At 44.4% G+C, this 55,457-nt stretch overlaps 6 protein-coding genes across 7 annotated transcripts; 1 reads left to right on the forward strand and 5 right to left on the reverse strand.

Annotated features, from left to right (window-relative positions):
* Window positions 1–7,234: 7,234 nt before the first annotated feature.
* LOC8052291 (defensin-like) lies at window positions 7,235–9,923 on the reverse strand. Of its 2 annotated transcripts, none has more exons than XM_029986305.3 (4): window positions 9,831–9,923; window positions 9,362–9,446; window positions 9,181–9,240; window positions 7,235–7,554 (listed from the first exon to the last, which is right to left on the reverse strand). In XM_029986305.3, exons 2-4 carry the CDS (start codon window positions 9,402–9,404, stop codon window positions 7,433–7,435), a joined length of 225 nt encoding a protein of 74 aa, XP_029842165.2. In that variant the 5' UTR covers window positions 9,405–9,446; window positions 9,831–9,923; the 3' UTR covers window positions 7,235–7,432. The 2 variants fall into 2 exon arrangements, with proteins under 2 accessions (XP_029842165.2, XP_042149861.1); XM_042293927.1 differs by having other exon boundaries at window positions 9,362–9,450; window positions 9,831–9,911.
* Window positions 9,924–20,957: 11,034 nt separating this feature from the next.
* Window positions 20,958–26,387, reverse strand: LOC121837981. Its single transcript, XM_042293929.1, has 4 exons — window positions 26,266–26,387; window positions 25,189–25,360; window positions 24,683–24,831; window positions 20,958–22,918 (listed from the first exon to the last, which is right to left on the reverse strand). The coding sequence occupies exons 1-4, from the start codon at window positions 26,273–26,275 to the stop codon at window positions 22,722–22,724; spliced, it is 528 nt and encodes a 175-aa protein (XP_042149863.1). The 5' UTR covers window positions 26,276–26,387; the 3' UTR covers window positions 20,958–22,721.
* Window positions 26,289–29,449, reverse strand: LOC115329272. Its single transcript, XM_042294273.1, has 6 exons — window positions 29,308–29,449; window positions 28,491–28,860; window positions 28,209–28,382; window positions 27,496–27,682; window positions 26,424–26,508; window positions 26,289–26,331 (listed from the first exon to the last, which is right to left on the reverse strand). Exons 1-6 carry the CDS (start codon window positions 29,430–29,432, stop codon window positions 26,289–26,291), a joined length of 984 nt encoding a protein of 327 aa, XP_042150207.1. The 5' UTR covers window positions 29,433–29,449.
* Window positions 29,450–29,561: 112 nt separating this feature from the next.
* LOC115329270 lies at window positions 29,562–31,502 on the reverse strand (the record flags this gene model as incomplete). The annotated part of the gene is made up of 3 exons (XM_040218000.3): window positions 31,155–31,502; window positions 30,869–31,094; window positions 29,562–29,665 (listed from the first exon to the last, which is right to left on the reverse strand). Coding segments are annotated over exons 1-3 (678 nt in total), but the record flags the coding sequence as incomplete, so codon positions are not given.
* A 2,177-nt stretch (window positions 31,503–33,679) lies between these two features.
* LOC120843579 (4 kDa defensin) lies at window positions 33,680–36,570 on the reverse strand. The gene is made up of 3 exons (XM_040214981.2): window positions 36,489–36,570; window positions 35,974–36,033; window positions 33,680–33,896 (listed from the first exon to the last, which is right to left on the reverse strand). Exons 1-3 carry the CDS (start codon window positions 36,529–36,531, stop codon window positions 33,775–33,777), a joined length of 225 nt encoding a protein of 74 aa, XP_040070915.1. The 5' UTR covers window positions 36,532–36,570; the 3' UTR covers window positions 33,680–33,774.
* Window positions 36,571–42,581: 6,011 nt separating this feature from the next.
* LOC120843580 (4 kDa defensin-like) lies at window positions 42,582–44,598 on the forward strand. Its single transcript, XM_040214982.3, has 3 exons — window positions 42,582–42,664; window positions 42,740–42,799; window positions 44,477–44,598. The coding sequence occupies exons 1-3, from the start codon at window positions 42,622–42,624 to the stop codon at window positions 44,596–44,598; spliced, it is 225 nt and encodes a 74-aa protein (XP_040070916.2). The 5' UTR covers window positions 42,582–42,621.
* The last annotated feature ends 10,859 nt before the right edge of the window (window positions 44,599–55,457 follow it).

Raw genomic sequence — 55,457 nt, forward strand, 5'->3', positions numbered from 1 at the left:
TCAGGCAGTAATTTCGAGAAGATTACTCATTACTTTTGAAATTACTTTTGTCCGAAATTAGAAAGTTTGTTTGCAAGCTTTAAAAAAGAAGAGAAAAGTGACTCCGCGTGGTGAAATGTTGTGAAAGAGCATCAGAGGAAATAAACGACGGCCACCTGAGCGCAAAGTCTCGCACGAAGAGCGGGACAGGCGCACAAAGGAGGACTGTACAGGCGAATGAGAAAAGCTTACGCGTAGACATCACTGGAAGGTCACGGCTTACTAATTCCAAGAACTACAGATTCACGGAGTCACGTCATCGCGACGATGCTATACTTCGTTGATCCCTAAGCTGACAGTGCGGTGAGAGCTGCAAGGTAACCAGAACCAATCAAACACATTCCTTCCATCACCTGACCCGCTCCTTTCTCTGCACGTAGGTAGGAACGAGAGCGTGGCGAACGATAGACGTGTGACTGCTCTAAAAAACACGTAGCATTAACCCTTCATCCCAGCTTACAGCGCGTCACCTTAGGAATGAACGGCTCATAGGCTACAAGGCAATGGGCACATCACCAGTGAGTTAAACATAACTTAAAACGTGAGAGGACAGGACAAACAGATCTCTAGCCTTGTACTTTCATCAAGGAAGGGTGAACCCTAAGCTTCGATTATTGTGAACAACAAACGACCGGAATAAATAGTTAATTCCAAATGCCTTGTCAAAACCCCAGAACGTTTTGTGCGTCCTGGAGCAAAGCAGGTTCCGCTCGCGATATGCCTCGCTGCCTTCCCTTCGAAAGTTTATTCGGGAATAAGCCTACAAGCAAATATCGCCTTCCCCCCCCCCCCCCCCCCCCCCCCGCCTTTGTTGGGAAAGTACACAATTTAGGAAGCTCGCGCCCTTCCTCAACTGGCCACGCTACTCCTTATCCCAGCCGTTTTTGTGACAATGCGCAGAAACTTGGGATCTTCGGCTGTTTGGGAAAGATGCTCCTTGAAAGAAATTACCGAGAATAGGTCAAGCATACTCGGCGACAATTTTTCTTGGCAATGCCGTGGAGGGTACAGGCACGCGTTCGCTTTCCCATTTTGAACGCTGAATAAAGCTGTTCGCGGGCTCTCCTTCTCTCCACTGCAGTGCCAAATAGAATTGGATAGCGTCCGAGGCGGAAGGACACGTTTCACGTGACGACTCCTTTCAAGAACGAACTGCTATTGCAACTTAAAAATCAGGAACACGGAAACATATCAACCTTTTAGTAAGAACCTTCTTTGTTGAATGAACGTAGAAACCAGTGAGTCGACTGTATTTCTGAGTTACATTTAAAGGAGCTATTGATTATGTTTAACACTTATGTCGCGTGGTTCACTTGAGTAGGGTTCACTTTGAGGCGCATAAACCTGTAGCGGTGTAAACGGGAAGACCGGAGTTTTGGTATATATAGACCAACTCAGCTCTTTGACGTCACGTCATTGCGGTGGCACTGCTATCGGCACTGCGCATGCGCAGCGCCTCGCTTCTCCCTGATCTGGTTTCCTGCACTCGCGCTGTGTGAGCAAACAAGGGCTTGTTTTGTAAACACTGTGGTGGTGAATGTGGTAAATAAAATGAGTGCGAATTACTGCCTCAAGGTATTAAAAGCAATGTCAAAGTAATTTCATTACTTTCCGAAAGTAATTTAAATGTAATGTCAATTCCTTTCGTCTGCGGTGATGCATATTAATTACATTTTTTTTTCAGTTTTCAGAAAAGAAAATAGTAATGCAATTTAATCACTTTTTTTAAAGTAATTTTGCCATCTCTGCTGCAAACCATGTCCGCTGATGACATCTTCCTTTAAATCATTCTGTAAACTTAAAACGACCCGCACCCCTAAGAAATGACGAGATCAACGAGCTACGCTCATTCAGCCCGCTCAGCACCCAGACCCTGGCAGCCATGTTTCATAACGTTTCAAGACAAAGCCGGAGAAACAATTTCAGAAAACATTTGAAAACATTATTGACGCGAGGTGTTTTTCAGACATAAAAAAAAATATTCGATTAAAATACTATTACGGCACGGAGAAACAAATTTACAACCTATCTTTCACACATCAATCATCTCTCCAGTCAATGAGAGATGTAAGCACATTGGAAGCACGGGGCGGGGCTTAGCGTGCTGTGACCTCCACCTTCTTGACCTAACTTTGTGCCTAGAGGCGTAAATATTGCTGAAAAAAAAAAAGATTTTCCGCTGTAAAAGATTTTTATACACGTTTCTTGTCTAGGCTTTTGGGAAATTTTTTTTTAATGGAGTATTTTTTTAGGGTAACTTTGAGGGCGCCATTGTTGGTTTCTCGGTATTTTAATAGCACTTCCAAGGTTTTTAAATTATCAATGAATACGTGTTTATGTAATAATTGTTTTCCGTTTAGACCCATGTCTTTATACGGCATGATGATTGCATCTGTTCACTTGTGAGCGAATACACAACCTATTTAATTTTATTTTTACGTTCATATTTGGGTTTCTATTTTTTTACCCTCGCTCCTAGGTTTACATTCTGTGTAGCGTGTCTGTGTTAACAAATATATAAGTTTTACTTTTTTGTCCGTTTTGTCCAATTATGGCTTGTTTTGTATCTTTTATTTCAGTTTGGTGTTGCTTACTTTAAAATGTGTGTAGAAAGATTCTGAACAGTACAATTAGTTGTTTATATAACAGTTCCAGGTGTATTGGCGTAGTGAGACTGGAGGTAGATAAAATAAATAAATGTGTGCCATGGTGTCATTCCGAGTCAATTCAATGAGCAAAAGAGAACTAGAAAAAAGTTTGATCGAGAAAGTAATATCTAGAATCTGAAAATGAATTTGGACATCTGCTTGCTCGTAAGGCGAGTGGGAGTCCGTAAACATGTAGCATAATTGAGTAAAGTGAACTACAGCCATGAAACAATATTGTACCGTGCAACTCGTTTGCTGTAGATGTACTGCAATAACTGCGAACACATTAAGATGGCTGCAGCTATGTCTCCAAGAGGAGGACGTCCACGTACATGAACTTTCAATCTGCTTCAAAGCAGTAGAGCTCTAGGTTTTATTTATATCCTGAACGGCGGATGCGACAGAACGTTTCTAGCGCTTGCTGCGCGTTCATGTCTGTTCGAAGACCCTGGTGCCTCCGAGCCGTCCGATGTTCCTGCAGGGGCTGTCTCAGGCTGCTTGGTTGAAGAGACAGACAGAGCCACGTCGTGGAACAAAATCAAGAACCAATCGGTACAAAGCCCGCACTCCAAAACTGCCCTAGATGTGCACTCTCCCCATCCTAAATGCCAATCGCTGGTGTCCTTTTGACTAGTTCCGTCAACCACTGGTGTCCCTCTGATTAGTTCCAGATGCTGAAATTTCAAGCGCAGTGCCATGGCACAAACCGTTTTCCAGGTCTAGACATAATTTCAGCCTTGCCATTCGAGCAATTCACTCGCCTAACGTCGATTTAAGTATTACACTTCGTTGCAGCTTATGTTGGAGCGCGGACGATGTTATGAGCCGAAGGGCCGATCAAACAGCGCAAAAAGCGCAACCTCATGGCCTGCTCTCTGCGCTTGATAGGACTAGCCGGTGGAGGAGCACGCACAGAGAGACAGCGAATACCGGCTGGTCCTATTACCTGCAAAAAGCATGCCATGACGTTGTGCCTCTTTCGCTGTTTGACTAACCCTTCGTCTCACAACATCGGCCGAGCTCGGGCCTAAGCTGAAACGAAGTATAGGGAGGGTCATTCGATGGCAGCAGATGGCTGCCCCTAGTTCACTGTGGAAAAATGTACACACTTTATTTTTTTCATAGTGCACGTAATTGTGAGAACTGTCAACGCAGCTGTTTTGTGCGGGCGCTGGAAAAGATCGATAGACATTCATTCCTTTTTTACTAAGGAAATATACACGCTAGCCATATATAGAACACAAAATAATACAATAAGCTTCATATCTTGTTCCCTGAATGATGGCCCACGTATTGCTGCCTGGAGTGTTATATATCCTCCGTAATCACATAAAAAAGATTGATGCTTCAGATATTAGGATTTACGAAAATCGTGATATCCGATTTGCAAAAATCGCGTATCCAGATATCACAGTCTGGCATAAAGCTTACTGCTGGTTTGTGCACATTATACCAATATCTCTAATATTGCTCATAAACTCAAACCTGAGCAACATGACCTTCGTTCTCTTCTCCGGTGGAACTGATGAAAGCGCCTGTAAAAGTATGAAGGATATAATTAATGGAAGAAACACAGGCGATCGGTGAATTAACTTTATATTAAAACCTGAAAACAAAGGGGGGGGGGGGGGGGGTACAATCATTCACATTGTTTCAAACCAGAACTTTTTTGAGGCACTATGTGATTGTACTTTAGCATTTATTTATAGTCAGTTTGTACCCTTGGGACCTTAACTTTTAGCGTTTCTGACTCAAAGTGCAACTGTTAAGCTCAAAGTAGTCAAGCTAATTCGCCATTACGCTAGGATTCACTGGTTTCTACTCGTAATGAAACACATTAACTCGCGCCCTCTAGGCGACTGTTGGCCGCAGAAGAAGTCCGCCTGGTCCGAGGATAGTTCACGAAACCTTCCCAAGTTGACCATCAAAATCATTTGACGTGAAAAAAACAATGACTCACCAGCAACGAGGAGGGCGATCAAGGCAACAGCAAGAACCCTCATTATTTCAGGATTGATAATGTTGTGTGGTACTTGACTTGTTTTCTGCATCACCGACATAAGTAATGATAATTGTTAAAATTACTTCATTCATAACAAGAGAATCACACTTAGGAGTGACTTTCCTTAAACTACTTGGTGCATAATAAAAAAAATTATGTAATATATATTTTTTATATATTTTGAACTCATTGCGTTTATAAAAACACAACTAAGCTTTCAATTAAGGCAGCAGCATTAATGAACGTTTATTTATATTTACTTTTAATAAAGCGAACAATAATCTTTAGTTTTATTGGACGAAGTAGGATTTATACGACTTTTGTTCTAAAAAAATGAACACAACAATAATGGGGATTGAAAAAGAAAATGAGAAACCAGCCAAAAAACCATGGCATTATCAGTTAGCACTCACTCACACACCACTCACCTTTGCTGTGCTGCACGCAAAGGATGCCGTCGTGTCCAACCGACGATCGAGGGTCTTATATAACGACTGCCGAAAAAAGCAACAAGGAAAATACCTTTGATTACCGTTGGGGTTTTCCCCCTTTGAATTAGTTGTGCAATACTGTTGCAAACCCCGAAGTAGCAACCTCCGTGGCAACTTCGCTCTTCAATTTTGTTTCGTGCATGTTTTACGACAAGAATATCGCATACCTTCTCTTGAAGAAGTGCTCTGAGTCTCTTTAGGCGCATGGCGGGAAGTCTTTGGGAAGTCGCATTGCTAAGTCTTGACTTAACATTTTGATCCACGTCTCAAGAATTGTGATTTGAGAACTTGGCTGCCCTAGCCTACAATCTACGAAGTGATTCTCCACGTACATACCGGCAAAGCGCACAGTGTTGGTTCATCACAGCGATTTTATAAAATTCTTCCAGCGAGTGAGAAGGCCTCAAAAAGAGGTTCGCATTGAAAATTGGAAACGTATGGGCACCGTTATAGCATGGACGAGCCTGATGTTCATTTCGCGAAGGTCGCAGTAACTAGGCCTTTTCTTTGTACGGTATATATATATTTTTTTTAACGAACAAAGTTGCAGTTCTTTTGTAAACATTTTTCGCATACTTTGACATGATAATGGCTGATTACGACGTCCAGTTTTCTGAAGGCGGAGTCGTCATTCTATCTATAGCAGCGCCTATCTCCGGCACGTTCTTGTTTTTTTTTTTTTTTAAACACTTCCAGCGCTAGTGGGAGAAAAAGAAAGAAAGATTGTCTGCACGGTGTTAAACACAAAAATTAATTAAAGTGCTTGTGACGCATAATGGAAGGGCCTTGAGCCAAAAATGGCGTGACGTCACCTCAAATGCCGCGGTTCGTCGCCAGTGGCCACTGCAGACCTGTTGGCTGTAGGACCACCTTGTCAACCTCGCCCTGTCGCCGGCGGCCACGACAGATCAAAAGAGGGCGCGTGTTCACATGTAAGATGCGCCATTAACCAAAACACACACACACAAAAACAAACAAAAATTGCGACGCGTCGCCGAAATCCAAGAGACGTGAGAGCGGCAGGATTCGAGAACGATGATACTTTAGTAACTGGGAGTATGTAGTGCTTTAAATATTATTGTAAGCGAATGACGCCTTCCTAAAGATTTTTTTTTGAAATTTTATAAGTGACGCTAAATTTGACACAACGTGGTGTGACCCGTGTCATGACACTCTATTGATGTATGCTATATCTACGCCTGCTCCAACTTACACAGGGCAGTGGTTTAGCGTAACGTAAAGTATACATAAAAGGGGCGAGTCTTGTGGCTGAGCCCGGACTCTCATAGGGAGCCGTCAAGTTGAGCCTGTATACACCTATGCTGCGTCGCATTCATTCATTTGTTTGAGCTTATGGTCCGTGATTTCATTACTTATCAATCACCATATATTTTGAAAGCTTTAAAATTAAGGGCAGATAAAGACACAAATTTTTTGGTTGGTTGTTTGAAAAAAAGTGAAAGAACCGCATAGCTGAGCTGCATATTTATATATATATATATATATATATATATATAAACTATATTGTTGTTACTTGAAGAGTTCAAAACGTTGCGGACGTTACACACTTTGAAGATGTATACTCTTTCTTTTTATTGTGATGAATACGCGGTGATTATATTCCTCCTTTTTCACTGAGACTAATGGTGTGATGTTCGCATTGCGTTCTTTATTCATACACGGCCGTTTAAACTTTTTTTGTTGTTGTTCGTACTGTTGTTTCTTTTCATTATTGTTATTTTGCATTTATTGTTGCCTATTTCGTTCAGGATTGCCAATGTATGTCTTGCACCGGACAGACGCGCGGCGTATTCATTCTGCCCAACCCCTTGTACATAAATTCGCAGCTGGCCTATCTAATCTTGTTCCCAACGGTTCATCGCGTCAGAAACGACAGTGCCGGGTTTTCTTTTCGCCACTACGACGGATGTCTATTTTGGGGGGCTGATTTATGACGCCGCATCCTGTACTACAGGCAAAAAAGGCAAACAGAATTACCAGAGACAATGTTAATATCTTTGTGTCCAATAACATACAATAATGAAGACGCATTACGAAGCAAGGTAGGAGTTTATTGAACGGCCATTGCAAGGACGGTAAACACGAGGTTACAGAAGTAGATCTGTTTCAGAGTCAAGAACAACCCCGCAAATAAGCCCACAGTCTACCGAAAAGCGCCATTGATTCGTGTCTAAAGTATCAATGTCGAATGCCTCCTCACATTTGGGGTGGCATACTAGCTTCGGGGTTTTCTAGTTGTGGTAGCATGTGCACGTCAGCTTGAGAACTCCCCCGCAGTAACCTCCGCGTCGTCCGACGCTCTGGCAGTGCCTGTGACACGCTCCTTGATCGAAGGGACATCCAAATCCACGGCCTGAAAAAAAAAAAAAACATTTATATCGAATTAGCACAAACCTTACAGTTTAAAAACCTCTTACACGTATAGTGTACGAGGTGTATAAAACAGCAATCATTCGTATAAGTTTCATCAATTTCGTCAATATAAAAAGCGATTGTTGTCGCACCGCAATTGGTATAGAGCAGGGTGTAGAATATAACTTAAAATTATTTCAGTCGTGATTTAGATTAAACCAGTTTTCAAGGATTAATTGAATCAACGATTTCCCGCTGAAATCGAACATTTCCTGCTATGGTTCTTTCGGGGCACTGGAAATAAAGACCTATTTTATTATTATTTTAAAATCCGAAAATTTTTAATTAACCGTTCATTTATTATTTTATGCTTTCTATTGGGGGGGGGGGGGGCTTGCGTGTTGTATTCAAATAAAATGATAATCAAGCAAGAAAGATGTTTATAAGAATGAACACGAGTAAAATGAAGTACGCTTCTGAGCAAAAAGAAGCATTGAGCTTGATCTCTACCTTCCACTTCGCTCGTGAACCAAGTAACGTCTAATTGCCTCAAAATGTAAAGGGATAAGTAGGAAACAGAAACTACAAAACTAATGTCATATTAGAATCAGCTTAAAACTTGAACAAAATCAAATGGCTCTTCTTATAAATAACAAAAAAAAATCAAGCTGTTTTTGTTATAGTGCGGCGGGGATTGCTGGCAGTGAGAAGTTTGTAATAAAACTATACTCAACTTTTACTGTATTTCCTTTTTCCGCATTGTTATCAGTGATCCAAAGGATAATTGATCAATCTGTCATGTCGCGAAAATATCTAGTGGTGAAGAATCACTAATTTCTAACTAGAGCGGTTTAAATTGAGAAAACTATGAACATAAATAAAATGGCGAAAATAGGGGGGCCTGGGGCTTGGGGGTATTGGGATGACGCACAGGCTGGAAAGCTCTTTGGATTAAACTTCCACAAATGTTCCAAAATTTATTAAATTGAAACGTATTCGCCGATGAAGAAAGGACGAAAACGTTTTGCCTTGAAGTGTTTCCGTCACTGTTGTTGGCTCCTTGATTAGCTCTGAACGTTTTGCAATCGAACCTGCGTGGCCTCGTGCACGCACACTTTGAAGATTAATCCTTTAAAGTCCTTAACCCGACTGCTTAATGCAGACGCTGTGGCGAATCGGGTGGCTCCCATCTGAGTTTGGTGTGGCGAGAAGCGTGAGTCATTGCAAGAATAGATATCTGCGTGCGGCCAGCTTTGTCTACTACGATCTGAAAGGCGTTTTGAAAAGCAGCAGTAGCTCTCTGTGTGGTAGCCTTCCGCGCATGCTGAGAGCGGCATAGCTCATGGGCGCAACATTTGCGGAATATAAAATCCCGCGCATACGCACAGCCAATTAATTCGGTATTCTATGTCTCGGCGCTCAAAAAGATTTTTGAGGTTACAATGCTAATAAGCATAGCACATAGGGCGTGAGGTTTTACTCTTCCTGGAAACTTTTGGAGCTTAGTCGGATAGAAATACTTGCAAAAATATCACAAAACAAACTATTACCCCCTTCTTGACTAAAAGATTACTGTACTTTTCTTGCTGCTTTTACTGATACAAATATTTGCGTTAGCGTTACTCACGAACTCGAACGTGAGCCACTTGGTTTTCTTCCTCTTCTGCGCTGGAAGTCATAAACGCTCCTGAAAAAAGTTAGAAACATGCGGGACATTAGATAATAGGGTTCATAACTCAGAGCTCAAAAAGCGACTTCCAAGTTCCCCGTTTGAGATTTTGATGAATAATTACCAAAAAGTTACTCACCAGCAACGAGAAGGGCGATCAAGGTAACAGCAATGACCCTCATGATTTCAAGGTTGATGATGCAGTGGTCAACTTCACCAGTGTTCTGCCTCATCAAAAAAAAATATTGATCACTGTTAATATTGCTCTAATTATAACACAAGAGCTTTTAAAAATGTGCGTGATTAAACTGCTAGCTTATCATTAAATAAACAATATAAATGTTTAGTTTTATATATAATCATAAATAAAATATAATTAAATATATACAATTTGATATGTTAAAGAGTATCGATTGACCGAAACGTAAACCACTGCGATACATATCTCTGCTTATATAGAGCGCGCGATAATATTTAATAAATCGAACATTTACACACGAAACCGAAAAGAGGCATTCACAACTTAAGTATTTGATAAATATGGCACTTTTTTATATAAAAAAGGGAAATCGCTCAGTCAGCGGTTAAGTTTACAAAGATTGTCTTACCTTCGCAGAGTGCCGAGGCGAAAATGCTTGTAGGCGCTCCAAGCGTCAGTGCGCTTTTTATACCCGTAGCTGTGTCCGAAAATGTGGGGAGCGTTGCCAGCAGCCGAACCTGGGGTTTCCCATGTAACAGATATGTGGATGGTATCACGCGTCCGGGCAGATATGGACTCCCACGCAACAATTTCCACTTACTCGGAATTCCTCAGTCATTGACAGATGGTTGACTAGATCAAGGCGCTATCCTGTCCGGCGCGATTATTTCATACCCAGGTACATAGCACGAGGGCTGAAAGTATACTCCTATACTTAGCTTCACGTGAAGTCCCTTAGCAGCCCACGCTAGGAGCTGACGGTACGAAGGAGACAACGTCAAAAGCAGAGAAGCAGCATGGCGTCCGCCATTTTTATGTACGTGTTTTATCATCGCCGAACCGATCACAAACGAAGGCACAGTGGCTTGCGCTTTTGAGCCTACTTGGATTGATCCTATTAGCTCGTGGCGTCAGCTGCGTCTGGCCGTAAGCTGAAACCAAGTCTAGATGGCCGCTGCAACCTCACCGAGCTGGTATTCATAGCGGCTGGCTTCGCTATGCGTCCTATCGCCTAGCAGCCCGAAATATGCCCCACGCTCGCCCCTCTCTGTTCGCCTCCCGTCAATTAAGGCGCCACCGTTTAAGGCTGAATAACATTACAGCCAGACATGTACAAATTACTCAAAAAAGGTAGTTAAGTTAAGTTACTGAGTATCGACGCCAAAAGTAATTGGAGTAGAGTAGAAATTACGCATTTGTAATAGTAATTGAGTAAACTACTAACTACTGTAAAAAGTAGCGAGTTACTTTGAAGTTACTTTCGAAGTTACTTTTTTATATTTTTGTGGTAGCAAAATGAACAGCAGTCTTCATCAGTGAAAAACCCTGCGAGCCTAAAATAAATGCAGTCTATCTATGGCTTGCGTTTTCGCCAAAATAGTTTATTCGCTCGCAGAAGCAATTGACTTTCAAAGTTCTTGATAGTAGAGTTTTCCCCTTTTCCTTCTAAGGACGTCCCCAGCCAAGCTAAATAGACGTTCCACCGACGGGCTGGATGGAACGGCAGCGTTGAATTTGAGAAACAGGCTGTGCAGGGTCGGGTAAGCGAGTGTCGGCATCTTAGGTGTCCATGACTAAACTTGTGAGGTTTGCCTCGGGTAGAGGATCTTTTACAACAAACTTTCCTCCTTTTTTCTTTTTTCTTCGTCAAATTGAGATTGTTATGACTGGCCCCTCTTTATTCCGACGTCGTTCTGAGAGTACGCTGAGCGAGTGCACCAGACCGTCAAAGATTCAAGTCTCGCGCCACGACGATGAGATCATCCGGACGACTGCGCGTCTCCTTGCAGTGTTATAGCTACGCCACTGAAAAAAAATTGTTTTGGTTTAACAGATGATGAAGCGAAGTATACACCAACTCATGTTTACAAACAAACCGGAGCGCCCCGAGCGGAGGCCATCGGCAGCGCGCATGCGCGATGGGGGTGTGGGCAAAAAGCTCACCGTCGCCCATACACAAACCATTGGAACGCGATGTTGTCGGCGTCGGTGTGAGTCCCACTGCCCTTTTTCACGTTTGAATTGTTGATTCTACGTCTTCCTGGCGATGTCTGACTACTTGAGCGGCGTCAGCGAAATTGCCGAGGCTTGTTACACCGCAAAACTTCGCGTGAATAATGTGACATGTGGCGATTCATTCCGCGTGGAGGCCGCAGTATGTACGCTAAAGCCTGATTTGCATGATGCGATTTCGCTCGCAATTTTCAGTCGCGACGCCACTCGGGCTGCAAAAGCGTGAACCGTAGCTGAGATAGTCGACGTTGATACTGAACATCGCAAGCAGGATCGGACCAAGTGAATTAGGCCTAACAAGTCGGTGATGGTTACTGGTAACAATGATCAACATCTCCTTGTATCTACTGTTTTATCGAGCCTGCTTACCAACCTTCAAATTTAAGTCTTTTGAGGCCTGCACTTACTTCTTATCGCAAGCACCGGGAAACAATTGGTCTACGGGCCGGCGTCGTCTAAGAGAGCAGACGACAAGCAGAAACGTTTGAAAGAGCAGACGACAGTTCGAACGATCAGGCGGCCGTTTGAACTTGAAGGCGCACTAGAGGTAGTCCACAGGTGGTCCGCACAACTTGGCGGTTTTCTGGCGTTCATGTTAGAACAAAATAAATAAATCTGATGACCATAAGTATGCGTGAATTCAACCCAAAGTGCTTACCGCCCAAGCAATCGTTGTCCGACGTCGACTGCTTTTCCCTTTTCACGGCACATATCCAGATTCTCGGACGAACCGAGCACGTAAAAACTGACCTTCAAACTTTTCTCGACACTTTTGGTACGGCCCCAGTCGCGGCGTTTTGACGAGAAGGCAGGTTTTTGTCTGGTTCCTTTCAAAACAACGCAGGAATACACGTCTGGTATGGGGACTTCTGTCCACAGTCCCCGACCGGAAGTGCGACCGATGCGCCACCACCGCGCCGTGACGTAACAGAGATGAGTTCGTGTATAGGCTCCTTGCACTGACGTCACATCGCATACTTTTGAACACCAAGTAAGAGGAGGAGAGGGAAGCTGTTTTTGTAAGAATTTTGAGTGGCAGGTTAATCTTCTATAATCTTCTGGGAGGAGAATAGCGACGCCTGTGCAAATCCGGGAGACACAAAGAAGGATCCTGATAAGAAGTGAGCTCCTTCTTTCCCTTTTCTGTGGAGGGTATCGGAAATGACGTCATGTGCAAGGAGCCTATACACCTTTCCAAAAAAGACTCGACCCCAGGGGCAACAAACAGTTTTCGATCCCAGTCACTGAGTTTGAGGCTACTCTCTCACCGGCGTCCCTCCTAACCCTAACCGAGTGGACTGTGATTTCAATAGGTGCAGCCTGCGTAGGCGCAGTTTCTAACGCTGCTGGCGGCTAAATTCTCGTAATTTCCCGCTATATTTTGTGTTTCATGGTACATGTATTTTCCCGAGTTCATTAAAAAAGCATTGTGCCACATTTAAAAAAACAAAAAAGCGAGAAAAAAAACTGTAAACTATTTTTGTTGGGTACGCGCGCGACAGAACGAATGCGACTGGTAGTTATTTTTTTTTTTTTTGCTTAGGATAAGTTTTGACGGCGCCGCGGGATTTGCCGCAAATGAAACGACAAAGCGCTTTGCTGACAAAAATAAATTGCAAAAGAATGCGGAGGGCAAGTTCGTCTGCTTCTCGCGCAGGGGGTAGCGGTGAAGTCAGAACGCCGAGCCCAGATTGGCTGATCGCGCCCCCCTATCTGAGCGTCGTCTGCTCCTTTGCAACGTCGTCTGCTCGCACCGTCGTCTACGTCTGTCTTACCTTTCCTGTGACTTTTGAAAGTGCAGAGGCCAGATTCACGAAACGATCTTACGCCAAAAATGTGCGTAAGACAAAACTTAAGAACAAATTCGTATTCACGAAACGAAATTTTCGTACGTTTTGCGCAGGTTACGACGAAATCCTACGACAGCTCCGAAGCTGTTTGACGCACTTCTTACGATCAAATCAACATGGCCGACAACGTCGCGGTCGCGACGACCCACGGACGTTTATTTTTTTACGTGCGGTTCTGACGCGTCCCGACTTCAAGCAGCAAGAAAAAAGTAAAAAGTACTTGAAACAGACCACGACGAACAAGAACGCTGGATCCACAAACACCCGGGAAAAGCTCCCACGGCCACGATCCCACCGAACGCGACCAAACGAGCTGGGCAGTTAGGCCTAGCAGGCTCTCCGCGACTCGGCGACCTTCTGCCCACGACCGGCTGGCGTGCTGAGCGGAATATGCCCGCGCGACCCTTGTGAACCCTTCCCGTATAATATTTTGATTGCTGACCTCAATTTTAGATTAAGGGGTCAATTTCTTCCTCTTGTTATCTCCTTGTTTCCCGAGGCAACGGTGACTCTCGCCGATGAAAAAGCGGTGAATCTCCGACAGACGCAGCAAAGGTAAAGCAGCCATCGCTTTGACCGCTTTGACTAGCAGACGTAAAGCAGACGACGTTAACTGCGCCAACCCGCCGACGCCGTTAAAGAGTGAGGGGTCTCGCCGCACACGAATGGAGGGAAAAAGTATTTGGGAGGGAACTTGCCTCGGTTCTAAGCAAAAAAACCTCGGCGCCCCGGGACACCTCGCCAGGGAGTCCTTTGACTTCCCTCCTTGATGCGCGTCTGCTAGTTGTTAGACAAAAACAACGTACCGCTCGAGTTATTTCGTCTGCCCTCTCTTAAAGGCGAGGTCGAGTTCGCTCCGAAAGTCGCAGGAAAGGTAAGAGAGACGCAGACGACGTTGCGAGCAGACGACGTTGCAAAGGAGCAGACGACGCTGAGGTAGGGGGTCGCGATCAGCCAATCAGAGTTCGGCGCTCTGACGTCACCGCTACTTCCTTTCTTATGCGCAGAAGACAAAAATGAGCCCACTTGCGAGGCGTATAGGGCCGAAAGGCGTGCATTTTTAACGCTCACAAATAACGTGTTTACCGATGGACACGACACGGACATACAATTGAGGAAGTGTCAACATTCGAACAATATATCGTACGTACCACACGATGCAGCGTTATCCGAAAAGAATTTATATGAGAAAGATCTCAAGTTACACAGTCACAGTCAACGACAGTCACATCTTGACGATCGGACGGAATCCGAGACGACTTCGTTTTGGGGCACGTTTTGGGGAGAGCTTTCTTTTTTCACAACCGCACCAAGGCAAAGAAACAAACGCGACTGACCCGTTTCTCGCCCCAACCCGGACAACTATTTTTGGAGATGACTGAGGATTCTACGCGGATTATCTCTGGGAGGGGGTAGAACAATGTTCGCAAAATCGCGTCGAGGGTCGTTCGACGTCCTTCACCTCCTTCGCTTCCCGTGAATGTCGAGCAGAAAAGTTTGAATGGCAGGCACTTACCAGCCTTCTTTCTCACAATAGAAGATAACACAAAAAGGGTACGCAGCACGCATAAAAAAAAATCAGTGGAAACTTTCAAAAGGAACGAGGAAACGTCGAATACAAAACCGCAAAAATGTAGGCAGAGAACCGCGCTGAGCGGGTCTTCACAGTCCCAGAGAGTGGCAGAAAATTTCTAGCTGATAGAGGGCGCGCGAGTCGCACCAGCCGCATCAGCATCAGCAACATGGCGCCGGCCTAGGAGCATTTTCTGGAAAGGTGTATACTTCGCCGCTGACGCCGGGTCCAACAAAATGATCTCCCAAGGGTAACTCGCAATCCTCCCCGGCGACTACAATATTATGATCCGCCTGACACGCCTGACAAGTAAGTCGTTTTTAACAAAGAGGAGGTCTCCCAGGCATGGATGGTCGGAAGGACGCCAAGGATTACGTGAGCAAGCATCGTCACTCATATACAGTTGCAGCTGGAAGCGGGAACATGCTCCCATGAACGGATTATCCCCACCAGGGTTTGTGCGCGGGGGAGTCCGGCTTTGCAAAGGCGTATGCGCTGACGACAAGGCGACCATGGGAACAGGCGCCCAGCTGCGAGGTCATTCCGGTGGCGCCTCCCGCGGAACCTACCGCTTGAGTCAGAACTCACTAAAGACAGACAACACGAAAACAATAACAACTCTCGGAGTGTCCCCGTCTTTCATAGTTGCAGCTGGAAACGCGGCGCCTGCGTGCATTACCGGATTAGGTCAATACCCGACCAAGGCTTGTTAAAGGACCCATGAAACCATTTTCGGACTTCCGGCCAAATAAGATGGCGTTTGGGGATGCCCCTCAACTCATACAATGTTTCCCGGGTCACGTGCGCATGACGCGCCGCGGGGTACGTGACTTCCGGTCTTGTCCTCTTTTTAGCGCTGTGGACGTTGCTACAGCGAGACCAGACTCTCCCCTCTCTCCCGTATCCCTCGCTCATGTGCCTTGCTCTTTCACCGCGGCTCCCACAGTGCTGATTCCCGTGGCCCGTGGCTGTGCCACTGCCGCTGTTTCCCTCAACATGGCGACCTGGAGAGACGGTCTCAGTGAAATAGAGCGCGAGATGTTCGCGTATAGCGAGTCTGTTGGATTGTCGCCGTACTCGCATACGCCTGAAAAACGCGAGAGAAAAGTTCGGTTGTCGAATGAGGAAGACATGTCGGCACAGCCCGATCCCAGTCCGGACCCAGATGCATGGCGTCTGGTCACCACGGCATGGTAAGCACCGCGTCTGGTTTCTCAACATACACTTTTTATCTGTAGTTGAGCAGTTTCCATGTGACGTCTCTTCGTTTTCAATCATAGGTGCTCTTGTAAGAGGTGCGAGGTGATGCCAACATCGAGGGAATGCGTTTGCTGCCGAGAATGCCCGCCTGCTGTAACTGCTCAACCGGAGGGATGCGTGACAGAGCACGCAGACTTTTCGCTCATTTGCCTTCAGCCTGCCGTGCTCCGAGTAGCCTTCTGGGCACTACAAGAGGCTGGTCACAACCCGGCGCAAGGGGAACAGAGGTGCTCCGTTCGTCTCCAACATTTCGACATATTTCTACATACTTACAAAGCGCGACATCGCAGGCACGCGCACTTGATCGCTCTTCGTTCACGCCCGAAAATAACAGAAGCCCTTGAACAGATTTACGGTGGGTTTCTGCGACATCAAGTGCGAGTGCAACGCTGCCAATTGCCTGGCAATGTGCATCGAATTTTCCTTTTACTCCCGTTATATTTCGTCGCAACCGAGATGGAACTAGTGCACCCCAAGGGTCGTTCACAATGGGGTCAGGGACAGGGACTCGATCTGTCGCGATCACCATCCAGTTTTTGTGCTAGATATTATTTTACATATTCTCTGTTGTAAATCTTTATAGGGGCAGAAATTTGTTTACCCATGTGGATACCACCTAAACATATCACTAGATCTGGAAGGCCCCTTGTGACCCAAATATAGATCCGCACAAAAAGCAATTGCTTGACACGCCATTTATTCATTCATTTTTTATTACAAGTGCTCACCAATGGCTCGAGGCCTTTGCAATAAGGCACACAAACAAGATAACTCCATGAGCTTGGTGCCATACCTGGGGCTCATCTCAGCCCATTGTCCCAAAGTATCAGCAATAACGGTAACTAATTCACGTTCTGCAATACTCTAGACATGTCGGGATATGAGCTTTCTCTAAAAGAGTCGAATCCGGAACCCTAAGCGAAGCTAATGTTTGCTGAAATTCAGACTGTATTCGTCAGTACATTGATCTCAAATTCTATTGAACTGAAATAGGTCATAGTACGCAATAAATACTACTACAGACAGGGGCGGATTTAGAGGGGGGGTCCGGATGTCCTGACCCCCCTCTTGAATTCTGCGTGCGTAAAATTTAGGGCGTAAAACGAGGGGGGGGGAATTTCTAAACATATGGTACGCTGACCAACACCTGACCCCCACCTCAGGAAATTCCTGCATCCGCCCCCGACTACAGAAATGGCCATTGTTCGTGGCTCAAAGGCACGCTATGTAAACATTCCAATTTATCTGTTACCAACAGCACTCGCCTCACCTCAATTATGAACAGCTGGCAAAGAATAGTTTTGAATTGTGCACACATTTGTTGTAACAGATTAACAACTCAGAAAACATGTTGCACAGAGATTGATTTCACAATTGATTTTACAACCGGCTATATGTAACCTTGAATACTTTGTAAAAGCATTTTCAAGTGATACACTGTACAAGCATTACAAGTGCCACACTTCAAAATTAGCATGGCAGTAGAACAATTTTATTTTCCTGTAGACCCCATTTTATAGCGACATAAGAACCAGAGCAAATTATTTAGAACTGCACTTCACTACAATGTTGATGATACCACCTGAACCTGTAGATAAATTAGAATACAGTGTCCTGATAACTAGTCAGCTCATCAACAATAACGCAAGTAAAGCCCACCACAGGTGATGTTACATGTCACACCAAAGAAGTGTTTACATTGGGAAAGCATGAAACAGGTACATCTTATCAAAAGCACTTGTGTCTTCTACAAGCATACTCGGTACAATAATGTGCTTCTGTAGATGTTATTTAGTTCACAATTATCCACTGCTCTTTGACCATCATACCTCTGTGTTCCATCGTATCGGTTATTAAAATTCATCGAACTACATGTTTCCTTTTCTTCATACATGAAAAGGTTTTAGAAGAAATCCTGAAGGTGGAGTACAGATGCCTCCATGCCGCCTTTGTAATATTGCACCTATGCACTCCAGTTGTATAGTTTAACCTTGCAGTCTGTACTTTTACTTTATACGCAACTTTATCACACTGACAAGTTACTATCTATGTTATCATTTTCACAGGTTACGCTTCGTGGCCTACAGGCAGTTTGTACGGTGGATGTGGCGGAGACTGGGGCGCCGCAACAGACGAGTCCTGCCTGCCTGTGTCGTCAGGACAATCCGTGAGGAATTCCCCTCGGAAGCTTACACTGGGTTTTTGGATACGGAATAAAAAAATTTGAACTCAACCTCAGACGAATGTTCTTTATACTATATATCTCAAATGCATATTCAACCAATGAAAGTGCGGAACTTCTGCAACCCAAATCGTTCTATATCCCTGGAGCACTTTCTGCTCGACAAAATGTCTGCATAATCGCTGGCTAAGCCGAGTCTGTTCCATACCATGATTTGGTGGTCGGCATACCTTGCGGATGCAATTTTTTGTAAATGTAAACATTTCAATCTAGGTTTTATTTTTTTAAGTTACCACTTTGTTGCATTTAGATCACAGTCCTGAATGGGGAGTTTCTGCCACGCAGCTTTTATGGTGGCCATGCATCCAATCCCAAGACAAAAATAAAAAAAAACTGATGATTGGATATTACTGCTACTTCACATTGTGTACATTTACAGGCAAAAGCATCTAATGTAGGTGCAGTTTTTTTTCGTTGCCTTTTCCTTGTTTCTTTTTGATAAAGATTCCGCAAGCAGCCCCCACATGCAAGTTGTAAATTCTACGGTACATGCTCACCCTCCATTTCTGAGGGTGAGCATGAACCGTAGAATTTACAACTTGCATGTGGGGGCTGCTTGTGGGAATCTTCATCATGCCTGCCTCTTGAACATCCCTTGCCCTATTGTGCTTTTGGCTGCCTTTCCACATTATAGAAGAGCAGTACTGCATGAGGTATGCCAGCCAACCATCCTAATGCTGCAACAGTGTGCCTCTTTGACATTTCAAAGACAAAGCAAGGGGTCGTGAAGGGGCAAAAGGCTTCGATATGACAGCCACCTAAGGCAGAGGTGCGTAAAGTGGGGGTCACGAAGCCTCCGAGATCCGACGAGGTGTAGAAGGCGGTCTTAATATTTTCGAGTAAAGCCAAGATTATTTGTTGCTACATCTTACACAATACGACAACAGACACACAAACAAAAAGCTGCCCTTCAAAAGCTTGATAGCCAACTTGATAATCAAGTTGGAGTTAGTTTAACTAGCAACTGTGATGTGCAAGTCTTCTTGATTCCAGTGCACGGCACAATTTAAAAATCTTAATTAAGGTTTAAAGCGAGTTTTCTCCTTTCAGTGTTTTTTTGGCACTTGAACCCTATAAAACCATGATCTTCTGTCGACTAAAATGCAGCTGTGTCTGACACAGTGTTTGTATCGTCCCTCATCTTTTCCCCATCTTGAGGTTTTGTCGAAAATTGACAGTTCGTTCGGAGAGATCCAGTGGCTGTGGCCCTCCTGGCCCCCGCAGTATGAAGGCTAAGCCTTCGCATCCTGTCTTTCCTCGGCACCTGAAGATATTCAGATACGGCTGTTATTGCAGTGCATGGGCTCGGAGGACCGATGCTTGCTGCAGCCCTTTCCCTGTCCGTTAAGGCGTCCTACAACGTCGTGGTACAGCGTTTCACTGAGCACTTCGTCTACTCCGTGAACAAAGTATATGAATCGTTGCGATTCCATTGGCGGGTCCAACAACCTGAGGAAAGCGTCGACGCGTTCCACGTGGAGCTGATGCCCCTGGTCAAGCAGTGTAACTATGGCTCCCTAGAGGTCAAGGAACGCCTCGTAAGGGATCGTTTGGTCGTCGGAACCCAGGACTCTCAGCTTTCAGACAATCTTGGACGAAACCCGAACCTCATGCTCAAGGACACATGGGTGCAAGCGTGCCAAGCCGAATACACAGACAAAGAAATGGCAACCACGGCAGGCAAGGGTACATCAGCAACTCCAGAAAGTCAGGGTGTCTACCTCGACACGACCAAGCTCTTGAGGTTGTCAGAAGCAACGCGGGACTCAGTCTAACGCTAATAACGCTGGTCACGACCAGTGTTAATGGCCAGCCTGGTTCTTGTTTATTCTGCGGATGCTCATTTCATCCTCATGCAAACAGTCACGCGCGTAAGTCAAGTGCAACTTTTACTGTAAGGAAAGGCACTCCGCAGAGGTCTGTCGCTCCCGCATGAAAAAGCAAGCTAAAGTAGACACTCTGCAGCTTTCTGCAGTCGATGCCGGAGAAAGGGCTAAGTTTGTTGAAGTCCCCGTCAACAACTATACTGCGTCTTTCAAAGTGGACTCAGGAGTTGACGTGACAGCTGCTCCGGATAGTTTCCGCTGGATACCCCAGAGCTTGACAACGGCTGAAAACGCCATTTATGGACCGGGAAACCATCCGCTTACAGTGCGGGGTGCTCTCTCACTGACACTGTGGTGAAACGGCAAGACTTCCAAGCAGCAGGTTTATGTTGTCCAGTCTCTCAGAACTCCTTTGCTGGGCTTCCCTGCCATACAGAACCTTCAGGGCAAGTTCCTTGACACTGCAGCTAAGCCTGCAGTCAAGCCAGGCTTCACTGAGCTCTTCGCAGGTCTGGGTATGCTACCTGACGAGTACACAACCTAGCTTGAATCCAAATCTAGTTCATTCTTACTGAGTGTGTCTAGTCGTACACCAATTCCCCAACGAGAGGTTGTGTGGACATGGCAGGGAGTCATTCGTCGGGTTGAAGGCCAGACCCCATAGTATGCAGGAACAGTTGTACCGAATGAAGGCTTCTGGAAGTCACCACCCCTGCACTGTCCTTACGAAGCTCATTGAGGTCGTCCTCGGAGAAAGGCACATGCTCCCTAGAGTGAACCAAGTTCTCGGACTTTTGAGTAAAGAGAGGGTGTTTGCCAAGTTGGACGCTATTTTTGGATTTCAGAAGGTATAACTTGTCAAGGAAAGTCAGGAGTACACCGCTTTCATCGCTTCCTTTGGCCGCTTCTGCTTCTGCTGTTTGCCTTTTGGATTTACGTTGGCACCAGAATACTTCCAGAAGCAAATGGCATGCATTCTGAGAGGACAAGACAGGTGCATCAACATGATTGATGACATACTTGTCTTTGGACGGACGCAAGAGGAGCACGACACGCAACTCAGTCAAGTGCTCTCCCGACTATCAAAGGCAGGCATCACCCTCAAAAAAGATAAATGTGTGTTTGGAGTGTCCGCAGTCAACTTCCTTGGAGTCGTCATATCAGCAGAAGGCGTGAAGCCGGATCTCAGGAAGATTCAGACTGTACAGGTGACGGAAAGGCCTGAGAGTGTCACAGGTGTGCGAAGATTACTTGAAATGGTAAACCATGTTGCACATTTCGTGCCGCGCATCCCCGAGCACTTTTGTCGAAGAGCAACAGATGTATGGGGCTGGGGTTCCGAACAGGCAGCAGCATTCCTACGCGCGAAGAACTTCCAGAGTTCAGACTGCTGTCTCGCCAAGTACAACCCAGTGTACCCCACAACAGTTTCGGCAGATGCCAGCTCCTTTGGTCTCGATGCCATACTCCTTCAAGACCAACCTTCTGGAGAAAGAAGGGCATTTGCCTTTGCATCTTGGGCCATGACCCCGACAGAGATCTGCCACAGCAAGACGGAGGATACGGCTTTGGCAGCGGCGTGGCTGAACGTTTTGACGAGCTCATACGTGGTTTGCAGCTCAGCGTAGGGACGTCCTCCCCGCATCCAGCGCCTTCGTTTAAAGCTGATGCAGTACCAGTTGTGCCGGGGAAACTACTGGCAATGGCAGACACACCCCCTAGAGCTCCACAGAGAACTGGGTCTGAAGACAAGGGAAGGGCTCCCCGGACACCTTTGCAATTGCAGCACTGGAAGACGCGTCTGCTGACCTCCCACTTCACCCCAAGAAAATCCAAGCTATGCAACAGACTGACGGAGAGTGCTGTACACTCACATGGTATTGTGAGGTTGGATGGCCGAAGAAGCACAAGCTGCCCCTCAATCTGTCCAAGTATTGGTCTCTCCAAGGCGAGCTGTCGCTTTGCAAAGGACTTCTTCCGAAGGGCTCGAGGCTCCTCATACCTGCCGAGTTACGATCAACAATAATGAGGGTGATACATGACAGGTACCACGGAGTTGTCAAGTGCAAGTGCTGAGCTCATGACTCTGCCTGGTGGCCAGGCATCAATGCACAGATCGCATCCCTGGTGAGTGTCTGCGAATAATGTGCCAAGAAAAGAGCGCAACTGGCAGAACAGCTCATTTCGTCTGGCAACCCTGCTCGCCCATGGGACCGTCGCTGGTGCGGACCTGTTTCATTAGCAGCAGGTCTTCATCGTTATTGTCGACTAACACTTAAGGTACCCAGAAGTCCTGATGCTAAGCAGCACCTCGAGTGGAGCCACGATCGTGGTAATAAAGTCGGTCTTTGCTCCGCATTCAAAAGCTTGTAAAAATGAGTGGCATCATAACAAGCTGAGTGGCACTTACGACGACACCACTCATTCCATCAACGAGTCTTGGAGTGAAAGTGTTACTGCATTGACAGCTCCTGGAAGCAATCAAGACAAGAACCCTAACAGCAGGTTTCACAAGACTAAACTCGCTCGTGCTAAGTCACCCGGTTATGCTTGCCACTTGTTTTGCAAAACGGCTGAGCCTGGCTGCAACAAGGTCTTCCTTTGACGGCCTTTCGAAGCTCTCGCTCATGCAGGGTGGACGTGGTGTCTCCGCATCAAGCTTGAAAGCTTCCTTCAGGGGCAGCGCTGTCTTGCAGAGTTCCACAGACCGAGTCAGGAGCTTTGCGACGTAATCTGCAAAAGTAGTTGTAATATTGGGCATTATGTTGACTGTGGGGAAACGTGCGCATCGGAAGGCACATGATTCTGCCAAAATGAGATGAGGAAATGAGATTAGAGTAGGACTTCCAGTTTTTCACAAAAATGAGAACGTAGGGAGATTTATGTTTGGAAGTAAGAAAGGCTTAGTAGCCCAACATCAAATGTTTTATGAGTTTCGCAGCGTTGTCTGACCATATTTGTGAGTGCTTGAGGTTTTTTTAACTGAGCAGATTTTGAACTACATGTATGTCAGAATTCCTTGATTTAAAACGAAAGAGGCATGTAACAAAACGAAACACACAACACACCTTGTGACTTGCATCTACAAATTTACTGGAGCGGCTAGCTGCTCAGCACTTGCCTCGGGAAAGCCGATCGGGATAGAAAGAGGAGGACGAAGGGGGAGGTTGGGGAAACTGGACGATTGAGGGAAGCGCGATGACCGTGTAGAGGATGTTTAGGTCTCTGGTCTACGATGTGTCAATTGTCGACAGCAGCTTGGGCTGCTGAGCCGGGGAGGTTGTGGGGTTCTTGGCACTCCGTGGAGGAAGTATGAGACGGAAGAGAGGGTCAGGCAAAAGGTCAAATTTAAACCTGTAGCGCCGTGCAAGCTGGGCAGCTCCCCACCATGCAAGTGGATCTCTCTTTCCTAAAGTGATAGGGAAGGGTTCGAGAGGAGTGTTGTCCCGACTTGATGTTTAAAATATTATTTGTCAGCCGAATTGCGATTGGCTTCCCTGTGCGACACTAGATAACGGCGCTAGCCGCAAGCGGCACTCGCAGGGCAAGGAGGTTGCTCGAAGAAGCAGGGAGAAGGGAAGAGAGAGGCTTCAGTCGCCATAGCGACGGAGGGACGCACGCACGTGTCGTTCACGTGCGTGCGTCCCTCCGCTGTGTTGGAAACAACCGCAACGACAGACCAATCGCAGGTCGAGAACTGGTCGCGCTTGTTGCATACCGGTCGCGGGCTGGCTTCTTCTATCCGCAAACATAGCGTCGGTTGTGATCGTCGACGTAGACGGCGTGGTGGAAGCTCATCGTTCCGCGTAACAGCGCTATCCTTGACTGTGAATTTTCGTTGTGCGTCGCTATGATAACCCAGCACGTACTAGAAGGGAAGATCCACCTACTCGTGCGGTGATGTCGTGGCGGCACTCTCAAGACGGCAGAAACGCCCGTGTCGTCGTGTTTGTTTACTTCGACTACAGTGGTGCTTTCTAAGCATTAGTGTTTGCGAACATCGTCCGGATTTCTTATTTGGAGCATTTCATGCCTGTGCTCAAGTTGAAGGTATTACTGGCGCGTACCGTATAAAGGGTGCGAATTTTCACGCGTTTTCATCGCCGGAGAAAAGTGATTAGGGTTAGCAATCCTGAATGCTCGCAACGTCCGTCCGCAACCCGCGACGCCGTTAAAAGGACGCCGTTAAAAGGTCAAAATGTGTGACACACTTGAGACAGAGGTGTACTAGTCTGGTGAAATGAAGATTTTCCTCAAACTAAGCTTTATTATTCATCTAACATAAAATAAATTCTTTTACAAAGGTAAGTTGTCTTATGGCATGTATTTTGGCCTGAAAAATTGCTGTTTCGGTTATAGCGCGGTACCGCTTATAATGCAGATTTTTGCGACTCCCACGACATACGTTATATGCGGTCTACACTGTAACTCCAAACATCAAAATTTAGTAGGGAAAAGTAAAGGTATCTCTGAACAGTAGCATTCTTCTTATATTACCATATGTGGCTTTTGTCATCCTGGGATTGACGCTGTGGTGTCCCTTCCTTGCCTTGGGAGATGTCATCTTCCACTGCATCTCACCCGCTTGTGTGATGGCCTGGCCCCTGCTGCTGTTTTCGTTGTAGTGGAGCGCTGCAACGCGCGTTCTGGACGAATAGGGAATGTGGTCAAACAATCTGTTTTGCTATATCTTACTGTTGGATTCTCAAGCATTCCGCAGCCACGATGAAGCTAGCTTCATCACGTGAATCAGTGTGTTCATATTTGCACATGTGTTAGATGCTTTGCAAACCTACTCATTTTGATAAAGCACAGCCATACTGCAGTTGTGACTGATTAGGAGGTTAAAATAGAATGATTAAGGTACAAAATTACGGCATTGTGACAAAACTGTCACAAAACTCAGGAAACACACAAAACAAGTCTGGGCTATGATATTTTAACATAAAACGGCAGGCAACCTGAGGATCTTCTTCTAGACCCCTAAAATTTTTACAACATACCTGGCGACCATGCCTCCTGTGCTGAAGGCAAACGCTTTCGCTGCGAAGCCGTTCAGGACACTGTGGTAAGACTCCAGGGCATAAGTCTGTGTGTCCGGGGACAGCTGTTGCAGGTCCTTCAGCAGCTGCTTCCTCGTCACGATGTCCACAAACTTTGCATGGGCAGGCGTTTCTGAACCAATAAAAAAGGGGATCTCAGCTTGTCGGAGCAAACAGTAATTAACAAAAGATTGGTACTTTTACGCTGAGTTGTTGGTAAACCTTGTTGTATTTCTTGAAGGTAGTATCCTTTGTAACTAATGTTTAGGCTGCGGCATTTTTATTTTTCTTCCAATTATGGCAACCTTTCCGGTTTTTATTTGGAAATGAAATTTTCAGCTTTTATCAATGAATATAAGTGCAGATAAAAGTTTACCTTTCTTTTTGGTGAATATGCATTAACAAAATACACTTTTTGAAACATGTTTGTACAAAATATAGTGCACTAAATGCATAATTTTTCTTTCCTCTTGCTGTACTTTTCAATCAAAAATCCAGACAGTGTACCACTTTCATTTTGATGTGACGTACTGAGTTGATGTGCTCTTCTAGGTGCACTGGTGCTCTACCGTTATTAATTAATCGTCCTGCAGCAGCCCTCGCGGACATGAGTAAGGTAGTCATGGCGACCACTTTTGGCACGCTTTTCCCCCAACTTTTCAGGACTGTCAAAGCTGGCTAGCTCGCACAAGCAACAGAAATGACAACAAATAAATTGCGTTCCTGTAAAGCCCGGGAATATTGAGAGATGCATTAAAAAAAGGTATAGAGCTTCTCCGGTTGTCCCCTAGTTTGAAAAAGGCCAGACAAAGCAACAAACTAGGGTAGTGCGAATAGTGGCTTGAATCGAATAGCGCAGCGTCATCCCTAGCTTCTGCACTGTTGAAAGAACCGGTTGTCTGGGCTTTCCCTTGTATTGTCAAGGCTATGAATGACGCAGCGCTATTCAATTCGATCCACTATTCACACAACCCTACAACAAACACCAAATATGGACGAAAAAGTAAGTCTGATTAGGTATGTGAACTGCCTCCTTACCTGGCTCCATCCATTCGCCTTCTTCAATGGGCGCATGAAAGCACCGGGTGTATATCCCAGGATGGTCTTTGTGGACGTTGATGACGTGCCTGGTTAGGCTTGTCCAGGCGTCCACAAGGAGGTCACCATTGCCACGGCTAGCTGCCGTGCACCAGTACATGTGGTTTGAAGCTGGCTGTGCCCACAGAGCAAGTGCACCACAGTCCTGCCCCTTGCTTGCCGCGTTCAGGCTCTTCTTGATGCCTGCAGTTCGACGAGCGAGCAAAATTAGTACAATCTTTCTGGTCCTTCTAACTTGTAGTCTGCATAAAGATAGTTCTTGAAGATAGAATAGGCTTGCTGACACCGCTCATATTGGAGAATAATTCACTTTACAGGAAAGCGCACATAGAGACGGAAACATATTTTTATGCTCTATTCGCGCCGAGAAGTTTGGGAATCACCACCTGGTAGATTGTCTCGCAACCCAGAGTGAGGATGACGAGGTCAAAATTTTGTCTTCATATTTTGATCTAAGCATGCTTTTGGTCTCGTCATCCTCCGAGCTTCCTCCGGTGGTCGCTGTGATTGGCTCTCCGAGTTCTGACCGAGCCAATAGATGACGGGCATGTGAGGACTGCTAAAGCGCCCCTAGCGCAATTCTTGCCGCGAATAAAAATTCCTCCCAACAATAATTGGATGGTGCTGGCATCCCAGTGCAAAATGAGCAGAAGCAAGCAATGAGAGTTCACGAAGCACATGGGAAAACATTGGTTTCAGAAGGGCACAAGCAAGCAATTCAGCATTCCTTTAAAAGACACGCAAGACAAAATATTTTAAGGTGACAGACTATAAAGACCTAATGCCGCTAAACAAATTGCATAGGTAACCATTGTATATAGATGTGTTAAATGCACTGTTAGCAACAACTGCTCTGATTGAGCACTGGCGGCTGGCAATACTATAAAACAAACAATATGTTTTTCTTAATTTTCTGTCGGAACACGGTCCGTGATGGGCTCTCAAATTCTGCTGTAGTAAGGCGTGCTCTATTGGGGCCCTATCAATTGGGGCCCTAATCTAAGTGGTCAAATTTCATCCCATCAAAACACTTTAAGATACAATGCAAACAAGTGCAAATATGATACTGCAGAAAACTTTCGGTGAGCAATACCACTCTGCTATGTTGGCAAGCAGTATGGTTTGTTCGTTTGCATACAGTGGCATGAGGTCCTAACAAATTGCATTTACTTTTTGAGACGTGCCAGACGTCGAAGTAGTGCAGGATGCCTGGTTCCTGCTCCCTCATGTGTTTCCCAATGGAACGGTGTCTGTCTGTAGTGAGAGACCGCACAGTGATGTCCTTCTTCTTGAGGAAGTCCAGGGACCGCACCAGGCCTTCTTTCTCCATCTGTCCACTGTTGCGGACTGTCTCGCACTGTGTATTCAGTGTAAAATGGAACAACATATTTCAAATATCAGTATCAGCAATGATTATCTCAGATGTACAGACATCCTCAGATATGAGGGTGAACAAGCTCTGTTGTTCGACTGCCTCTGCCAGCGCTTCAAAGGTGCGTCACCTTTGAAGGTGACGCACCTTCTCTGTGCCTCTGTTGCCGCTGGCGTGATTTTGACGCACTGGTGGTGACGACCCAACGACTAAGCTTGTTCACCCTCACTGTGAAGATAAGTGTACCTATGTCAGGTAACCTGCAGCCTTAACAATTTTCACCTATTTCATTCTAGATGAGAAGAGCTATAGACTTCAAGTGTGTATCACAAAGACAAAAATGTAGCAGTAGGCTGTAGTGTGTGCTCTACTGTACTATTCTGTTTCAAAAGGTTATCAGCCCAAAAAGTCCTCCACAATCACGTGGTTCCATCCATTCCTCACCTCCACAATAAGGTGGCTTCATGCATCCCTCACCTCCACAATAAGGTAATTGCATGCCATTCCTTACCTCTCCAACCTGAACCTGTTCGAAGTGAAGGATCTTGTTCACGTGACCCACAAACAGGGAGTAAGTGAGATATTTGGCACAAAAGCCGGGGGAGTCGCATCTCCCATCACCAGCAAGGTCCAGTGGCTGGTCACGAAGCTCATCCAGCAGCTTGCCCTGCTCGTCTGTCCACACCTGTTGCAAAAAGTTTTGAAATGTTTCATACTGGCATAAACATATAAAGCGACACTGCATTGGGGTTCAAGAACATGTCAGGAAAAAACTGATCTCATTAATTGTTACCTGTTCGATGGCTTGGCGCAAGATTGTTCGTTGATAGTTGAAGTATGTCTTCTCGCACATCCCCTGGAGGTTGATGAGCTCGAACAAGCGCAGCGTCTTCGTTGGAGATGACCCCGTGAAGAGTATGGCTCCCGACAGCAGCAGGGTGCCCAGAGCCCTGCCTTTGATGGACGGCATGCTGTCCCAGCGATGGGAGTGCCCAGCAGGGCAGAGTGTGTGCACCGTGAGAAGGGTGGTGTTCGTCGAAGTGGACACCTTACATGGCCTGTAGCAGGTCTTGCAGACTTTAAACAGCTGTCGCAGTCTGCTCTCGAACACGATGAATTTCCGTTCCTTGTGAGCTGGCTCCTCGCCTGTGATAGGGTCATCCCTGAAAAAATATCTAGTGTGAGGGCTTTAACTAGAGGTTCGCTTTAACTAGAGGTGAGCTTGAGCACGAGAGGTGTGCTGTCGACATTATAATAGGGGAACAAATCAAATCGAGCATGCTAAAGAAACTGAGATGCTCATGCTCTCCTCAAAAACCTACAAAGCTAACAAAACATTGATGCTTTCCTAGCATTTCAGGGGCAAGCACTTATAGCTTACACATAATCCAGTGCCACTAGAAACAGGTCAGTCTCGGAACCTCCTCTCCCTCTTCCCTACCTATGACACTTTGCCATGGGCGCATCCTGGTTATGTGCCTGATTCAGGGTGTGTCACACATTCTAATTTCTTAGCGACTGCCAAATTTTTGGCCTCATTTCCTGTGGTGCTGTTGCATTAGACAGAGCGTAAATCAGCTCGTTTAGTTTAAGGATGAAAGCATTCTTACTCGATGAAGCTCCGCTCCGCAAATGGCTCGTACAAAGGATCCGCGCTGTCGTCTGGATCATCTAGCACTGGGGTCCGAACCGTCTCCGTGGGTACAGGAGTGGCAGGTGCTAAGACGGGTCTCATTGGTGGCACTGAAGAGGCAGCAGCGGCGGCGGCGGCGGCAGCAGCGGCAGCGGTGGCGGCGGCGGCAGCGGCGGTGGCGGGGGTGGCGGTGGCGGCGGCGGGGGTGGCGGCGACAGTGGTGGCGGCGGTGGTGATGGTGGTGGTGGTGGCACTTGCGGTGCCAAGTAGCTCCAACTCTTCAGTCTGCGCCGACTGAGTTGTCACCACCTTGGCATAGGTGTTTCCCTGCGTGCCTGAAGGGAAGGAAGATTGACACAGTCCGATTGCTCATTATGCCTCACTTCGTGTCAGCTGTAGAAAAATTGAGCCCTGGCGGGAGCTACATTTCTCAGCAAGACTTCCTTGGATTGTACAGGACATGACTGTAACAACCTTCATGTTTGAACTGCCTAGTAAAAATTGAATTTCAAATATACTCACCTAAAATTGGGCACAAGGGCATTTCGTCTCAAGTTTTTTATTTAATTGTTTCAGGCATAAACTTTGAATAGTATATGAATGTTTAAAAATCAGACAAAAACGGCAGCAGTACATTCCGTCTGCGCAGCGGCTCGAGCCCTTGCTGCTAGGTGGCGTACTGAACACAAAAACGCCAAGAATGTATCAGGAAACACTGACAACGATCAAAATAATTGCAATCAATTAAAAAAAAAGCTTTTAGCATTGAGTAGGCCACCCTGAAACACATGCAAACCAATATGTAGACAGAAATGACCACTATAGGCCAGAGAAAATGCACTGCGGCCTTTTTGTTTTATTTTAAGTAACTCACTACTCCCAAGTCAACCCCTTAAAAAACAATTAGACAAAACTTTCAGGGAAGCAACGTTGATGCACCCATTTTCAGATGTGCATGTTATAAATCTAATTTTTGCTAGGCATTTTAAATGTCAATGTTTTTATGGCCACATCCTGTACATGCAAGCGTTTGCATGCACTGGTTGCACCTCAACTTCTTCCTTGCAGTTCGGTCTCATTTACACTTGTGATACCCGGGAGCTTTAAACATGAACTTATCTATATAGTCTGTTGCAGGGTAACAATAGCAGGAGAACTCTCTCTTCCTCTCTCTTCACATTAGCGGAGTACATGCTTGAGAGGAGAGTGGAAAGGAAGAAAATACCAATCGGTGAGAAGAGGTAATTTTCTCCTCTCCATCCTCTTGCTGTTCTTAATCCACAAAGGTTATAGATATCTGGATTGTTTGTCACACCCACGACTTAAAAAACGCCGTCTTCATATGGAAATGTCGAACTAATCGTGTATAATACTCATCACCTTGTAAATAAGCGCCAAAAAACACAAGGAGGGGAAAGTAGACAGACAAGAGCACTCTTTGTCTGTCTACTTTCTCGTCCCTGTGTTTTTTGGCACTTTTTTTTTTACGTGATCATAAACCAACTGGTCCAAATTGCCACTATATTATTCATGCCTACCGACAGACTTTTTCCCCAGCCGAGGGTCCGTTCCCACAGCCCTGTCTTTCCTAGCAGGCGGCCGGGGGGCTTTTGTAGGCGCTTGCACTGCTTGCACTTCCTCCGGGTCCACTTGAACAGCTGCGTCGTGTGAGGCTGGTCGGTGACCGCACGAGCAGCAGAGCTCACGAGGCGCACTCGGAGCACTTTCCTCGGAGCAGCCGGCGTCCCCAATCGGCTCATCACCCTGAAAAAACAGAATGTTCCTTGACAATCTGACTTGCACTGAAATGAATAACATGCTTACCAGAGTTCTTCGGCGTTTCGACGGTGGCTCCTTTGCTTGGGTAGACCTCGCGAAGGGGGGCAGTCGAAGCGAAGGCACAGAAGTGGACTTCAGGCTAACGCGCTTCAACGTCTGTCCAGCATCGCGCAGAACACTCGCTATGCGAACGTAGTCATTATCGCCGTTGAAGTGTTCCGAACAAACGCGTACGTCTGCCTTCCCGGGGTCCTCCCTGCCGATGCTTCGGCACCACGCACTTCGGAGGGGCTCCTCGCGGGGTAAGGAGTGGTACACAAGGTTCCTGCCTCGAATCACGGGATTCTTCTGGTTACGGTTGGGGCAGAGCGGAACACCGCAACCGGTGGGCATCACGAATGTTCGCAATGGCTAGTTGCAGGCAGGCGAACCAGGCGCACGAGAAAGAAAAGGAGCCACGCAGCTGCCGAAACGTTGTTTTGGGTTTTGATACCGCGTCGATCACACCGCTGGTCCGGTCGCAGGCAACCAACGTTGCTAGGCAGCGGAGCAGCGGGGAGGGGATGCTTTGACTTACTCCGGAGAGATGGCGCTGCGAAAACTTCGTATGCTGAACAAGATTATAAAACTTTCGATTCATTTGTTTATGTTGGAACGAAATCATTTCTAAACATTAGCATTAAACTGAGAATATACTTGTTCAAAAGCGATATCAATAACAGCACCCGCCGTGACGTCACAAAGTTAGTTCCTATGGCTGCCGTGCGTGAAGTCAAGTCAAGAAATAGTTCCTTTTAGTTTTTGCGGTTACGCAGCGCATTTGCGACATTTCGAGAGAAGTAGTCGTGTTTTATGGCCTTTGTGCTAAAGTAAACAAAAAAAGGGTAATAAGGTGCACGTTCTCTCGATGTTAAAATCGTTTCATGGGTCCTTTAAGCATCTTTTCCTGCGTTCGTGCGTGCCGGTGTTATGTTTTGGCTGCTCGTCGCCACCTTGGCCCAAGGACGCCTTGCCGAACAAGGGGGCCCCTTGTTCGGGAGTGCCACTTTATCTGCCGGCGTCTTATTCATTTCTGCGCTCAAACTTTCGTGATGGACAAAATTAGCACTATATAATTTCGAAAGTAGTTAGTAATTTGAGTAGAAGTTACCTGAAAAAAGTAGTTAAATTAAACTACTAATTACCCAAATCAAGTTGTAATTGGAAGTTACCAAGTTACTCGAAAAAGTAGTTAAACTACAGTAGTTTGAGTAGAGTAGTTGAACTACGTCAACGTCTGATTACAGCCAAACCACAACAGACACTCACAAGCACAGACACACTAAAAAATATATATACTCATATCGCGGCAAATGAGTATATTTTTTTCGGTGTGTGTGTGCTTGTGAGTGTTTCTCTTGTGGTGCCCTGTAACGTTAATCAGCCTGAACTACCAACTCGCCCAGTGAGCAGTCTTATCGTTTTAAGGCAACGGCTGCGATGGTAGCTGCAGTGTATTATATGCAATACGTATATTTCGAAGCACGTCGCCTACATGGCGTTCCACCGTCCTCTAAGAACACAGTTTGGAAAAAAACAATCTTGATAGTGCTTCAAACGATGGGTGAGGGACTGAAGGAGGAAATTCCGAAAAGCTCAGATAATCTATATTAACGTTGACTTGGAAAAATGGCCTCATGAGACCATATAGTTATTATAATGTACAATACAGTTTCGATGATGCTATCTGCTGTTGCTAATTGATGCAGGCAGCGACCATGGCGAAGAGCATCTCATGAAATATTTCTTTTTTAGGTTTTAGAATTGATCGTTAAATTTGACACAACGAGATGTGACCCGTGTCATAAAACTGTAATGATGTATGCTATATCCATGCCTGCTCCAATTTACGTATGGCTTTTTTTTACGTAATATAATGTTGCGTGAAAGGGTTCGAGTCTTGTGACGGAGCACGGACTCTTATGATAAGCTGTCAAGATGCGCATGTATACAGTTAAGCTGCGTCGCATTTGTTCATTTGTTAGCCCTTAGGAACCGTTACTTCATCGATTATCACCAGCATACAGCTTGAAAGCTTTGAAATTACGGGCTTCAAACGACACGCAAATTTCTTGGTATGTTCGAAAAAAAAAAGAAATAAACGTTTTGCTGAATTGCATATATATACAGTGTCATGCTCGCATTAGGGAGGTTCTTTATTCACTCACGGCCCATTTAAACTTTTCTTTTAATTATCGTACTGTTGTTAGTTGTCTTTATTGTTGTTTTTCATTTAGTGTTGCCTATTTTGTTGGGGATTGCCAATGTATGTCTTGCTTAGGACAAACGCGCGGCGTATTAATTCTGCCCAACCCCTTTCACATAAATTCGCAGCTGGCCGGTCTAATCTTCTTCCCAGCGGTTTATCGCGCCAGAAACGCCCGGGCTGGGTTTGTTTTTCGCCACTACGGCCGGGATCTTTTTTGGGGGGCTAATTTATGACGCCGCATCCTGTACTAAATGCAAAAAATAAAATTGCCAATGAAAATGAAATAGCTTTGCCTTCAATTAGCTACAATAATGAAGACAGATTGTGAAACAACGTAAGGAGTTTATTAAAAGGCCATCGCAAGGACGGTAAACACGCCTCCTCACATTTCGTTTGGCATAGCAGCGTCGTCTTTTTTTAGTTGTGGTAGCATGTGCACGTCTGCTTGATAATTCCCGCGCAGTAACCTCCGCGTCGTCCGATGCTCTGGCAGTGCCTGTGACACGCCCCTTGGTCGAAGGGACACCCAAAACCACGTCCTGAAAAGACACATTTATAGCGAATTACCTCAATCCTTGCATTTTAGAAAGCTCGTGCACGTATATTGAACGAGTTGCATAAAACACCAGTCATTCGCATCCGCTTAATCAATTTCGGAAATATAAAGAGCGGTTGGTGTCACTCCTAATAGAGATTTTTATAGGAACGAACACGAGCAAAATGAATCGCGCTTCTCCGGAAAAAGAAGCATTGAGCTTGATCTCTACCTTCCACTTCGTTCGTAAACCACATAACGTCCAATTGCCACAAAATCCGAAGGAATAAGTAAGAAACAAAAACTAGAAAAGTAATGTCATATTGCAGTCAACTCTAAACTTGAACAAAATCAACTAACGTTTTCTTTAAGTAACAGAAAAATCAACTGTTTTTGTTACAGTGTGACGGGGATTGCTGCAATGAGAAGTTGTTGATAAGCTATACTTAACATTTACTGTAATTCCTTCTTCCGCATTGTTATCAGGGATCCAAAGGATGATCAAACAATCTGCTATGTTAAACAAAAATCTAGCGGTAAAGAATCACTATTTTCTAACTACAGTGATTTAAATCAAATAAATACAATATAAATAAGATAACCCTGATTTATAATAAATATAATTTTCTTGACTAAACTTTTTCCTACACTGGATTAAAAATTTAATGACAAAAAAACTTTAATCTTTTTGCCACGTTTGCCTTTTGCTGCACGCTCCTCCCTCGCGATTCTGAGAGGCTACCGACCTGAACCAACACCCACTAGAATAATCAAAGCCTGCAGACGACAATTTCGACGTCATCACGATGAGATTGAGCGCATATAGAAATTGGACGCGAGTGCTGCGTCATCGCTCGGTCGAGTCTAGTGTCCAATCAACGCGCTGAAGTACGCTCTGCTTAAGGCTCGGTTCCAATGGCCGAGTTTGCGCCATCCGGCTGTGATGACGTTCCATGGATAAAGAATCGGGCGTTCGGAGGCCTTCGTTATTCTATTGTGTGTTGCATGAGCTCTTTTTAGTTCACTTATGAAGATGCGACGAAGCCCCACAAGTGCGACCCAAGTAACAGTTCATAAACACTTGAGATATATGTAATATTACGTTGTGCATCAATACAAAAAAAAAAACGTACACGTGTGCTACTACAAAAGTAAATTCACAATTCATCATATTTACATAATGGCTGTGATAAAGACGCGGCCTGTTTTCTTTTTGTTTGATATTGTCATGGTGTGCTACAGCTGTGAAACGATAACTGGCTTAATTTGATATGATGATTCAACAAATCGCTTTGGGAAAATCGAGAAAGCTTTGAACATAAACAAAATGGCGAAAATATTTTGTCGTGCGGCGTGGGGAATATTCGGATGATCATCAGACTGGAAAGCTCTTTGGCTATAGCTTCCACAGATGTCGCTCATTTGATTCAGTTCAAACATAATCGCCGATGAAGAAAGGACGAAAACCTTTTGCTTTGAAGTATTTCCGTCACTGTTGTTGGCCCCTTGCGTAGCTCTGAACGTTTGGCTACCGAACCTGCCTGCAGTCGTTCACGCAGACTTTGAAGATGAATCCTTTGAAGAGCTTAACGTGGCTGCCTAATGCAGACGCTGTGGCAAATCAGGTGGCTGCCATCTGATTTTGGTGTGGGGAGAAGCGTAAGTCATTCCAATGATAGATTTCTGCCTGCGACCAGCTTTGTCTACTGGGGCCTGAAAGGCGTTTCGAAAAACAGTAGTAGCTTTCTGTGTGGTTACCTTCCGCCGCGCAGCTGAGAGCGACATTGCTCATGGGGGGAACATTTGCGGAATATTAAAATCCACGCATGCGCACAGCCAATCAATTTGGCGTTCTTTGTCCTGGTGATGAGCGCTCAAAAAGATTTCTGAGGTTACTATGCTACATAGCATAGCACATAAAGCGTGTTGTTTTACTCTTCGCGGAACATTCTGGAGCTTAGTTGGATCAAAATACTTGCAACAACATCACAAAACGAACTATTATTCCCTTCTTGCCTAAAGATTACTGTACTTTTCTTAATGTTTTTACTGATACTAATATCTTGGGTAGTGTTACTCACGAACTCGAACGTGAGCCACTTGGTCCTCTTCTTCTTGTGCGCTGGAGGTCATAAACACTCCTGAAAAAGTTAAGAAGCATGCGGGACATTAGTTAAAGGGAAGATGGGGCACTTCTACATTTGAGAAAAAACGCTTGAATTGCGTTCATTTTGCCTTTAGATTAACAGATATCAAAATTGTATTTCAATGCGACCCTCCGGAAAGCCATACGAGCAATTTCAAAATAGGACTGAAGCCCCGCCTTCCTAGCCTTGGGCAGCCAAAAGAGTTGTCGATGACGTCACGGACAGCGACTGTCTTTCGCTTTTTTCTCGCGTTTAACAATACTTACGCAGCAAATGATTTGGGTGTTCGGGTTCACGGAATAAAAATACACTAGAATTCACTTCTAACTCATTTTTTCCAAGAAGCTCCGTAGCTTCCCTTTAATAGGGTTCATAACTAAGAGCTCAAAAAGCAGCTTCCAAGTTCACAGTTTGAGATTTTAATGAATAACTACCCAAAATTCACTCACCAGCAACGAGAAGGGCGATCAAGGCAACAGCAAAGACCTTCATGATTTGAAGGTTGATGATGCGGTGTTCTACTTGGCCTGTGTTCTGCCTCACGAAAAAAAAATATTTATGATTGTTAAAATTGCTTTAATCATAACACGAAAATAACTTTTAACAATTTGCGCAGTTCAACTACTAGCTCTACATTAAATAAACAATAAATATATTTTTAATTTCCACCTTAGTTCGTCTAATAATTAAGAGCAATTGGCTTACAAGGCAACAGTGTAAATGAAAGCTATTTTTCTTTTTTTTTTTCTAGCGAGCAAGTAAGTTATTTTCTTTGCATGAAGTACGGCTGCTGATTAAATTTTTAGTTGCAATTCGTATAAACCCACAACATTACTCTTTCACGTTTTTTTTTTTCTCATACAACAAGAATCGGCATCAATTAAAAAAAATATGTAGAGTGAGAAGCAGTCTCTCTATCAGTTAGCAACCCTACTCACCTTCGTTGAGCTCTACGCAAAGGTGGCCGTGGTGTCTAACAGGAGTCCAAAGCTCTTATATAGTTGCAGTCCAAACAAACCAACGAGGAAGAAATCCTTTTTACAGCTAGGGTTTTTCCCTTCACAATGCCTGGAGTTGCAGGTTATTGCAATGCCCGAATCAGTCTTCTCCAACTCTACTTCCGGCCGTAAGTTTTGTTTTACGCGGGTTTTACTGCGAGCGTATCGCAAATCCGGTGTTGGAGACGTGCCATGAAATTTTCTTGGCGTAGGCGGAAGGTGCGCTTGGTGTCATTTTGTAGCGGACAAGCGATAGCTACAGGAATGCCTGCCACGCCAAGAGGCGTCACAGTGATCCAATGCCGTGTGACGCACGCATGCATTGGCGCGTACTGGACAGGGATCATGAGCCCTGCCTCAACGGCGAGACTGGCTGGGATCACGCCTCGCCCATTCATTTTCGCTCGAAAAGAAGCTCTGCTCTTCTAACGTATTCAGGTAGTTTGTTATTTATCTATGTTCATTTGTCCTTTGTTTCGCTTTATTTGTTTGCTTCCTTTTTTTATGCACAACAGTTAATTTATTAGGCTGCAAACGCGAGCTATACGTTGAAGAATGCATCTCGGCTCTCGATCAGAAAGAGCAACTGCCAAAAATAAAAATTCGCAATTCTCGCCATAACAAAAAAAAAAAGAAGGAAAAAGATTACCATTAGAAGACAAGTATCTGTTCAGGTGTTGTAGTAAAAATCTACTGGAAGGCGAGGCCTGTCAAATTAACTATTGTTTTTTGGATAAACATTTAGCTTTGTTAATTCGTGAGTGAATTGAGCAACGGGAACGACAGTGTAGATGCTTTCTTGCTCGATTTAAATTCCAGCACGTTGGTGGTGCGGCCTCATTTGAATGCCTGTTATCAGATCAGGCCATGGACCAAAATTTCATATAACGTAATAAAATCTAAAGACGTCACTGTCAAAACTGAGTTTACAAAAAGAATGCAGCACAAGGTCTCTTCTACTAACCCCTCCCCGCCCCCCCCCCCCCCCTAATATAAGTATATCTTCTTAGTGGCACAACATTATTGGAACCGATTGCCACTAGCATAGATATAACTAAATAAAAGACTAAAAAATATGCATTTGTTATTTTATAAAAATTAACTTTTACGGCTTCTACCAACGCAATATGTACACGTGACGCTCTCTGGTCTAATGTAAAAAAACGGGTTAGAGATGTTTTTTTTTTAAAGCTGTTTTGTACACTTTGCAAGCAAAAGCTTCAGAGGACCGTGTCAACAACGACCTTGTTTACTTCCATTTAAAGCGGTTTTAACTACCACGTTTTGCTTTCAGTACGGTTTGAGAAGACGCTAGGGAACAGTTTAATCTATTTTTCCCATTTGTTTGCACCTAAGCGATTGCTCATTAAAGCCGTTTTTAGGTGTGTACATGACGCAAAAGCTTTGCGAGTGAGTGGCCCCGTCGATGACAGAAACAAAAACGTACCCTCGGGGACGTAATGGTGTCGTATACACCCATGTATACTCGGCTTTTTCGTCCTTTGGAGTGCCCCCTGCGCCCCCTGCTGGGACCATTTTTGCCGTCGACGAGCCGACTTCTTGATCACCGGCAACTATTACCTTCAACTAGTGGCCAACAGGTAAAGCATCGAGTACCAACTAATTCTCCCTATTTATGTTGCCAACCACTCCAGCTAACTTAGTTGATTACAAAGCAAAAATAACTCCAGTGAGGCGGGATATTTTGCATCCTCGAATATGAAATTATAGGGCGAAAGCCCTCCAACATGGATCTGAAGAGATTTCTGTGAGGAAGAATAACGCAACTTATGCGAACAAGTAATCGCCAGTTTTTGTTTTGATTTGTTTCTTCTTCTAAGATTTGAAAGTTCACTAATAACTTTCTATTAGTGTAGCGTGTAATGTGTTCTTTTGGTGCACCAATTAATGAGGTAAACTTTGGCGTCCGCACTTTGAAATGAGTAAAAAGCACCGATGTCGCATTCTCGCTAACAGTATCCCAAGGTGTACGTCACGCGAAACCGCCGGATATTATGGGCTAACAACCAAACGAATATTATTTCAATTTCCTCCCAGTTGGAGAGGGGAGTCATTTGAGTCACGATCCGCTTCTCCTGTTCCTTTCTTTGCCGGTTGCACTTTCTCGGAAGCGACCTTGAGCGTAATGAAGCAGACGAAGTGTAAACGACTTCAGGCGAACGCAATACGATTGCGGTTATATTAATTTGTATCATTGCGTGATGAAAAGGCAATAGTCCACACTTTGTAACTGAAACTAGACATTGCACGTCTGAGATTGTGGACTTTTTGTGGCGATCGTGCTGCCTAAGCAAAGGCACACCGAAGTCACCTCTCATAACTACGGGGTCATGATATGATGCCCTGTGTTCATACAGCTATAGTTTCTAACAGCTTAAGACACGCAAGGCATCTCTTGAGCAGCGTATTGTCGCTCCTGTTCCCACATACTCTCGAATGTCGAATCTCGAAACCAAAAGCGAGCAAGCCACGATCTGCGTTCCTTAAGCTGTCCGATTGTAGAAGTAGCCGTTCGGCAAAGCGAACAAGCTTGCCTTCCTAGCCTGCAATACATGGGTCACTGACGTTTTAAGAAACGCGGGACGTCGCGTATATCGTATGTTCCCGCTTCTTGTTTGTTAACTAGTTTTTGGGCTCTCTTATCAGCCAGTGCCGCATTGGCGCATTGGCTGTGGTGCGATCGAAGGAGTGTCTTTAGGGAGCCCTTTTGTCTCATCCCATACGGTACGATGGGACCTCCGGTACGAACTACGCATGTGCGAATGTTCTGCGGTAGCGCATGCGCAGTTAATACCGGAGGGCCCATCGTACCGTATCGAATGTGCAAACACGGTTTCCTAAAACTCTCGAGAAGCTCGGAACTCTTCACGCCACATGTTTCTTAACCATGAATATAGTATTGTACAGGAATGAATGATTGGATGGATGGATGGACTGATGGATACTGCCGAACCCTTCTCATCGGACGGCGTCTTACGCCATCTTACCTAAGCTTGTAAGTTTTCACTATTAACATATCTCCAATAAAATAACAATACAAATACATGCCGGCTTTTCGCTTCAAAACGAAAAACACAGATAGATAAAGGTTTGGTGTTCTCCGAATGTTAAAGAGCACGGTTGTCCCCGAATTCTTTCTGCTTCTTTCGGCTGGTCAGGGCCGTATACGTTCGAATGTTGGGAGTCGTTATTCCTTTGGCCGTTTTCCTTTATTGCAGCACGCTCGGAAAGACACGCTCGCGCCCTTTCAACAAAACTCGTTTTTTTCACTCTTCCCCTCTACTCGCCTAGAATACGAAAGTCAAGGGCAACGATCAAGACGTTTTGCTGCCTACTCGCGCAAGAGTGCATTACGTGATGGATCGCAAATCGTTCTCGTGTATTTTTTTTTTTTTTTTTTTGTTGCAAGCTACGTTTCTCGGTAATTACTACGGCTTCTTCGAAGTTCTTGTGAACTAGTTGTTTACACAAGCCCTGGTCTTCGTTTAAAGCCTTTGACTTGAGTGAATTACCCAATGTCAAGCGATTTCACCTAAGTTTTATTTCTCGAGCCTTACTTTAGAAGTAATCTGGCTTTTGTAAATATTTGTGCTTTCGGAAAATACCAATGGACCTTTAATTCTTTTAAAACCTAATAAAAGAGGATTGGAGTTGTCCCATCGTAATAACTAACTGTTGCAGAGGGTACAAGATCACGACTTATTGTTACGTCAACTGAATTCGAATAGATACACAATAAAAATACGAATACAGGCGTATTCCTTATTTACCGCGATTCACCTACACATCCTCTGCATGTAAACATACACCCCGGCATCTATTCTGTACAAGGGAACCTTAAACTTAAACCAACTCGAACTTTAAGCTTTGTTCCATAAGGAACAAAAATAGTCCGTTATGAACACAATCTAATCCGGGTATCACAATAAAGGTATAGTCTGGGAGCTAGAATCGTGACAACGAAAACAAACTCCCATGCAGTTCGAAATTATTTTTTGTCGAAATGGCACGTCACTCAAAATGCGCTTTACTGAAGGACGCCGCCTGCACCTTGATATGCAAAGAGCTCCAGGTATCGAAGCCATTGCTTCGATATGAAGTAATTATAATCTAAGGTGTTTCAGACAGCTTATCTGTCGAACTTGACACTTTGTGTTACCGGCACGCTTGACAAAAAAACAGGCAACGATATACGAAGTCATCTAGAAATAAAAAACAACAACAATATTACTAGTAGGTAGGACTTGACCGCTTGGCAATGCCAGAAGGTCCCCGGCTTCTGTTTCCCGGAACGGCGCAACAGCAATAGCGGACTCACTCTTCGGGAAACCCGTGAGGGGTGTTGGATCTGCTTCCTAATGGCTTCGGTTTAGCCGGGCTTCTATATAACTCGCCGTGTTGGACATATCTTCACATTCGCCTTGGGAAGAAATCCGCCTAACAGGTAAGTTTGCTTTGCTTCCCATACTCCTCAGAGGGCACACAGAAATTACAGGTTGATGCGATTTTCTCTTTGATTTAAGGTTGAATTCCATCTGAAGTTTTTTAACAAATGCCTGCCACATTTTAATCGATACTATTGGCGATTTTAACCGCGTATTTTTCACCTTTTTCACGGCCTTGCCTTGAGACCGTTGGGCGCGGTGAAGATTTGACTCGCTCGAGAAGGCTGACGAGCGAACCTGCCGCCAATGCCTTCCGTTCTAGCCCCTATACTCGTTTTCACCTCAAGAAACTCAGTAAAACAATTCCGACTCCTCGCTCAGCATTACTAATTTCTCCCTTCATGTAGATAATTAAGGTACATGTAGGTGCATTTCAGTTTAGAGAGATGCTATCTTATCGAGACGTACACGCTTCAAACGCCAAAAGAATCGCCTCTTCCTCCGACAACCAAATCCTGTAAGAACTACTTCGCGCGGTGTATGAACAATGCGCAAAATTTATTTGTCTTTTTGAGGTGGAAATGCGTATAGATGCCGTCAATTTCGCTGGGGTCGCCAACAGTCGCCAACGGGATGAGAATGACAGGAAAGGGTTTCTGTTGTAGCGACTCCAGCGCGATCTCCCAAGCTTCGTTAACACTTTGGTGTTTTGTTAGCGTCGAGCGAGTATGCATCAGTAAAGAACTGTACTAACTCTATCGTTCTAACTTTGTCAGTGACTATAAAAGCGTGTACATTTTTAACCGGCTTGTCTTATTTGAGGCGTTTCAGAAGCACGACACGGAAAGCTTAGAAATCGAAAATAGGAGGACGGCCCACACGTTTACTGATTTCTCGGTTGTGGGGGAGAAGCAAACAAAACGTTGTTACCATGCGTTGGGAAATAGTTTTGTAAACAACGAATTAATTATTCTGGTCGTTTTTTGCGTAGTTACCTATATTTATGGCGTACAGCCTACAAAACAAAACATAAACAACACGAGAAATGTTTTTAATTCGCTTAGAAGTGATCACGCCTGAATTGCTGAACTTGATGAGTGTAACACATTCTGTTTTACTTTTGTACTTCTAGCAGTTCTTGCTTTCTTTTTGAGGAGGCCGAGAAATATCTCATCATAATGAAGGCCGCTGCTATCGCTCTCGTCGTCATGATGATTGCCGGTAAGACCCACTTTTAAAATGTTTTATCTTGATGTTTACGGCCACCACTCGTAACCAACATCATTATAATTCCAGGTCTTATCAGCACTTCCTGCTCACAAGAAGATGATAGCCAGGTGGCTCATGTCAGAGTTCGTGAGTACCAACTTTTGACTCATTCCGATATTATTTAGCAGCATCTTCAATGTTTTGAGAACTTAGGCCACATATTGCTGGAATGATTATCAATGGGCAGTGGAACGCGCCTTAAATACACCAGAAATGCAACGGCCAGGCTGAGTAATGACGACTGAAAAAACAGTTAAAGTGCAGGCCAACTGGTGTAAGTTATACATTATGATTGAAACCTGAGATAGGGGTGTGATGTTAAAACTTTTATTTTTCTCTGTGGCTATATTTTTTGCCTCTCTTATCATAAAGTGTGCTTACTTAAAATACCAATTGAAATATGTTTGCTTTACATAATCTAAAACTTCGATTAGCTCGCGGGTAATTAGTATCAGGTTATGTAAAAACACATTTTGTTGTTAGTTAGGCAACAAAACAAGTACAATGAAGGACGTCAGTTACCCATTAAAAATCGTGATATGCTAACACATAGTGCCGCAAGATGCAGTCAATTCTGGAATATACTCTTTTTTTCAGACTATAACACGCAACCAGCGCCTAAAGTCTGCACGTAAACATTTTGATACGAAGTATACCTTGACAAGCTTCTGTTTTATTAGCTCGAAAGAAGATTGTATAAAACATTAGTAATCAGCAACATAATTCGTCGACCCCAATATCCGTCACGTTTATTCATACTAAAAAATATTCATATTTCGTCTCAGTCTAAAAAGGTACTCCGGTGATTTTTTTTTTTTTTAGCTACCCCAAATAACTATACTTTCGGAATCTCCGACCTATACCCTTTCCGGTATGCCATTTATAATCGCGAAATTCAATATAGCTGTTGTGAAATCGACAAGTGAAAATGATGCCAAAACCGACATTCAAATATACCCGCACTTTTCCGCGCCGTGACGTTAGTGGAAGTCATGCTTTCAGGTCGAGCGAGCTATCTAAATATGGAATATGCCGAGCATATCTTTCGTGCTCCTGCGCGTGTGCTAGAGCGAGCTTCAGAAGCATTCATTTCACACCATGCAACTCCTTGTAATCAGTTGGAGACAAAGTCCACAGTCTAGCTGCCTTCTGCTGACGTCACTTTTTCATTGTTGCCAGCAGAGTCTTTCAGTTTGAAAAACACGGTGAAGACCACAACTGTATATTCAATAACTTCGCGAAAAAAATGTATCGTGGCCCAATATTTGGGTTAGTATATATGAGCGATGTTTGTTGGCGTGTTTAGAAAAGTTTCAATCAAATCGAGAACTACAAGAAACAAACAAAAAAACGTTGGAACTTTTTTCGAAGTTTAAAGTGATAGTCACTAGGCCTCTTCCGTTCCTGAATGGTTAACTGATGATAAAACACGTACATAAACGCGATGAACATCACTAGGGTGCGCTTTTAACGCAGTCTGATTGGTCCCATTAGCTTGTAGCGTCGGCTGCGTTTCTACAGGTGGTGAAACGAAGTATAAAAAAAGAACTAAATTCTTTCATAGTTCGCACACATAAATTTTCAACTTGTAAACTTTTAAACATAGAGCGCAGAGGTTATAGTCTCGAAGATGCGATACGTGATATTACAGCAGCGATATATCCTTGGAGTGGAAAAGACTCAAAATGCAGTATCCAGCGCACAAGTCGAATACCTGTCCTGTGTAAACGCAGAGTACGTGAACTCTTTCCTGAATTCCCGCAGGTCGTGGATTCGGCTGTCCACTCAACCAGGGGGCTTGTCACAACCACTGCAGAAGCATCAAGCGCCGGGGTGGTTACTGCTCGGGAATCATCAAGCAAACCTGCACCTGCTACCGGAAGTGAAACTGCGCCGCGACTTCCGCTATGAGTTCCTCTTGCGTCCCCGCCCTGCGAAGGTGTTCTGGTCAACTCTTTCTAGTCCGCGAATTCCCTTCCTGAATCGGTCGGCAATTTAAACGACGTTCAAATGCGCCATGACATTGAAATCTATTTGACTCTGCCTCAATAAACTAACGCGAACAGTTTTAAGCCTTTCCTGAATTTTTGTGCCCTCGATGGATTGTGCACAACATCTGCTTTTTTTGCTTGTTTTTTAGTGACATATTACCACTGCAGTTGTGTTATGGGTGCAATGGGGACGGGCAATATAAGAAACACAGGGCTTGGCTTATGATCACGTGACTGTTTTTTGCTTAAAGGGATACTACAACAAAATTTCGGCGCTTATTTTTTGGTCTAGATGTTTTCAAAAGAGTAGTGTCACATCGGACACACCAATATCCTGTTAACAAATACACGAAAAGGAATTTTAAAACAAATTAAACGATTAGCAAAGAGCACCTGGTGGATGTCGCTAACATCTCGTTTGTAATGACCGTCTAGGAACCTTGGCATATAGTGATGACATTTGTCTCGCCTCCGGCCACGACGAGAGAAGAGGTGAAAGTAGGAGCTCCCCTCTCGGCGAGAATCCTTTTTGTGTGTCTCAGGAGTCGCTATTGTCCTTCAAAAATATAGAAGATTAACCCGTCACTCAAAGATCGTACAAAAGCTGCCGCTTCGGTGGCTGAAACGACTAGGCTATCCTCTCGACGTGAGCCTCGCTGTAGCCTTGCCCGTCCCGAGAGGAACTACGTCACGAATGCGTTGGATGTGACGTGCTCTCCGCTGGCTGCTCTCCGAGAGCTTGCCAGAGTGGGCCGTTTAAACAAAAAATACAGCCACCGGGGTCAAAATACAAACATGCGATTGCCATTTACGGATATTGTGGATCATATTCAACCTATTCCTGAAACCGACGGGTATAATTCAAATTTCGTTGAAGTGACCCTTTAAAGTGTTTCAGAAATCCGACGATCCAAATGATAATCACACAACAAGGTTGTAGGGCACGTTGCCCTAGATTTTTCTATCCTCCTCACCTCTGTACGTTACCATGCGTTGCTTTTATTCATTTCGCTATCACTTCCAACAGATTTGGAAGATGAAATTGTTTGGGCGCCGATATTATATTATAGATTTACACGCAAAACAGGGTTTTATTATTCGCGTATCTCACTAAAAGAGAGGGCACATGGGTTACTGAAGGCTCTTACAGTTGCTTTTGCCCGCAGTTTTTTTCTTTTTTCTGTTTTTTCCGCCCGCTGTCGACAATCTTCATGAACAGCACAGACAACATATGAGCTGGCTCAGCTTTATGGCTATCTTAATCATATTAAGGCACGCACCCACAAAAAATTATTTGGTTTTAACTTTTAACTTTTAGTGTACGCTTAGTTTGTTTTAAGTGGGCACATTTTGCCTTTGATATCATCCGCAGTACGAATTAAACATTAGCACAGTTGACACATGGTTTTCAAGCACGCGTCATCACTACTTGTGATGAGGAACGAGAAGAACGCTTCCCGCTGACATTTTACATTATAAGAATGTTAAATATAACCTAACTACTGTTTTTTTAGCGTTGTTGATATACGTAAATCGTGTTTGAACGTTAATAGAAACGCGCCCAATATGGCAGAATAAATCAATATCTTAACAATTATGGGCGCAAACCATCGGCATCTAGACATCTTGGGAGTGTTTACAGTCAGCGACAGGCAAAACATTTAGTGCATATGCTCTCCGCCCACGTGTATAAAGCACCGGCTCCGCTTTCGAGGAAATAGTGCTCCGTCTGCTACATGGCGTCATGGGTGACATCGGTGTGAGGCACTGACTTGTACGGCACTAATTACACGTGATCAAATTGCACTTGTAATCGATTACTTTTTGACTAATTTTGTAATCATTAAAATATACTTATTAGAAAGTAATCGCATGAGTAATTTGATTACTTTTGGAAGTACTTAAATTACTTGTAACCGTAACTACTTTTCCCTTTCCCTTAAAATGGCTCTCTTTGTTCCGACAAGTTGCCTACCAAAGGATCCTCGAACCAAGTCTTCGACAAAAGAAAGGTTTCACACAGCTGATCGATTGAAAAGATTAGCAGTTTTTAATACGGCGATTCTAATCTAATAATAGAAAGAACGGAAGATCCGTTTTCAAACCGGCAGGGAAATCTGTTGGGAAATTCTGAAGTAATCATAAAGAAGTAAAGGTTAACTTTTTGTGTAACAGCCAGTAACTTTTAAAATAATCAAGTAATTTAATTTATTACTTCTTAGCCAACAACATTAATGTTATTACGTTAGAAAAGTAACGCGTTACTGTAAAGAAGACGGGTAACCCAGTTCATTACTCGTAACGACCTCTTTTTAACACTTACAAAAATTTTAACTTCAATTTGTTTTGTGTGTGTGTGTTGCTAGGCGCCAAGTCATAGGAATTCTGCACTTATCCCACATGCATTCAAAATATGGCCTCTCTTTCTCTCACGCACACACTCCCATTTTAGGCAAACTCTAACGTCCACGCGATTTGTCCCAGTGTGGCAAAACGCTGTCACTGTCAATCCATGGCAAGTAATGTACACGAAAGTAACGCAAAATAAACGTAAGTTACTTTTTATTCATGGGGATGCGGAGCGCAAGTTCGTTTGCTTCTTTTTTTCAGAAGTTGTGGTGACGTCAGAACGCCGAGCTTTGATTGGCTCTGATCGAAGGATAGTGGGTAGATCTCAAGGCAGCTTGCTTTGAGGTCTACCCACGTTGGCTGGTGTGCCTATTCCAGTATACTTTGTGAGCAGGCGATTTTCTTTGGCGGTTCATACTTAGTGCAGCATAATTAGTATGCGTCGGCCGCCGGCGACGAGGTATATTTAGTCCACAGGCGAACGTCGGCGACGAGTTATACATAGTTGAGCATACTTAGTCCGCAGAAGACCACCGGCGGGAAAAGAATATTCGCGCACGCATCACCTGAATAAATTTAGACTTCTTTTGAGCATTCCTTTTTTTTTAGCAGCAGAGCACAACAGCTTGTCGTGTATGCAGCACATGCCCAAAGGTTTCATATAACCAAGCATTGTAGGGTTCCGTGTTTTCGGAGTTTCTATTTTGTGAAAATCGGAGCGTGTTCTTTGGAGTTCATATTTCGCTCAATATTCAGCATTTATCGGAATTTATTTTGTGTATATTCAAAAATTTTCGAAATTCTGAGTTTAGTTATACTCTGTTTGCCTTCGTTTTTTAATTAAAGATAAAATAAATGTTCAGACAAAAACGTGCCCTGAACATATAAAATCACCGGTATCCAAACATATTTCCGCACCGCCATTTCGCGTTGCTGTCCTTGCGGTTGGAAGAACTACTGCCCCCAGACAAATCTTGCGAACGAGTGTTGCTTGAATAAACGTAGGCACTTTGGAACAACCAAACTTATGGACGTAATTTCGAATAAAAAGGTAGGATATCCGGCGGATGTTAATCTTGAAATTTGCGCATCAAAGCTCACTGAAATAGAGTGCTCGCAGGATTTTTGAAGAGAGTTGTTTTTCGACATAATTTTACGCTTCCTCTTTTTACCAGCTTAGAATATGCCGAATTGAACAAAATAATTGTTTTTTTTTTATTCCTTAGCTCATATGTCCAGCATAGATGAATATGTCGGAAATGGATCCTGAGATTCAAGAATCAGATAGATCTTTCTTCCGAAAGCTTATGAGTAATACTCAATATACTAATATATTGAGGTGGGCTAGTTGGATATGCATGATATAAAAGTTAAATAGCGCGAAGGTTAGACAAAGGACAAGGGACAGAACATGTAGACAGGACAAGCGCTAACTCACAAGTTGCGAGTTAGCGCTTGTCCTGTCTACATGTTCTGTCCCTTGCACTTTGTCTAACCTTCGCACTATTTAATTTTTATATAATATTCAATGGTTTCAGGCAGTTCTTAAGATTTGATAGAACGACGGCCACGCTGGTTTGATAATGCTCTTCTCGGCGGCAGGAAGGATCAAATAATCGTCAACGTACCGAAATACTCTGGCAACTCTGGGGGAGTCAAGGCAATCGCTCAATAATCTGTCTTGGTGGGCGGGGTAGAGATCACTTAGCACTGGAGGTATACACGACCCAATGCAAACACCTTTCTTCTGTAGATAATTTTTTACTTTCCAGGTAATAAAGGTCGAGTGTAGGTGGACCGAGAGTAGATGTAGAAAATTGATTCGGAAACACACGTCGAGAAAGAACTTTACGAGAAAGCAGCAGCGAGCTGCGACGGCGACAGTAACCAGTGACGGTGCGTCGGCCTAACAGCTGGTCATCGTGAGAGAGAATCAGCAAATGAATCGGTAATACGGCGGTCGGCTCTCTATCTACTATGCTATTCACCTCGAATATTTGACTTGAAATATTCGGGAAAGAGCTAGGGCGGGGGTGCCTAGACAAGGTCATTCTGGCCACCTTATTGTTTATGCTCAGGGTAAGGGTTTCAGCGAGTCTTCTAAATCAATGATCTCAAACTCATTTGAGTGCGGTGACCAGATAGTCCACACCGGAAAGTTCGAGGGCCATTGTTAGAGGGCGGGAGGGGGGGGGGGGGGGGGTAAATATTTTAAAATAAAAGAAACCTCGTGCTCTATGCTTTTTGTAAACACAGTTTGGTCAGTGACGCCTTTAGATTTGATTTGTTTATATAAAACTTTGTTCCCTGACCTGATCTGATAACGGGAATTAAAATGACACCGCCCAACCAACGTGCTGGAAACTAAATGGAACAAGAAAGCAAGTACACTGTCGTTCCCGTTGCTCAATTCGCTGAGGAATTAACCAAGCTAAACTTTTCTCTAAAAACAACAACAATCCGTTAATTTGACAGGCCTCGCTTCCCAGCCGATTTTCATTAAAACACCCCGAACAAATACTTTTCTTTTTTTATAGTAATATTTTTCTTTTTCTTTTTTTTTTTTTCTTATGGCGAGGATTGTGAGCCTTTATCTTTGGCAGTCGCAGCCGAGATGGATTCTTCACCGAACAGCTCGCGTTTGCAGCCTAATAGCTGAATTCTCGTGCATTGAAAATAAAACTAGCAAAAAAATAAAGCGAAACAAAGGGCAACCGAACACAGATGAATAAAATTTATCTGAATACATTAGGAGAGCAGAGCTGTTTTTCGAGCGAAAATGAGACGGCGACGTGAAATAACTGTGGCGCATGCCATTTCTAGCGCATGGGACGTTAAAAGGGTATTCACTTGGGCTAGTTGGTGGTACATTTCAGGATTAAAAGCGCTAAACGACGAGGACGAGTAAAAGAAGACATACACACGGTAGAGCTCTAACATGGCGAATGAAGAATAGGGCCCGATGTAGAAGAAAGGAACGTTAAAAGGGTATACACTTGGGCTATTTGGTGGTACATTTCAGGAATAAAGGCGCTAAAAGACACAGCGCTCTACTGTGTGTGTCTGTCTTCTTTCACTCGTCCTCGTCTTTTAGCGCTTTTAATCCTGAAATCGTTACATGGGAACCGGGACTCGTCGCCGGTTGGCCTGAGGGCCATTTACCAGCGAGTCGCAGGCAACATGTGGGCTGACCACATGCGGCCCGGACATGCGTGTTTGAGACTCCAGCGGAGAAGCGTGTCGTCTCGATCATGCACGCGGAAATATATTATGCAAGACAAAATATTTTCGAACACTGTCGCAGTTCGGCACATGGTGTCCCCGCCAACGTTGTGAGCTTCCAAAACAAGTGACAGTTTTTGAAAGCAAAATGGGTGTGATATATAAAGTTTGTTTTAGATTTTTGGTGTGAAACGGAGTTACGTTTACAAACAGAGATGAAGAGATATCAATGTCAAAGTACTCATTTTAGGTCTCTTGGCTTTGTTTTCACAGACGGCGATGTGTGAGGTGGTTCATATATTAATTCATGCATTCATTGACTTCTTTATTGTCTTTGATCTTAAACATCTGATGCCTAGGAAATGATGCACAGTGAGATTACAAGTTAGTCAAAAACAACTTAGATTAAATAAATATTAAGTTAAAACAGTTAATATCCGCTGCACCTGGGGGTATTTATACACGTGATGTATGCGGGTCATGTGGTTAATTAATCTGATATAATCAGCAAAAAATGCTGAAGAAACTCGTAAAACTTGCTTTTATGCTTGGCAAAGCTGAAGGCTTTTTTTTTTCTAACTATTTTGTGCATCTATAAAAAAAGCAATATTTTTTTATCAGAAGTGTACAACTATGGTCTTAAACGAAAGCGACCATATGATCCTCGTGGAAATACCCGGTCATCACGATCACTGCAAAAGTAACGTCAGGGTCAATTTTATTTTTATAGAAACAGAGATATTGTTTTCTAATTTTTAAACCTATTTTTAGGGGCTTTATCGCTTGTTTGGCATATCTTATAAAATCGCAATGATTGGCCCAGGGCGTTATTAAAAAAAAGTACATGAAAGTAACATTTTAGATTGTTAATGCTCATGTTAGGAAGCACTCAAAAGAAAATCAGCAAACACCGATCGAAACATTGAATAAAGACTCTGAAATAGATGATACCCGGCGCACCTGTCGCGTTCGCCCAGAAAACTTCATGACATGAGCATCTGGTGTCTCCAACACCAGATGTTCGATAAGCTCGCCTATCACTTATTTACGGCGATGACCTATAAGTCCAGGCATTGTGAAGGGAAAAACCCTAGCTGTAAACAAGGGCACCATGACAGACCAGCACATGACAAAACAGCACGTGACAAAACAGCACGGTCAAAACAGCACGCGTCAAAACAACACAGCGACAGAATAGCACGTGCCAAAACAGCACGGCGTCAAGACAGCACAGCGTCAAAAAAGCACCGCGACAAAACAGCAGAGCGTCAAAGAAGGACATTGAAAATATAGCTTGGGTTGACGTTTTCGGCTTTTATTATTTTGAAACTGCGCGTACTTTTTTTTTTTTTTTTTTTAATTCTAGACAGAAGTTTTCGGACTATTGGGGTGAATATTTGTAGACTCACAAACTTCTCGGTTCTTTTCGGTTTATTGACGAAAAGCAGTATGGTGACGAAAATGTAATATTTAAAAACGTTCGTTTGAAATCTATAGTGAGTAAACCAGGTACTGGTTTCGTTATTTGTTGTTGTCTGGCAGCCGACGCGTTATTGTCGTTGTCTGCGTTATTGTCGTGTGCTCGTATTTGTACACAGGTCGAACTTGAACTTCATTACCACTTCGGTCGGAGAGGCAAATATCAAAATCGAAAAATTTGCAAACATTGTACTCAGTGCATTCTTTCCCCATTTTCACAACTCTGAGAGGTGGTAAATAGGCACATAAACGGCAATGAAACAATCGTATTTATGTTCCCTCTGGTAGACGGAAGATAAGGGTGTTAAAAAATGTGCGGCATTTACGGACACCCTTGATTTTTATTGTTCAGTTCAGGATTAAACTCTCTTCTTTGAGCAAAGAATTCGGCAAACAAATCCCTATCATGTGAAAAACCTAGATTTCGGCCTGGAAATCCATAGGCCCGGAGCTGTTGTTGTAAGTTGAACCCATCTGGGAGGCAAGATGAACACTTCGAAAGGAAGTAGTTATATGGTCAATATTGAGCCCTCCCCCCCCCCCTCCCCCTCCCCCCCTCCCCCCCTCCCCCCCACACACACACATACACATTCCTCCAAACGCCCTCGAAAATAATCACCTTTTTCGGTTAAAACCGAATTTGGAAAAATGAATTCCGTGGACTTTTATAGGTTTCATTCAGTTTAAGCCGAAAACGCTGAACCCTAAATATAGCGTTTGGAGTTAAAAAATGCATGTCCCAAAGTAGGCACTGAAAACGAATGGAGGGTCTGACCAATTCGTCGAAAGCCAACTCGTCGACGGCCAATTTGTCGAATACGCAGTACCGAAGCCCCCGCTATAGTGCGTATTCTGGCTGTTTCTCAAGCAGTTCTGCTGATTTTGACGCGCAAGTTTACTGGTGATGTCGCTCACAATAAATGAATAAATCGCACGGCCATGTGCTGTCGTTAGTAATTAAAAGAAAAAAAAAAAAACAGAAAGCGTGTGCGGCAACGGTGTGCTGTGCTCAGCCCATGCTGTACGGCAACAGCATCTAGGCTGTGTCATGTTTCTGCTTCACCGGTTTTCATTCGATCGATGCCTTCATCGGCAATTATCTGTGAATTTAACTCAAAAGAGCTTATCGTCTGGAAGCTGCAGCCGCCTGTTTTGGGGACATTGTATTCACGGCGAATGAACTTCGCAGATTGGGTGCCCATGGTACACCTTGAATACCTTAAAGTCACCTTATCTCATCGGCTCTAACAATGCGTATGTAATCGGCATCTCCTGCTTTTTCTTTTTACTATTTTATTTTAGGGGGGGGGGGGGGGGGGTTGTTTTACGCTTAGGTGGTAATTACAAAACGACGAGTAGTACGGAATCTCACCAGACCGCCGCAAACAAGATGGTTCATAACTTGAACTTTTGGATTTCTTTTTCGCAATAACGTTTCCTCTTTCGATGGCTCTACAAAAAAAAGACCAGAGAACGCCGCCTACATCGACGCGAAGATATCACCTCTAACTATCCAATCTCTTGAGAGATCGCTGTAGTTAAGTAGTAGTAAGTACTTCTAACTTTATTTGTTTTTAGCAATCACACAGTAGAATTCACATGGCCTAACGCCTAAAAGAATGGATAAAATTGAAGAGTAATTTTTAAGACTTGGGAAGTAGTAACGAGTAACGTAACTGCGTTACTTGAAATAGTAACGTAAGTAGGTCACCCGTTACCGTGTCGAAAAAATAACGAGTAGGTTATACGTCACTGAAAAAAGTAACGCGTTCTTGGTAACTCCGTTACTGGTAACGTGTTACCGCTAAGAATGCAGAACGGACAAAGCGTTACCGCTTGTCATGAATTGTGGTCATGAGGGTAGGAAAAGTATCGCACCTTCGCTGGAGGACGTTGTGTGCATTTAATCAATTAATAAATACACTTCCGCAGATTTATAGTCTGCTTATCCCGCTGGGCAGTGCGGAAACGAACTCGAAGTAATCGTAGACATCGAGAAATTTGTGCGCCGTGTCGGCCGTGAACAAGCTTGGCGAAAAAACTAAATAAACGAAGACATCAGGCGTCAACTTCGGTGGCAGCAACTTCACGTCGAAAGTCCAGCAGGCCTTGTTTGTGGCGTACGGGCCCTCGAAGGCAACGACGTCCACGCATAGTTTTTCTCGATACTGCTGACATTCAGGCTCGGGTAGCGAGCTCAAATAGTCGGGCATAGCATACGACGTACGCTGTCAAGAAATACGACGCAGAAATGAAGCTAGACGCCTCCCTGCAACGTCAACAACGAGCGCATACCACACAGTGCATTGGCGAAAACACGGAAAGCCGCGCCGCTTTCGCCCACATATAGCTTCCGCGCATGTGCCGCCTTCCGGCCATCTTGGTAAACAGAGCCGCTGCGGGTCTCGGTCTATACATATAAAATTCAGCAAAAACGTTTTTTTCTTTTTTTGTCTTTTTTTTTTCAAAAACATATCAAGAAATTTGCGTGTCGTTATAAACCGTTAATTTCAAAGCTTTCAAAATAGATGCTGGTGATAAGCAATGAAGTAATGGATCATAAATGCCAACAAATGAACAAATGCGACTCAGCTTAGGTGTATACGTGCGCAGCTTGACAGCTCCGCATGGGAGTCCGGGCTCAGTCGCAAGACTCGCCCCTTCCACGCAACATTACATTACGTAAAAAACTGCCATATGTAAATTGGAGCAGGCGTAGATATAGCATACAACATTACAGTCTTATGACACTCGTCGGCATCTCGTTGTGTCAAATTTAACAATCACTTCTATAAGCTAAAGAAATATTTCATGAGATGCTATTCGCCATGGTCGCTGCCTGCATCAATTCGCAACAGCACGATAGCGCCATCTGAACGTGTATTGTACATTACAATAACTATATGGCTTCACGCGGTCATTTTTCCAAGTCGAGGTTACTATAGATTATCTGAGCTTTTTTGAATTCCCTTGGAGGGGTACCCCCTTCCCTCCTTCAGTCCGCCAGCCATGGCTTGAAGCACAATCAAGATTGTTGTTTCCAAACAGCGTTTCATAGAGGACGGTGGAACCCCATCTAGGCGACGTTCTTCCAAATATACGTATTGCATAGAATACACTGCAGTTACCATCGCAGCCGTTCCCTTAAAACGATAAGACTGCTCACTGGGCGAGTTGGTAGTTCAGGCTGAATAACGTTACAACGCACCACAGAGAAACACTCACAAGCACACACACACTGAAAACATATATTCATTGGCCGCCAAACGAGTATATATTTTTTTTTGTGTGTCTGTGTTTGTGAGTGTTTCTGTTGTGGTACGGCTGTAACGTTATTCAGCCTTAAAACGGTGGCGCCTTAAACGACGGGAGGCGAACAGAAAGGGGCGAGCGTGGGACATATTTCGAGCTGCTGGGTGGCAGGACGCATAGCGAAGGCAGCCGCTATCAATACCAGCTCGGTGAGGTTGCAACGTTCATCTATACTTCGCTTCAGCTTACAGCCGGACGCATCTGACGTCACGGGCTAATAGGACCAATCAAGTAGGGTCAAAAGCGCAAGTCACTGCGCCTTTGTTGTTTATGATTGGTTCAGCGATGATAAAGCACGTAGAGAAACATTGTGGACGCCGTGCTGCTTGTGAGCCTTTGACGTTGTCTTCTTGGTCCCATCAGTTCCTAGCGTGGGCTGCTTCGGGACTTCA

This window comes from Ixodes scapularis, unplaced genomic scaffold (genome assembly GCF_016920785.2).
Source record: "Ixodes scapularis isolate PalLabHiFi unplaced genomic scaffold, ASM1692078v2 PGA_scaffold5__190_contigs__length_132052651, whole genome shotgun sequence".
Taxonomy (NCBI): domain Eukaryota; kingdom Metazoa; phylum Arthropoda; class Arachnida; order Ixodida; family Ixodidae; genus Ixodes; species Ixodes scapularis.

Bases quoted from the DNA above. Each gene is read 5' to 3' on its own strand.
- LOC8052291 (XM_029986305.3), bottom strand. From the start codon at position 9,404: ATGAGGGTCATTGCTGTTACCTTGATCGCCCTTCTCGTTGCTG. The intron at 9,241-9,361 runs GTGAGTAACTTT...AACTTTTTTCAG, and splicing joins GATCGCCCTTCTCGTTGCTG to GAGCGTTTATGACTTCCAGC. The intron at 7,555-9,180 runs GTGAGTAACGCT...TTTTTTTTTCAG, and splicing joins AGTGGCTCACGTTCGAGTTC to GCCGTGGATTTGGATGTCCC.
- LOC121837981 (XM_042293929.1), bottom strand. The intron at 24,832-25,188 runs GTATGTTGTAAA...CTATTCGTCCAG, and splicing joins ACAGGAGGCATGGTCGCCAG to AACGCGCGTTGCAGCGCTCC. The intron at 22,919-24,682 runs GTAATATAAGAA...CTACTTTTGCAG, and splicing joins GATGACAAAAGCCACATATG to ATTACGTCGCAAAGCTCCTG.
- LOC115329272 (XM_042294273.1), bottom strand. From the start codon at position 29,432: ATGAGACCCGTCTTAGCACCTGCCACTCCTGTACCCACGGAGACGGTT. The intron at 28,383-28,490 runs GTAACAATTAAT...TTTTTGCAACAG, and splicing joins TGCGCCAAGCCATCGAACAG to GTGTGGACAGACGAGCAGGG. The intron at 26,332-26,423 runs GTACTGGTGCAC...ACGTCCACAAAG, and splicing joins CAGCCAGCTTCAAACCACAT to ACCATCCTGGGATATACACC.
- LOC120843579 (XM_040214981.2), bottom strand. From the start codon at position 36,531: ATGAAGGTCTTTGCTGTTGCCTTGATCGCCCTTCTCGTTGCTG. The intron at 36,034-36,488 runs GTGAGTGAATTT...TAACTTTTTCAG, and splicing joins GATCGCCCTTCTCGTTGCTG to GAGTGTTTATGACCTCCAGC. The intron at 33,897-35,973 runs GTGAGTAACACT...GTGTCTTTTCAG, and splicing joins AGTGGCTCACGTTCGAGTTC to GACGTGGTTTTGGGTGTCCC.
- LOC120843580 (XM_040214982.3), top strand. From the start codon at position 42,622: ATGAAGGCCGCTGCTATCGCTCTCGTCGTCATGATGATTGCCG. The intron at 42,665-42,739 runs GTAAGACCCACT...TTATAATTCCAG, and splicing joins CGTCGTCATGATGATTGCCG to GTCTTATCAGCACTTCCTGC. The intron at 42,800-44,476 runs GTGAGTACCAAC...GAATTCCCGCAG, and splicing joins GGTGGCTCATGTCAGAGTTC to GTCGTGGATTCGGCTGTCCA.